At 38.9% G+C, this 61339-nt stretch overlaps 2 protein-coding genes and 1 long non-coding RNA gene across 8 annotated transcripts in view; 1 reads left to right on the top strand and 2 right to left on the bottom strand.

Annotated features, from left to right (window-relative positions):
* LOC111671764 (uncharacterized) overlaps positions 1–19175 on the bottom strand; it is a 161350-nt gene extending 142175 nt beyond the window's left edge. The window contains exon 1 of the long non-coding RNA XR_015438648.1: positions 19134–19175. This is a non-coding gene — a long non-coding RNA (uncharacterized LOC111671764). The remainder of the gene's footprint in view (positions 1–19133) is intronic.
* A 15963-nt stretch (positions 19176–35138) lies between these two features.
* On the top strand, positions 35139–37690 carry dnajc19 (DnaJ (Hsp40) homolog, subfamily C, member 19). The gene is made up of 6 exons (XM_023428681.2): positions 35139–35256; positions 35672–35723; positions 36492–36565; positions 36730–36809; positions 37068–37138; positions 37488–37690. Exons 1-6 carry the CDS (start codon positions 35254–35256, stop codon positions 37556–37558), a joined length of 351 nt encoding a protein of 116 aa, XP_023284449.1. The 5' UTR covers positions 35139–35253; the 3' UTR covers positions 37559–37690.
* Positions 37691–38210: 520 nt separating this feature from the next.
* On the bottom strand, positions 38211–50601 carry fxr1 (FMR1 autosomal homolog 1). 6 transcript variants are annotated; one of them, XM_087179972.1, is made up of 19 exons: positions 50512–50601; positions 47726–47778; positions 47521–47614; positions 47340–47411; positions 46927–47075; positions 46618–46711; positions 46381–46497; positions 45459–45629; positions 45064–45142; positions 44599–44708; positions 44337–44432; positions 43017–43148; positions 42617–42842; positions 42308–42401; positions 42022–42140; positions 41660–41869; positions 41264–41341; positions 40394–40476; positions 38211–40158 (listed from the first exon to the last, which is right to left on the bottom strand). In XM_087179972.1, exons 1-19 carry the CDS (start codon positions 50560–50562, stop codon positions 39967–39969), a joined length of 2220 nt encoding a protein of 739 aa, XP_087036098.1. In that variant the 5' UTR covers positions 50563–50601; the 3' UTR covers positions 38211–39966. The 6 variants fall into 6 exon arrangements, with proteins under 6 accessions (XP_087036098.1, XP_023284445.1, XP_023284446.1 ...); XM_023428677.2 differs by lacking the exon at positions 43017–43148; XM_023428678.2 differs by lacking the exon at positions 43017–43148 and having other exon boundaries at positions 44337–44429.
* Between the last annotated feature and the right edge of the window lie 10738 nt (positions 50602–61339).

Genomic DNA, 61339 nt, shown 5'->3' with positions numbered 1-61339 from the left:
CCCCCCCCCCTTTCTTCCTTTTTTTTTCTTCTTTTTTGTTCCTTTATTCAATCAAATCATGGTCAGTGCGGATCTCCGCTGAGGCCACACTGCAGCCAAGTCTTTGTGTTTCAGCATTAAGAAATTAGGATGGAGACTCCGCCACAGAGAGGCAGAGAGGAGAGGTCTCATTAGTCCACAGATCACAAAGAGGAAGATTATCAGTCTGCACACAACAGTTAGAGATTTAAATGACATTAAAGGACATTAAATGGAGCGGCTGTCGTTTTGATATGATACCTCTATCTAAGGGAAAAGACAAAATCCAGCGGGGGAGCTTTCACCTTTTAAATATTACAGTGCTGCTATGTGATACCAACATCAGAGGCAAATTACAGCCTTACAAAAGCTGACTGTTGTCATTATTAAAAGAAAATATGTCTTGATGTATTTTTCAGTCTGTCTACAGCACTGGCATGGTTCTGTATGAATAGAATAAAGTTATGCTCAAAATAGAATTATAATTTAAGCTAAATAAGAATTACTTATAACAGTACATTTATATACATTTTCACTTGATTAAGAATGTAAGTCATTACTCTTAATTTCTTATATAAAAATATATAAAAGACAAAACAAACTGATCAAACAGGATGATTTTATGTTTACAAGAAATAATTAAAAACAGCCTTTGAAGAAGAGAGAGGGAAAAAATAGATGTTTGTCTGGGTGTTTTTTTTTTTTTCTCTGTACATTTCTTGCATTCTCTCTATTTATGCACCAAACACAAATTCACATCACAACATTCAGCCGCACTGAAAAGTCCACACGGCGCTCCTTGCCATCCACATGTAATTTCTAATGAATACATTTTTTCTCTCTCTCTGTCTCTGCCTGTTTTAGGCCACAATCATTTGTCATTTCAGGAGCCCTTTTTATACATTTGCTGTAGAGAAATGCTCCATTATCCAAGCTGACTATCTTTTCTCCTGTCTAGTGTGTCTGCACGAAACAGACCAGCAGGGGATTCACACACAAAAACACATTACAGTCGACCGACGCACACGTCTTCGGTTGAAAGCGAGAGCGACAGATTTAGGGATGGCTGCTCTGAAACCCAACTGACAGAAACGCTTCTTCACGTCGCCACAATAATATTTATTTTATGTGAGCAGCAAGGTGCTGATGTTGATTTATTGCACGAGCCAATAAAAACCTATGTTAATTCCCTATAAAACAGTGCATTGTGGGACAAATGAGGGCGGTATAATGGAGTGTGATTAATCACATTACAGAGACATGGTGTGGTGACATGGCTACACACACACACTCGCAGGTTATAATTCTGAGTCATAACTGTCAGCAGTATAGTGGATCACATTGAGTTACAGGACTGACTGACTGGCATCAACAGGCCACTCTGTGATAAAATAATACTCAAATTAGCAAGGAAATTAGACAAGACATGGAGTCATATTTTTGATGTCACACCCAATTAATTCTCCAATTTTATTTATGAAAAATGAGCACTCATTCAGATCAAGCGTTGTGTCTTTTCTATCCTGAAAGTGTCTTTGTACCAGAAGAGCAGCAGTCAGGGGAGGCACAGCACTGTTTTCCGTATTTTCTGCCGTCTAATACAAATCTGAGTGACAATCAGTGCAGCTATATTTGGCATCTAAAATCAAATCACATCACAATTTTTCAAACTCTACATCTAATTTCTTGGCTTCACCTTTTTAAAAAGTAAAACCAGGAAACCTTCTTGTGATTTGATGTGTGAACACCATTCTTGTTTTAGTTTATTAATGCGGTCCACATCCCAGTTTGGCTCACGACTCATGAGCAGCATCTCACCACAGCACAGCACTGCACAGCACTGCAGAGCAGAGCAGAGCAGAGCAGAGCAGAGCAGAGCGCAGGCGATGACTGAAGTCTAGTGCTGTGATGCCATCTATTGGAGCCCCGGCTGCCTCCAGAACGGGACGACACAGAGAGGAGAGTCTCTTCAAAGCAAAAACCACAGAGCCTCAGATACGCAGCAAAAAGCAGCTCCAACGCTTCATACTGTTCAAAAGAAAGGGATGTGCACGGATGTAAAATGGGTAAATTTTAGCCACACAAATAAAAGGTAAGTAAATAAAACTGATGGCATTTCTTGACAAATGTTTAAACCGACATGACTAGTGTATTTATATGCAGAATCTAAATCTAAATGGCAACTAGGAGAACAAAATGGGAATGACTCATGTTAACATTTATATTGTTTGAATTAATTCTGTGCAAAATTTATATCAAATAAATCACTGCATATTATTGAAGGAATATTGCTACTGAAGACAGTGACAGAAGTGTCAGTTTACAGACTCAGATCACACACAGTCAAAATGGAAGCAAAGAAATTGGACTGGATGAGTAGAGTCTATGGTGGAAAACAACAACTGGCATTTTAGTATTTCTTTTTTTTTTTTTTACCTTTCTCATTCAAATCCGAACCAATACAAACTGGTCTTTTGGTTTTTGAGGCAGGATTATGAGACACTGCAGAATTGTGGATTACACAAAAAAAAAAAATTACTTCCTGGATATAAAGAGGTTTGTGAAGTCCTGCTCTCAGCTACCAGAAGGTGAAATCTACTGCATTAAATACAGGCACGTCTGTCACTACACTTTTACACCTAATCTGCCACATACAGTGGGCTTGAAGCTCTGAATCTGTCCCTCTCTCTTCCATTTAAGGCACATAAACCTGTACATTGCTCCCAACATTTTACACTATCCCTGTATTTGATATTTTGAGCCAAAAATATTTTGAATTGAACTCAGTATATACTCTCGTCTTCTGGCGAAATCTGTAGCAACAAAATTGTTGTTTATTGTCTTGACATTCATAATAATAAAAAGAGAATGTATATTTTTTCTATGTAAACATAAAAAACATAAATTTGGTGTGAAAATGCTAAACAAACGGAAACAGCATTTAAATCTTCATGAGACTCAAACTAAAAGCAGCTCCTGGACATACACCAAGACCCACACACCACTTAGTACTTAGAACGATTGGAATAAACTACGCCTTTATGAAAGAATTAATTTACAAAGACATCACTGATCAATTTAATGAATTAATGAATCAAGTGGAAAAAGAATAACTTATAGCTTATGTTTGGGAAGAAAGACCAACACAAACAAATGGATATCTTGTATTAAAAAAGACAATATCGCCTAGTATTGACATTGAGGTGTACATAAAACATCTTTGTTTTCATTTCAGTTTGCTATATGAAAGCTTGTGTGTTCCTAGATAATGTGCAATGTTCATCTAAATATTTTAGTGCATTTACAGTGTTAATAAAACCTCAGGATGGTCTTGGTTTGTGTATTTTTTGGTGTTGTGGAGTGGTGTAAATTTCCAGCATGAACTGCAGCATGGTTTGTATATTAGAGATACCTCTGTGCACAGGATCCAGTCTTTGGTTCTAAGAACCTCGATGTTGTATGACTGTGATTAAGTTCCTCTGTATGCTGGAGATAATGAAAATGATCCTCGTGTTCTCCCTCACTATCTTTCCTCTACGGTGTCTCTCTCCCTCTCTCTCGCACCCTCGTCTCTTTATTCCCTTTGGTTTTACTGCAGGGGGCACTGATAGCACATTGCTGATACACACACAACACACACAACACACATGTGCACACAAATAAACAAATACTCACACAAAGAAAAAAGAAATCAGGCCAAAAAAAGTGAATTACAAATGCTAGATGTAACAGAACAGTGAGCATATATAGAGAGAAATATCATGCAACAATGGTTATAAATGTTTGATCCATTTGTTTCCCATCTACATGTTTCCTCCACACTTCTGTAATCCTTCTTTATCTCATTTCCTGCAAAACATGTCACATAAAAACAATACCTGATCTACAATCTTTTGTTTTGATGTGCGCATCATACTGTTATTCATTTATGCTGAAGAACCAGGACTCCTCAATGATTCAACATGTAATTTTAAGGAGAATGTTAAATACTAAGTGCTTGTCAAATAACAGTTTCCTCTGTTTGCATGGTATTTTAACAGTTAAAATGAATAAAAAGGACCATTTTTAAATATTTTAACATTAAAGCACTGTCAGTTTGTGTGGTCAAAGAGAACACTGTGCTCCTATAACATATGATGTCTATCTATGTGAAAACTGGGGAAGTTGTCAGCATTTGATAGCCATAAACCAAATGTCATGGCACTAAAAAACTGTAAATGACCTCCAGCTAACTGCACTCTGGTCTCACAGCAAACAAATCATAGCAAGTTGGCAGAGTCAGTTAAGTTAAACAGTCAGAAAAAGTCAGGTACTTTTGCATAACTGCTCATGATGCAAGCTAATATCTTGTCAGCTAACTGTTGTAACGAGGTATAAACTGTGTTGTGGATCTTGACCTCCATGAGGAAGCTTGAGTGGGTTAGTCGCTCTGCTCACTCTAGGCTTTACTGATAGAAAAGTCCTTCTGTCCTTCTGTGTCGATGATGTGAAGTAATGTAATGAAGTATTTAGTTTGTTCGGTTGTGTCATTTATGAAGGTTATATCACTCAAATGTGTTGCCAAAGTTTTTCTGAATAGCAGCCTTGTGTTCAGGACCATGGACAGCACCTAATGGTGCCTGTCGAAAATTCCCCACTTTTCCTTTGGTGGAGTCACCTACAGTATCTTTGCATGTTAAGCAGAGATGAAAAGGTTTCTTAGCCATGTTCTTAAATACGCGCGTTTTCATGTAAACAACAATATATATAATAAGCACTGCAATCCTGGACATACTCCTGAATGTTAAGAATATAAATAGAAGAGATCAATACAGATGTACAGACAACTGATTAAAGAGGAAAATAACAAAAGATGATGTCTCCATACAGGATGTGAGGGGTAAATAAATTGTTAATAGTATGAAAATTATATGAATCATATGCTATGGCCTTCGCAGTCAATAGATCTGAAACACTAAACCTATGGGGGTTTAGTGCGCTCCATGTTTTAGGGACTTGACTTTGTGTCACTTTGCGTTTTTCCATATCTGTATGTAACTGGTGTATTTGTATGAAAAATATTATTATTGTGTATATCTATTAGATACAGTACACTTAATGTGGTCTCAGACATTTGAACCCCACTGTATAATCTTTCCTAGGGGTGCCAATCAAGTCAGTTTGTGTGTGTACACACACAACACTTGCCTGTGGCATCCCAGCTCAAGGCTAAACACTGAATAGCACACATGAGGCTTCATCATCAAGCCCCGCTGACAGCCAATAGAAACACAGCTCCGCTGACCTTGCTGCAAGCCCCTTCAAAAACTTCCCCATCTCCATCGGCTGTGCTTTATAATCTGCTTCACCAAAAGGACCTGCTGCACTCGCAACATCCTTTTAGGAAATAATAAATTTGCTTACTGTGGTCGTGCGGATTTATCAATTAAGAGTCAATCCAGTGGTGAAAAATATTCTTTTTTGGTCATCATGTTTGGCAGGATTTTCAAATTGAAATGACTAATGTGACAAACACAATTCAACCATTTTGTATGAGCAGTTACATTTTGGGGGAAAGTTATGCCTTGTATGCAACATACACAAGTGGCAACTAGTTAAACATAGTTGAATAACTAACATGTGAACAATGAATACTACCAAACCACATGTGAATCTGTGACGCTAGGAAAATGTTCAGTTGAAATTCCTTTGTACAAGAACATCTGCACTCAGAGCTCCACACCTGCACTTTTCACTGCACTAGATGGCCATCACACAACCAACTGAAACAGTTTTTCCTGCACTTCCAAAGAACATAGTTACTGATATGCTAATTAGTTCATAGTTTCTCTAAAAAAATATATATATAAAATGGTTTGCAACCCCAAGCAGCTGCTGACTGAATGTTATCAATTGTATTGCAGTCCAGCTGTATCATTTAAAATGGCTGCATCTACACAGCTTTTATCCAAAGTGCTTTATAATTTCCTTTTCATTCACACACACACACTCACAAACTGATGGCAGCAAGTTACCATGCAAGATACAAGTCTGACCATCTGCAGCAATTTGGGGTCTTACCAAAAGACACCTCAACATGTGGACAGGAGTTGATATGGACTTAATGATGTTCATAGAGGAATTTACTGAAAACTACAAAAGCAGAGAGGCAAGTGAGGAAAAAAAATTCTGGTCATCCATTTTGTAAGTCTGATTTAAATTGTTGTCTCTCCTGTGTTTATGACTTAAGAAAAAAAAATGAAAAATATGAAAACACTTTTTGATCAAGTTTTTGTTGGTGTAATACTAATTTCAGCCACAAGAGGCTAAAGTGCACCAATACCCCAGTCTAAACAGGACAGAGAACATGTTTTCCTCCAGATGATATGATCTATATCATAATATGAATGAGAACCATATTCATTTAAATTGCCAAAATCGAAATATAAACAAAGTGCTAATTCTGTTGTTTATTGCTATGATTTGTCCCATTCATAAGGTTTTTGTTTGTTTTTTTTTTTTAAATCCATGTAACCATGACTACATTACAGTAAACAAGCATTAGCCATTCAGTCGACTTAACCTAGGTTATAGCTGTTGGTTAGCCATGAACAATGCGTTTGTCACTGGCTGGCTAGCCGGCTAACTGCTAATGTCAGTTTAGCCAACTGTAACATTACATAACTTGAAGAATTAGTAGTTAAAAATCATCTAAAAGAATGCATGAATGTTTTTGCACTTTAGCCAAAAATATTTTAGCTCACCTGAATTTTTTTTCTTGCCTTCAGGGCTTCCGAGAACACATCCACACAGGTCAGTGTTTAAGCACTAATGCTGAGGTAATAACATTTGATGTTGATGGTTCATTGACTTGTTCAAGTGTTTTATTAGTGATTATTCAACAGATTATATAGTTTCATATGACTGAGATGTAAAACCTCACAAGAAGTTAGACCTCGGAAATCTTGATATTTCTATACACACTAGCTGTAATATTTGTGTCATCCTTGCTTTAGGAGTTGTACATTTTGTTTTTAACTTATGGTTTTCTTTGTGGTATTTTGCATATTTCAATATGATTGGTTATTTGACTCAACTGTACTGACAGTATTTCACTAACAGTATATATTTATAATATATTTTATATGGTACGTTGTGTATTTTAATCTTTTAATTTATATGATGTGTTTATTGAAATGCAGCATATATATGAATATATATATGCATGTATTGTCCCCCCACAATGAGCTCACCAAGGCAGGTTCCTGTCAACATTTGTTGCAATCTCAATAAAGTTAACTTAAATCAACTTCTTCCGGAAGTACAGCCTCTTGTTAGATCTCTATCTAACATTAAAGATGATGTAGCAAAAACCACTTACGTGCCAATGTCTGTCTATCTTTTGACAAAAGGACATAAAGAGGCAACAGAGGCTACAAAATGATACAGAGCGCACTGAGAAAAACTTAGTTGACTAAAGCACCTTCAGCAATTGAAACCACCATTTTTCTCTTGGGGCCTCATTTAATCTTCCAGTTGTCCACCTCTGCGTGCCGAGCCAGTGTTTGAAACTCACTTGTGTACTGTATGAGGGTGACGGCCGTGGACTGCGAGGCCACTGGGTCTATCTGATAATTGACTGCCAAATAAAGGGCTGTTCCTCTCTGGAGTCCTCTCTGACACCCACATCAATCTGTCTTCACTTAGAGAAGGCTTAGCCCAGCCCTTCAGCTGCCCCCCCCCCCTCTCCCTCCACCCTGCCATTCATCCATCCACCACTTCATCCCTCGCACCCCTCCCTCTTTCCAATTATCCATCCATCTATCTATCTATCTATTGGCCCTGACCATTTATCCCTCAGTCTCTCTCTCTCGTTCGCTCTATCCCATCAACACCACTTCTTTTGACGTGCTAACAGCTGTTTGACAGTAATGGCTCTAAAAGCAGAGCAGGGTGCCAGTCGATGTGTGTGCGTGCAGCTGTGTACGTCTTTGCATGTGTGCGTATAAGATAGACAAGAAGCCTTGAGGCCTCAAGAGGCTTGCGCACACTGTCATCAACGACAACTGTACACTCTCTCACACTCACACTCACACTCACACACACTCTCTCACACACACACACACACACACACACACACACACACACACACACACACACACACACACACACATACACTCCAATCAATATTAGGTGTAAGTCTATTCAACCTCACTTGCAAGTACTATTTCTTAGTATAAATGATGAAAAATGCACTCTCATATGAAAAGGCAATAGAAATATTTATTGTACTATCAACATGTTTTGTCAGTGCAATTGTACTCAGATAAAGGACTACAGCTGAAAAACTGAAATGCATGAAGCGTGTGTGTGTGTGTGTGTGTGTGTGTGTGTGTGTGTGTGTGTGTGGAAGCAGTGTTTGGTCAGTAGATGACCAATAACACTTCACTCAGAAAATCTTCATTAGTGGAACAAGAAAACCTAAATATTTCATACGTTAAATTGTGTTGATATCACTTTGCAAGTGACACTGAATTTGTGTGTTTTTATGCATGCGTGTCTGCATTCCTGCATGTGTGTGTGTTTGCGCATGTTCACCCCCCATCATTTGTCCCTCCCCTCTCTACACAGTGTATTGTGATGCTGTCAGCTTGCTGTTTGATGGATGGCAGACAATTACACGAGGCCTCATCCTCTGGCTCATCATCTGCACCATTAGTTATAGATCCACACACACACACATACACAGCTGCTTATCCAGCCAGCATCTTCAAGGCAATACACACACAAAGACAAAGACAGTGATGTTTTAGTTTGACTTCTATCACTCACTTTAGTTGACTTTTATCATCTTTCAACCACTTTCTTTGTGTGTCTTGGTCAGTGATGCTCCTTTCCTATGCTTCATTTAAATCCCACACAATCACTATTACACACTTAAATACCTCTCCACTTCAAAATGAGAATCCTATTTCTTTTCCTTCACTGCCAAAATAAAAAATGGTTCAGAGGTATTAAGATGAAAAACTAATACCAGAAAACAAGGCAACCAGACTTACAAATTGACACCAAATAGAAAAATTTAAATATAAAATGTTAAAATATGCCCTGGTAATGTGTATGTATGTATAGTCTGTGTAAATTAGTGTGACATGAGAGAAAAGAAGTGCCACCTCCTTCCCGACCAAATTTCCACTACTTTTTCCTTTTAGGTAACAGGGCTGGGAAGGCAGCAGGTGCACTCCATTGTACATCCCTTAAAGTAACTGCTCAGTCACACACTGGAAAAAAAAATTGATAAAGATTATCTCAGAGGAGAGACAAAAGACCGCTAGCAGTAGAATAACATGTCAGCACAGACAAAAACACAAAAATATTTATATTTTATCCTCAGTTTATTCTAATACCAAAATATAGAAATGGGGCACTTTCCTGGTGTAATGAACCAACTGTTAAAGCAGTCGGTCAAAACATTTAGAATCAATTCATTTAAAATATACTATTAATGTTTATGTTTTAGAGCTTTTTTTCATATAAAACATGCCAGAAAAAAACTACAGTATGTCAAAAACCATACAGTAAACTGTTAAATATGTTGAATGTTAAGTATGGCCACAACTACCCTTTTAGTTTTTAAATACTGGATGCAGCAACAAACATACGCTCACTCACTCACGTTCAATATTAAAAAATATGATGTTCGTATCCACAAAGTTGGAAAAGGAGATCATTTTTTGGGCACAAAAAAATGATGAATAACACCTATAGGTGTTCTTGATTCTTGTTTTGTGCAGTTAAGGAACCTGATGTTGTTACAGTGGCAAAATATGACATATCACTATGGGCTTATTAAACAAAAATCACATTTTTCTTCCTGCAGCATTTCCTTTTAAAACTGCAACATAACAGCATATACAAGCCTAGTCCACATACATTTGAACGATCAGTATTTGGGCTGGCGAGAGAGTCACATCAAAGCTTGAAGCTTCATTTCCAGACAACAGCACCAACTGAAGGGAACTGGGGAAACATGTATACTGCTTGACAGGTGATATCGTACAGAGTTTTAAAGGCATGACATAAAAGTTAACATCAATTAATGTTAATAAATGTGTGCTGTTTGCCATGTGGGAATAAACCCATTTCACTACAGAAGATCAAGGTAACTGCATAAAGCCTCTATGGCTACATTCTCCTGCTTTGTTATCTGAAACATTATCTGTCTTAAGTTTGTTTTAGGTCAAATTCATAATGTGGGTGTCACTTGTTAGACTTCTTTCTTGTGTCTCGTACTCATCTAGACACTGATTGAAGTCATTCTTCAGATGTTGTTCATGCCCCTAGGTCGTCATATAAAGAGGTATGGCTGAACGGAATGTGACTGCAGTGTCAAGGTAAAGTTCATAGCTTTCATAGTTAACTGAAGATAAAAACTTCATTAGTGGGTGCCTATGGCTGTGGGTAAGATGTTGTTTGTTTTTTTAAAAAAAGAGAAGAACAAATTCTACTAATTTGCATATTTGCAAATACATTTTGGAGGAAACACAATTGTGACCAGGTTATGTTTTGACAAAAGACATTATGAGGAAATACAAATGTATGTATTACATATCTATTTGTACGTAACTAATTAAAACAATATTGCATTAAAGAAACTGTTATCAAAATGTCATGTGCATCAGTGACTTAAATCTCACGTTGTCATATCATAGCCTTAGATAGATTAGATTGTGTCCACCTTAGTCACCTCTTTCCATTGCTTGCCGCTTTTATTTCGGGACCTCACGAGATACAGAATAGTGGGGTTGTACCAACCTAAACGAAACACTCTCAGCATGTTCCTGTGGATGCTTCCCTTTAAGGAGATTTGACGTGTTACCTCTGTAAGTTCCGACCATTGCCCAACAAGTTAACCTGTTTAACAGATAACTTTGCTGCCACACTACTGACGTTGACTCCTTGTTTGACACCAGCTCCTCATATACCATGCTGCTAGCTCAAATTGTTTTTCAAATGTCATGCATGAAAGAGACGCTGATAGAAACGTGATATAATTTGGCCAACCAGCACAGTCATCTAGTAGGCAATGATTCTGTGGGTTTGTGAACGTAGTGCTGATCCATGTTATTACTTGGTGCATGTACGAGTACAATGTACAACATGTTATGATCTCTACAACACACAACTACAACATGATTTAACTGTGTTGCAGTAATCTTTAGGGACTGGCAGAACTTGCTTAAAGATTAAAGAAAGATCATGGTCAAGTTTAAAACATAAAAAGTTCACAGTGACTTCAGACACAATTTGGTTATCTACATTTGACCAAAATAACCATCTTTTCCCAACCAAAGTGCTTTTGTTGCCTAAACTCTGGATGCAAACTCCGTTCTCTGGTGTCATGCACTCTGTACATCTGCCATTTACCCCAACTACTTACAATTCTGTTACCATCACAGTCTAATTGGGAAAATAATTAAGTAATACAGGAACATAATTTTTAGGAGACAAGCTTGCCTTTTAATTTGATATGGCAAACAGTTGCTTACTTACATATGCAGTTGTTACAGAGTAACATCGTCATTCTTTGAGAGTAGTGTTTCTTTGCAGCTCTCTCTGTAGCTGCTGAGTGCTCCAATGTGTTCACAGACAGCGAAACAATCAGCTGAAACTTATTATAAAGCTCTGTACAGCTGATCCAGGAGATAAATCTGAGCAACCTCTTTCACACTGTCATTTCATGCACTGGTATTATAAAAAAATATCGATAACAACCTCTGTAAAGAGTAAAGGTAATGTGTGAACGTATCCTTTGACACACCAAGACTATCAGCTGAATGCCTAAAATGGGAAATTTAGTGTACACTGTAAATGCATTTGGCCGTATGTGAATGCATTGTGTCTTGTACTTCCCTAACTATAGTAATCTTATAGCAAATTCCAGCTTGCTACACAAATATCGCAGCAAAGCGATTATGTATAATAAAAGGATTCCCATTTCATGGTAAAATAAAACCTTAGTTCGTAAAATCCTGATCTACAACTTTGTGTTATTTAATAGACCATCTGAACTCAAAAGGGCACAGGATCCCTTGTAGTGATTCATTATATATTGGAGGCACTTCTTCACATAATAAACATCAAAGAAGAACAGGATGACAAAGAACGTGATTGAATACATGCCTCAATGTCTGTACACTTATTTAGAAAACTATGTGGTCTTCTATTAAAAACGTATCCTTGGTAAATGATGTACTGTACAAAGAAAGAGATAAACTGCTTGTCTAAAGAAGAGAAGGTTGTGCTATGGCTGAAATAACTGAAAGTTCAGTGTGTTATTGGTTAAATCGAATGGAAACAACAGATGGATGTTTGAGACCTTGCAGATTCACAGGGGATCAAAACAATATTTGGCAGCTGTTTTAAATCTCGGAGCATAAATCTTTCCATTTAGCACATTTAACTTTGAATGTGCCCCCTCCTTTCACCCCTCAACTTTATCAGCATGAGACAACTCCTGATTTCAGATCACCACCTGGAGCTGGGAGCTGCCCTACAGGATCTAACCAGGAGGTTTAACAGCTTCACAGTCCCTTGTTCCTCTCTGGCCACTAATGCAGCTCTTAACACTCATCACCCCGTGCTATAACCCTCATTAGCTTATCAGGACAAGACAAAAGGGAATATTAACACTGCCTAGACCGCTCAGGGGCCAAGCTGAAGTGTCACATCTAGATAGCAGGTATTGCTGTGTGACTCTCCCCTTCCTCGTCCACTGGTACACGTCTGTAAGCCTCTCATTGCCTTATCATCTTAAGACAATACCCCTCTGATTCCTACCCTTCTACCACGGGAGTCGTGTATTTACTGAAGTATCCACTGGTCATCCATTACATATGGCACCTGAGACTAAAACACACAACCACCATACTTCACCTTAACCCCTCTGTATCCTCATTACCTTATCTCAGGAAGACAAGGCAGAGCAGAGGTAGCTTTAGTTAGCTTAAGGTCTGACTGATTGACTTTGCTAGCTTTTGGATTAGCTGTACGGCTAACGCGGCTCCTACAGGCCAAGGTGAGGGCTGCCTTAATGCAGCAGCTTTGGGGCAGAAAGCTGCCTAATTTCAGCTTCTATCGCCGTTAGCAGGGCTTCAGGAGGCTTCGGGAGAGCCACAGCGGTTGGCTGTTAAGACAAAGTAGCACAAGGTTAATCCCAGCAGTGGAGAAGTCAGAAGGTATTAGTGGATATTTAAATGAAGGGACCAACTCACACCTGTTTCTTCAGCGTGGGTGAGCATACATTATTTCTACAGCAGGTTTTCAAAGACTAATACGGCAAGCACACAAAACAGTGTGGTGCAGTATATGTTTGAATTAAATTAGGATTTCTTTGTAGGAGAAGAAGAACCAGCTTCAAGAGAAACAAGCACTGCTCAAGTCACATTTGAAATTTACATTTTGCCTCTACATTTCAGTAACACAGTGAACGGGCAGCATGTAAATGCATACAGTACCTGCCAACTTTTCCATTTTCACTGGAACTCTATCGTACTGTATTTTGAGGCCGTCTACTCTAGTGTGTTGTTTGAAGGGAAAAATAAATCTTTTATCAGGCAAGTTCCCAGATTAGATTGTTTACCTTCACTCACACCGCACACATTTTTTTTTTCCATTGTGATCTGCCGACCGAAAAGCTGCTCAAAGCAAAAATGCTCCACATGACAGACACATTAAAAAAATATGATTTTGATACAATGTTTGAAAAAATATAGAGAGAAATAAAAGAAGATAATGAAACAAAGTACATATTCTCAGGAAATTTGACTAAGCAGATCATAAAACTTCATGGTTCAACCTCATGGTGTCCCATTTAAGACACGTGACTCACTGTGAGGCCATCTTTACACTAACAGGTGAATTTGGGCATTCAATTTACACCATGCTGACATGTTCCGCACCTTCATACGGAGCTTTTTCAAATCGCTTACCAGAGTGGAAAAATCTGTTAACTGGTTATAGTTTGAACAGGCTGTAAAGCATTGACATATGATTAGATCGGCCTTCAAGCATGATCCTCATAACAACACCTTAATCAGTTTCTGATGTCTATAATGATTATGCATCAAAAAATTTTCAGCACACAGTATTTTCACAAAAGTCTGTTCCCCAAACTGGAACAGCAAAAAATCAAAATCTTCAATTTGTTTTTTGTTCTACTCTGTCAAAGTTCAACCAAACATACAACCATCACCTTGTCTGAATGAATTTAGACAGTCTTGATAAATATGACAGGATATGTTGCTTGGTCTCCGCAAGTGAAATTATAATTTTAATTCATCATTACTCATTTTGTTAGCATGCTGCTACTTATAATACGCAGGTGTTCTCATTCTCATGTTTTGTTTATTCTGTCAGGCACCTGTACCTGCACCTGTGTGAGAAGTGCAGATTTTATTACAGCTCTCATTGGAACTACTCTGGCATTACTGTCAGTCTTGTAGAAAAGGTAGCATTTATGGCCTTTGATCATCTTAGTATGTTATATTATATTTATGCAGTCGCATAACGGAAACAGAAAGACATGTCAAAGAATGTGCTCTCTGCTAAATCTGCTCTAACTAAACTGTTTTTCCTACTGTTAAGGTGTCATAGTTTAAGAAAACAATCTGAAAACACACACTGTGTGCAGATGTCTTTCACCCAAAACACACATCACGCACATCAGCACCCTATTAGCATTAGCATACACATGCCAACATTAGATGCATCTCCTTTCCTTCACATTTTAATCTGTATATTCCAAAACCCTCTTACACACAGCTGTCCAGTGCCTCAGCAAATACATTCACAAACAAGCTCATCATGTGAAGTAACCGGGGAATTGAGAGTTCACAGGTTAAGTACAGAAGCTGTCCAAATCAGTAGGTCAGCCAGTTGACAGAGGAAATGACGGGCTTAATGACTGGCTGCTGCTGCTAATGACTGCCTGTACACAGCTAACTGGGTGGAAGAGGAGCCCGATTGACAGATGAACACACAGACACACACACACAGACACACACACACAGACACACACACACAGACACACACACACACAGACACACACACACACACACACACACACACGCAGGTGCACTCTCATACATACACCCACACACACACACACACACACACACACACACACACACACACTCACTCACACTCACACTCACAGATTACAGATGAAATCAGCCCTCTGCCTCTCCTGTTCGATGAGCTCTAATTGGTGGTGAGACCCGACCATCCAATCCTGAGCGGCACAGGCCCCACCCACTACTTTAACTGCCCATCAGCAGTTATTAGAGGCTCCTCAGGGAGCTGTACAAATCACAACACACTGCTAACCCATGAGAGATTAATAATCCATGAGATTTAATAGAGACAGCGCTGCTACGATTAAATTCAAAACAATGTGCGACACCGAAGCCAGTAAAAAGATGACGAAGCAGCTGGAAAGAAAGATTTATTTTGATACTTTGTCGTGTTTACTAGTCCCACAGCTACATGGATGTCAATATAAAGGCATTCTTGTAGCTACACATTTTTATAATAGATTTTAAAGTGTGTGAAGCTGCACTCAGCTGTAACCTCTTGATGATCTAACGCTCCCCAACTTAGCCACTTTCACATCCAAATTAAATTTTATTTCATTTACTGGGTTTGTGTATTGGAGCACTACAACTGTATTTCTGGTATATTTGTATTTTATCTTATTCTCTCTTTCATTTTTATCTAATGATTCTCAGTTTTAATTGAATTTACAATCCATTTAAATGTTTTTAAATGTTGTTCTGATGCATTTCTTGACCTTATGTATAAAAAAACTGCCTCTGTGTTCGAAAGGTGATATACAAATAAACTTGCCTTGCCTTTAGGACAGACTTGCACATCAAGTATCTTGCATGCATCAGAGAGGATGTCAACAGCCTGTAAATGTATTTGCACTGCATGCATTTAACAAATTACTACATCAAACTAATGTTTCTTTCAAATAACTGTTACTGATGTACTGAATCTATAAATGTCTTGAGTGCAAGAGCAGTCTATGAGAATCTCCTTTTTTATTTAATGATGAAAAGCCAGAATAGTGCAATTATGATATTATCATTGTAATGTATACTTAACAGTTTTAGTATATAGGGTAACATCAAACTGGGACACACTAGTGTTAATTAAAGAGTTTTCAGACTTGGGATTCTTATTATAAAAGTTAATTGAATGAAAAGAATACTGTAAATAAAAACATAACCTTAGACCTAAAAAGATCAACAAGTTTTAAGTTTTCAAATGAAGATGTGAAAATTGTTGTTAAGACTGTACTCAGTAAAATGAAGTTTAAATACTGCAATGGTTGAGACACTATGGCATGTGACTGTGTAATTTAAAGAAACCAAGCAGTGCAGTGTATTCCTATCTTTCTCCCTCTCTTACTCTCTCTCTGTCTCTCACTCACTCACTCACTCACACTCACACACGCACACGCACACAAACCTGGACTAAGAAGCGAGAGGTTGAGCGGTTTGTTGGTAACAATCAAAGCAGTGATGCATGCTGTGTGACTAAGTGACTGTAACCCTCCAGACAGACCGAGACTCTGCCTGTTAGTATGTGGCAACACCAAGATAGCTCATTACCCATTCTGTTCCAATTGAATTTTAACCAGCGTATTTGTTCCAGTGCAAATTCTGACATTTCAATATGCCAACAGAGAATTCAGCTCATTTGAATATGGCTTGCTTGTTTATTGTCCCCTGAATAAAAAATAAACGAGGAGGAAAAGTGTGAAACTTTACAGATAGGGTGGTGGGAACTCCTAGGTAAAGCAAGATCCACTTTAACAGGGCTTAATTTTCACTGTCAAAGAATGACAAAACTAATATTATAGATATTACAATTATTTATGAACTTTTTGGCATTTATAATCATACACATATTAGTACTCCCCAGCTGTATGTAACTATAATTAAAAGTCATGTAATTAATCAATTAATGGGACCTGGACCTTGATTAAGTGGCAACAAATTAATCGATAGGCTAAAAAAAAAAAAAAAATTATTTAAATTAAATTTAGGTTTTGCTAAAACAGGACATTTGGCCATTATGAGCCTAGAAGCCTCTTGGCTACTGCAGCTAGCAGTAGGGACAGTAATGGTGCTGACAGAAACTGCACAGAAAAGGATTAGACAGCCTCCTGCATTCAACATCCACTGCGGCTCTAGTTTATAGATGCATAATATCTCCTGACAGCCCTCATCATTATGTTACTCTCATATTAACTCACATAAAGTCAAATCGCTGGTGAGACTAGCATAACAACTGATTAAATGAGAAATTAAACAGTAAAATGTTGGTGGAGGTGAAGAAAGCAATGCCACAAAGCTCAGACGTGTTTCCCTCCACTGTCTTTTTATTTTCTGTGACATCTCTATCGTGTATTGTCATGTTTATTCCATGGCTAAGAACCACAGGGAACCACAGTAGGCTCATAATATATCTTTAAAGTTTGTCTAAAGTCCTTTTTTGTTAAAGTTCTTGTGCAGAGCAGAAAAACTGTTGCTTTGTCTACCCACAGTTCAATATATTTTTCAGATTCAAGCTTCTTAAATGGGAAGATTTGCTGCTTCGCTTCGTCATTCATCACAATAAAGTGAACACTTTTCGTCAGACAAAACAAGGCTGATAAAAGACCGATAATTGATAATGAAAATAGTAGTTAAATGCAGCCCTGTATAAATTTCACACCAAGTACTTGCACAAATAAAATGGCGCTGAGCAGAGTAAATTTAGTGCTGTAGGTAGAAAATAGGAAGTGATTATAGTCATGTTATTTTAATATAAACTGGGCATAAGCATATATAATTAAATAATTAATTCCAAGTTGTCCTGACTCATCCATTATTTTATTGCATCAGGACACTTCATTGTGGATCATCACTTATGTTCTGTACTGCTCATTTAATTTATGGCTTTCAAATAGCCTGTCCTTAAGTGATGACATCATCTAGAGATACACCCTAAAGGTCCTCTGTATATAAAAAATGGGAAAAAGTGCTGGAAAACTTTGCCAGTGTGACATCTAGAAACCTTCACATTCACAGTAAAACTCGAAAAGATGTAATAGGTCCAATAAGAAACCCTCAATACGCCCAGAGTCCCAGTTCACTGTCAATCAGCAAGATCACCTCATGATTTCACAGAATCCCGTCTTACTGCTCTGAATCATGACTGAGTGTTGACAAATATTGCATTTCACTGTAAAGTTAAGTTCTGTCTCTGTAACAATGTTATTATCTGAGAGGAAGAACAAAGTTTTGAGGCGTTAATCGCGAGACAAAATTTAGTTTGGGCATTGAAAAAACAAAATCAACCTAATGTTGGCCTGCACTATCTACATCTACGTCATTTAAAGATTTACTCCACATCCCAGAATATTTTTCAACAACCTCAAAAGAAAGTGACTATTGTATTCCACTGTAGCTTCACTGAAAATGTCTTGAAGTAGCATCATATTGTCGGCATTCCACTCATTATTTTACATAGTGTGTACCAGAATATAAAATCAAAAACAATCCAACCAGCTGCACCTGCATTATACTATCAGACATTACTGACTAACTCACTGAGTACTGAAGAAATGCTGATATACTGATGACATGGGAGTGTTATCCCAGTATTCAGTGTTGTATCACTATTAACATGTGGCATCATGTCATGAAAAACAAAACAGATCCTTTAAAGTAAACATGAAGATATTTTCTTGCAGTGCAGGGATAGGTTTGAAGTTAAACAATACCAAGCAAGAGAAACATGATAACACAAACACAAACACACACACAACCACATATAGGACAACAATGGTTTTAGCTACAAAGACAAGACTACAGGCATCTACCCTTATTTAGTTCAATCCAGGTACTCAATGATGAGATGAGATATACAATAAGTAAGGACTGAGTAACGGGTGAGACAGAGTGGCAGATAGTGTGAAAGAGATAGAGATACTGTAGGGTAGCTTGAAAAAGTGTGTGTACAGGCAGCAGAGGAGAGAGATAGTATATATCTGTAATATCTGATAGAAATTGTCAAAAACTCACCAGTCTCTATGCGGCAGGAGCAGACTTCAGGTAACAGGCACTAGTCTGTAGGCCAGACAAAGACACACTTGATATTAAATGCACTTTAATCACATGTCATCAGAACTAATTTCAATAATTACAACTTCAAGAATGACTACCACTAATTTACAACCTTAGAACCGGACCTAATGAAACTGAACTGTCACGGCTCAGCAAATTGTCATTTCTGTGACTACATCTCAGGTGAGCTGGGTAAATGACCTGCTTGTAGGTGTCATGCAGTGTCTGAATTATACAGAGTTATTCTTATTCTGAGTCAACAAGTCAGTCGACTAAGTTTATTTGCACAAATAGAAATTTACCATTATCGCAAAGGGTCTGACCTGTAATAATCCACGACATCAGTCTTCCCAGGTGGCGCTCAGGTAATAATCCCTGCAGGTAAACGCTGTGTCCTTCAGTAGTCAGGTGCTCTACTCCAAGACGTTCACGCAGAGGGATGAAAACAGTCAGATGAAATCTTCTTCCTGCTCCTCGTAATCCTCCAGCACAATGATCCCTGCCGAATGTTTCTTCTCCTCCTCTGCATCTTCATCTCTCCTCCCGACTCCTCTTCGGAGGTGGTGCACCTCTGAACGCAGGGCCGGCCAGACGCACCTGCAACAGGACAACAGGTAAGAGGAGACCAGCAGCCTTTAGTGCAGGTGAAACCATTCTTTCATCCCTCTTCTCTCAGCATCGACAACTCTGTCTGTTCCTCGGAGTGTCTCTGCCAAGAGTAGCCGGGCACAGCCGTCCTGTTTTGCCGCTCTTTGCCAAACACACAAACACACACACATACACGCACATACACAGAGGAGAGTGTTGTGTTTTTTTCAGCAGCCGAGCTAACCCTGAGCCGGGGCCCGGTCTGCCTTTGAGATGCTCTCTAGCCCACAAACACAAGACGGCTTTCATTATCTTGCCCGTCGCAGCGCAAGGCCTAGCTTCTAAAAGCTACTGATTTCTTTCTTCCCTTAGCCCCCTGCACAAAGGGAGGGCATTTTGTAAATTACTTGCTCGTTTCAGACCAACAAAAGGTACTTTCATTGAACCCCCCCCTCCCCCCCCCCCACTGCTCTGCCTCTATCCTCCCGCCATTTGATTTTGCTCAAATTTGATTACAAGGCTTGAAAAAGGAGGGGAAGAAAAGAGAAGAGGAAATAAGAAAGCCCCACAGATGGCGTGTTCATTCAGTGCTGTGAATGGCTTTATATGGGCTGCCTTTATACATGTGGCAATCCAAAGACGCTTCAGCCGCTCCGCTAAAAAAAGAACTTGACAAAATTATTGGTTTGGCGGCTTTCTTACACAACTGACACGGGGAACTCTGAGAAAGAAAAGCCTGCCTGCCTTCTCTTTCTCTTTCTTTCTTTCACTCTCCTTGTCTCTGCACCTCACTCTCTCTCTGGGTCATACACCTTGATCAAAACAAACTAAATGAGGTGTTTGATTGCGAAAGAAAGAGTTTGTTTGCTTGCATGTGTGTGTGTGTGTGTGTGTGTGTGTGTGTGTGTGAGTGTGTTGTCATATTAATGACTGCCTGCCCTTGGCCTACACTGGGCCACATTCCAAGACAACAAAGTGGCATATTCAGCAGAATGTACAGGAAGGGAATTAATAAAAATGAGAAACATTCAGACCATTAGAATTGATAGTACACACACACACACAAATGTTCACACACACACATCCAGCTCAAATCAAACAGCTCAGACTGAACTTGAAAACATAAGCCAACACAAAGCGCAGAGCGTTCTGTTCTCTCACAGGCTATAATCCTGTTTCCACAATGGACCACTCACTCTGCACTTGTTTTCCTCAGGAGGATAATTATAGGTCTGTAGACACACACAGACAAACACACAGATACACACACATACACACACACACACAGCTGTCTTGCTTTCTCTTTAATACACACACACACACACACATGCAGCAGAGTAGGCAGAGCAGAGTGAACTATGACTTGTTATCCCATTACCAAATCATCTCACACTACAGAACGTAGGATGAAGTGATGGTCTGGGACCTCGCATGGCCACTCTGGTCAGAGAGACTAATGGATAGGAGTCAGTTAATCCCTGGATCCACTGACCAGACATCAGAGTCGAGGTCGCAGGGCTGTGTCATTCCATCAGTGTGATAAAACGGTAGCTACCAATGAGGTCAGTCGCACATAACAACTGGACGTCTTTCACAGGGAGAAATTCAATCATTGTCAGTGCTTGTATTGTACCGCAGCCTTCTCTTTGTTTTCTTTCTGATATAAATAAGATCTGATTCACACACTGAGCAGCTTCTAAACTGTCCTATGACTCAGGAAGGAACAACTGGGACTGTGCTGACAAGAGCAAGAACAGGGTCTTAACATGGAGACACCTGTCTAACATAAGGAATCAGTTCAATTTATCTGAGCTACTGTGTGTAGTCTTTTACACAAAAATAAGACTAAGGTCTGCAGCCATGCTAACCGCTTCATTAGGCTGTACTTCAGCAGAGCAGTGCTTTCAGCTAAATGCTAATGTCAACATGCTAACAATGCTCACAATGACGATGTTAACATGCTGATGTTGAGCAGGTATAATCTTTAAAATGTTCACCATGTTAATTTAAGCACTTTACAGTGATAACATGCTAATTAGCTCTAAACACAAAGTAAAGCGGATGGGAATGTCATTAGTTTTGTAGGTACATGATCACTTATCGCTCAAGTTTAAATTTTCACCCCATGATGGCGCTAGATAAAAAAGTAAAGCATTCAGCAAAGACATTTAAGTTCATTCTCAGGAGGATAGAAATGTCCGAACCAAATTTCATAGCAATTTATCAAATATCTATTGAGACATTTCGCTCAGAACCACAAATGTGTACCTCATGGTTGCAAAGGGGGAGTGGGGGTCACCAAACTCCACACCAAACCAATATTATCTGGGCACCACTGATATTCAAGGCAATCCAGCCAAAAGCCTTTGAGATATTTCAGTCGGACCAAAGTGGCGGACTGATCGACCAACTAACCAACTGACTCTGCCATCGCTAGAGCCACACAGACAGAAAATATAGAAATGATGCAGTAAAATTTAGAGTGGTCCCAAAGGGCAAGTGGTCACTGGCTGGTTTTACCATATTGTGTCACAGCAGGGTGAAATATCTTTTATTGTGTGCTCACAGCAGGGTGAATAGTTTTCATGATTGTGCTTAAAGTCACCATCAGTTTGAGGTGTCACTTCAATCAGTGAGATAAATAACTAAGCTCATCAGCTGAACACATCAATAGCCGAAAAGAGGGAGGAAACTACAAAATTGTAGATGGAATTCACTATTGTTGTACCCCTGTGACTTAGTATGCTCCTGCCTGTAGGAGCGAGTGTCATCTACTGTGCTGTGGTCTGCTGAGGGAGCAGCATCTGTGCCTACCCAAGCCTTTTACTTCTGTTCTGCTTTTTAGTCATCATATTCACATCTTTTCATTTCTGTTAATCAAGGTGAGGGGTTCTTTGCACAAGATCTGCAATGAGTTTGAAAAGTTTGAGACACCATATTGAGGCAGACAATCAGCAGACAATCAGCATCACTAAATGTGGCAGTCTCAGCCAAAAGGCTAAGGCCTCATTCATACCTGCCATTAACGTGCATCCCGGGTGATCTGATCACGGGTGGACAGCTCTAAGCTCGTAAATTCATACCTGGCATTAGAATACGTCTCTATATGCGTCCCGAGTGACAACTTGTGATCGCATCTCACTTCCCCGCTCTATATGCAAATAAACATGTATGTGTAATTGTAGCCAGTTCAACTATGACAGACAGGTCCATTGTGATTGTATTTGTGTGTTTGTGTGTGTGAGAAAGAGAGAGAGAGAGAGAGAGAGAAAGGGGGGGGGCTGAGCGAATCAATGCCCTGTGCACAGCTATACAATGAAATATTGTTTTACCAATTTAAAATAGACAAAAAAATAAAAAGTCAATATGTGACGGTGAATCTTGATATTGTGGCAGGTCACGACAAATAAATCAATGTATGGGAAACACTGTTTAAAAATATGTTCGGTTCATTATGAAACTGTGGCGGGACTAATTAGACTGTGACAGAGGGCGTCAGCTGAATAGGCAGTCCTTCAATGTGGCTCTTAAGAGAATGTAGCCATATGTGGCTCAGACAACCTCAGAATGTAGTCTGAGCGTTCGGATCTCAAATGCGTCCTTGGGTGAGTTCACATCTGTACTTAGAGTGTCCACTCGTGATCAGGTCACCTGAGACGCATGTTAGTGCCAGGTCTGAACAGGGCCCGAGTTTCAGCCGTTGTCCATTGGCCAGATTATAAATTAGCCATTAAAATCTACAGAAAGAGGATGTTCCTCACCCTTTTGTTTGCCACGTGGCCAAACATTATGACATATTTATTTTCAAAACATCGTCCTTATTTCACATTTCCTGATAGGAAACAATATAACTAATGGTTATAGCCTTACAAAACAAAACAAAAAATAAATATGTGAAATTAAAAGTTTCTGCACCTTAACATTTGGTAAATGTTCAACAACCACATGGGAACTCATGTGAAGGGAAAATAGCTTGTAAAACAAAAGCGATCAGTTGAATCCTGTAGAAAATATTATGTCAGTACAACAAAAATCATGGGCTGCACGCTCAAAACACACACACACACACACACACACACACACACACACACACACACAGCTTCGTAGAGCAGAGATATAAAGCTGTAAAACGCTGACAGGACAGAACAGCAGCTCTCACAGCTTCCATATCTACCACTTTAGAGATGTTAGTAGTACCAGCCATCATCACCAGCCGACCCACATACATTACATTTTCCATCCAACCTGCCTGACCGAGGCTCACCACAGTGGAGTGCAAGCACACTTTCCCCAGAGATGCTGTTTTTTTTCTTTTTTAAATGAGCACAATTTAATTCTGTTATTACTGATGAGGGCAGAGATTCCCTCAGTGGTCAGAGAACATTCATAATCAGCAGTTGGGTCTCCATCCACAAAGCTGAAGTAATTATTGTCTCAAGATAAAAAACGGAAAGCAGGGGGTGATTTTTTTTTTTTTTTTTTTAAAGGAGAAAATAAACTAGAGATAGAAATGACCTTAATATTATTTCTCTCTCTGGGTATTTCCAATAAGAGTATTCCATCGGAGGGTTTGATAAAAGGATTATGCAGCCAGCTTTATGCGGCAGGAGTCAAATCTGGATATGGAAGGAGAGCTGTTTGATTGAATAATTCTTGTTTCCTTTCTGCCAAGCTAGCAGTCCTATTTGGGAAAAGTATAAAATCAGCATTATGCCAGATTTATACATGTGCTCTGACTGTCTGTAGAAGTCAGTCTGCCCGTGCTGTATGTCTGACCACCAGCCTGTCTGTCAGTCTGCATGTTTGAATGTTTGACTGCTTGCACGTCTGTCTGGGAAGATGCAAAAACACACCCTAACAGAATAAACATATTCATTTTGTATTTCTGGTTGCTCACTACATTTTAAGCAGGCTTTGTTACGTAATGTCACACTGGACGGGGCCCACAAACGTTGAAATGGCACATGGTTCTTTGGAAATGACTATTCCTACAAATGTGATCCTTCTGTGTGTATCTAACCAGACGCATAGAACCTGCATGAGAGCCCAAAAAGCACAGATTATTTCTTAATTTACATCCTTACAGTCCCAATGAAATTATGTGGTTTTCATGACATCCAAATCTTGCTCACAAGATTATACACTCAGTTGGCAGTTTATTAGGTTAGGTATACCCAGCTAAACCTGCAGTATTACAACAGTCCCTTCATGAAGGTTGTAATGTTCAGTTTTTATTGAAATTGTTTTAGAGAGCTGGTGATTCAGCTGTGTGATCATTTTGGAGGATGTAGTTTGTTTTGCTGATGAGCTGTATTGCATTATACAGAGAGGTGTTCTGTTATTTAGCCTACCTTCATTGATATAAATGGGGTGGACAAATTGAAAGACACACCCCTCCATATAATGCGATACTTCTCCAAAAAGGTTTCAACACAAACATTTTAAACCATCATGAAGGGTGTATTGTTGTTTTATTTGAGCTGTTTACTTCATTACCTTGATCTATATTTTATTATCACTTAAATGTGCACCTTGCATCACAAAATTGGCCTGGATATCTACTTTGCAGTCAGTCCAACATTATGGGAGAAAAATGCAAACTGTTTGCGTTGATTATATTAAAACCGCCCCTCAACAGGAAGTGCCTAAAAATCTGTGTGAATATGAAGGTCATTACCATTAACAGAAAAAAGATGAAAACTAGGGGTTAAAAAGTGTTGTTTGCACTTTTGGTGCAACTTTCAAAAAAAATATTCAAAATTCTACCACAACAACTTAAACTACAATCTAAACTAAAGCATTTTCTAATTAATGGCAAGATAAAATGGAAAACAATCCCAAAATAATATTTATTTATTTTTGCTTAGTCATTGTTACCAAATTAGAATTGGTCAGTTGGTATTTGGCATGGAAACTGAGCAAAAAAAAATTCCAGTAATAAATGGATTTTGATTTAAAGTGTTAAAATAACAAAGCGTTATTCGCCTGATGTTATCGGGCATCATCAGCAGTCAGAGCACGTGCCGTTTAGGCGTTTGACCTCAGAGTTTAGTTATCATAACAGGGTTGTGACCCCACGGCCTGCAGTCATTACTGCCGTCTCCTCCAATCAGCCCTCCAAAGCCCTGATAAAGCCCTCTGGGACGAAACAGGCTGCTGGAATAGAGGTGACATTAGATTTATGTGTGTGTGTGTATGTGCGTGTGTGTGTTAGTGATGCTAGTGTGCATGCGCTCCCTGTCATGGTTCTATACTTATGAGGACCAAGACATTCAGACAGTGATTTAAAATTGAGGAAAACCTACCAAAGTGAGGATATTTTTGATGCTATTCACCTCTTGAAAGGCTTAGTTTAGGATTAGCATTTTGGTTTAGGGTTAAGATAAGAATTAAGATGAAGTACAGGTTAGGAATGGGGTTAAAAATTAGGATAGCTTGGGGTTAGAACTCGGGTTTAGATTATACAGTTAATACAGCAGCTGAAAAACTGACATGCATATTAGGAGGGTTTGGGATTGACAAAGTTGGAGTTAAAGCAACACACATACTTAGTATTCCAGTGGATCAAATCTTAAACTAAGAATTTCCCCTGCTTTTCTCTAGCAGCTTCAAAATGTCACTGAAATCTATTTCAACAAACATGAATCTCAAGTGCAAATATGGCTAATTTCAATCTGTGGTAGACTTTGTTTACATAGTATATGTTGTAGACCTGTAAGATACAATACACACTTTAGGTTTGATCCAACCTGTTCTCTAAGTGTGTGTGTAAGATGTGTCTAAAGTGGGATCTGATGCAGACCAAAGAAATTCAAAATACAACTAAATACAGTGTAGAGAAGTTGTAGGTTATTATAATATGCAAATTGATCACATCAAAGTAATTGCTTAAGTATGACTGTTTGTCCATGACTGTGCTGCTCTTTTATCACAGTAAATTTTCATTTATTTATATAGAGTAAAAGATTTAAAAAAAAAAAAAGGCGACACATGATCATGTGTTTTGTTGAGCCTCTTAAAGATCTATGATTTATGTTTGGATCACAGCCAGTCAACTCAACCTTAATCCCTTAAAGGCATTCAATATTTGGTAACAGAAATTTTCATATGAGACAAGATCAGCTCGTTTTTCCTGAATATTGTGTTTAACTGAAAGAATGAAATACTGTTGTATTCTTAAAAATAAAACAAAAAAGTGAGTCTTCACAGTGTTTACATCTTGGTGGGACTGCAGCCTATACTCTGTAACAATCCAGGATTCTCAGGGCCACATTATTTCTACTTTTATCCATTATCTTTTTTTTTTTTTTTTTTTTTTTTTTTTTATTAAAAGATGTAAAAAGTAATTTTACCAGTCACATTAAACGTCATGTTTCTGAGGCTTTCTTTGTGCTCAATATGCAACTACTTGTCACTTAAAAAGCAAAACACAATATAGCTGTCTTATAATTAAAATCCCATCCTGACTTGGATTCATTCTGAAACTTTACATCTGTTTTCTGTTTCTAAACTTTATTTCTAAAAATCTGTCAAGCAAAATATGAATGTGCAGTAGCACTCTGTTGAGTTTGTACTTGTTTTAAACTGCTGCACTGAAAACACTTTTTGAGGATAAATATTTGTTGGGTCCTTCTGTGGTGAGAGTACTTCTCCATAACACTACACAAGTCCCAAGGCAAAAAGTAAAAAGTCTTATTTTGGGAACCTGACAAAAAAAAAGATACGAGATCAAGGCAGAGTTTCAAAGGTGAAAAGCTGGATGGTACCATGCAACCAATGAGATATTACATACCATGATTCAGTTCATTTAAATACAGATGAAATGTATATTTCCTTTGGGCACTTCCTTGAAATTAAAAAAGAAACATATTCTTTCTTTCATGTCATGATGTCATTACTACATTTCCTTCTCCTCTTGACATAATAACTGAGAATTTCTCCAATCTATTCATCCTTTCTTGCATTGTAGGTTAATTAGGACTTTAGTATCTTCAAAAGCACTTTTTCAGAATAATCTGAAGATTATCATTGATCCAGAAAGACAGCTAGTCAGGGGAAACTATCTGACTGAATAGCAGGATCTCAATTTAAAACTTGTGTGGAGGGCCTGTTGCACCTGTTGTCGACGCAGAGTCTGCTGGTTAACTCCCCCCACCCCCCCTACATAATTTTGGTTTTAATCATATTGTTAGCTAAAAAGCTGTATTCACGCACATCGCACAGAAATACTTACAACATGTACTGTACACTTTTCAACAATAAGTAAGAGCTACATCAACATCCGACAAATTCAGACATGGTGGTTTGTGACATAAGGTAATTTTTGAAATAAAACAAAAAGGAAATGTGACCATTTTTCTATTAGTCAAATATAAAGTCTTTTCTTACTCCTGTAACTTTAACATCATTTTGGGGGGGGGGGGGTTACTAAGTCACTGGTGTCAGCAATACTGGGGCTACTGAAGACTATCACAAAATACAAAACTCCTAGTGACTCCAGAAATAGAGTTTTTCCTTTCTCATTGCCTATAATATGCAGAAAAGTAGAAAGAGTAAGATTAAAAAAAAAACAAATATCAAAATACTGCTTTTCATCTCTCACCTTCAGTCTCCCATCTTGGTAAAAAAAAAAAAAAACTGAATTTTTGACCAAACTTTTTAAAATATCACACATAACACAACACATCAGCCCCGCAACATTAATATAGATTCCTATAATAAATGTCAATTTAAAGTATTGAGATTTCCCTTTCTGAAGTTGAAATGTATTTTCCAGTGGAATAAAAACCAAAACAGTACTTGATGACAGGTCAGCTTTAAAGAATACCTGAAAGAAATTTGTTTGAATAACTTATGGTTACTTATGTAACCATACCAAGGGGCATCTTAACAATTTATATAATTTTTGAGTAAGACAAGATTTTGTTAACATGACTGATTGAATCATAATATTAAAGAAAAAGCAGCATAAAAAGCCTCAAGACTGAAAATAATTCTCTGATAAACATGCTTAACGCTGGTAAATATAGTATGATCCTATGTCAAAAAGCCACAGATGTCAAAACGTATCATGTCAAAAAGCCAACAGGAGCACCACACCTTCATGAGTCATTCTCATGAAGTCACTCAGGAAAATGATTGGTCAGGAAAATAATCCACTGACAAGAGGTCACAGTACCAACCATCAAAACCTGACTCCAGCAAACTAGCTCTCTGTTCGGACAAACTAAACCAGCAGGACAATAGTCAAGGCTTTTCATATTTCCTTTACTTCCTTTGCTTTAATGGGAATTCAGCAGTGAACGTTTTAAAAATTCGTGCCAAACCAGAGGATGACAGCTTCACCAAACTGCACACGGCAACCATCTCTTCAGCACGAGAGTCTCAAAAACTTCTGATCAACTACTGACAAAACTTTTCTCCTCACTCTTATCATCAGGCAAATGTTTCCATGAGGGATAAAAACAGCATTGCAGAGCTCACTTGTCTTTCAAAGCATGCAGGTCACCTTGGTCCACGTACATTTCAGTCTCTTCAGTGCAACAATGGAAATGCAAAGTCCAACTGCAACTCACAGTCAAACGCAGCCCTGCATGGATCAAAACTTAATATCATCACTCTTCATCTCCTCAGGCAGCCTCACAGTCTACCTCCTGAGTGGGTAAAAAAAATCCTCTCTGTCCCTAAAGTATTTTATTGTCATTCCTAATCACACCTCAGAATCATAAACAAACACAACTTTTTTTTTTTTTTTTTTTATTCAGCTCTCTCTGTTTATGCAGTTCCCAGAAGGCATTGCCTTTTACACTCTCCCTCTCCGGCAGCAAAGATGTCGGGAAAACAAATAAGAGCGGAAACAAAACAAAACAAAGTCTCCTGAAATACCTTGTGGATGCCCAGAGGAAGGCGCTGGACAGACAGATGAGCAGATAGGTTTCCTCTGTCCTCCTCTCTCAGGCTGCCTCCTCTCTCGGCGTGCTGTGGAGAGTGACTGCTCACAGCCCGCCTGGCATATCTAATTAGAGCCAGGCTGTTGCCACTATCGGGCAGAGGATCTACCTCTCCAATCTCTCCTGACTCAATCTTCCCCATCTCTGATTTTCTTTTATATTTATGCTGGAATATTTAATTGTAGACAAAAGGTTACTCTGGGCTCTATTCATCGCACACAGGCAGAATAATCTCCTTTAAAAGGCTTGACATTTCAGGCTTTTCAAAAGGGGCTGAAAAAATTATATCCCCCGCTTTTGTTAATCAATGAAGTAGAACTCCCCCGAACAAAAGAATTAAATTGCTTGGTTGGGTTAATAAAACACACAGAAATAGCTGCTTCCTGTGGGCTTTTGTGCCTGCTACTGGCTCCCCCCATATGCAACTAGCACTGTAATTCCATATGATTTGGGGGGCAAAACTCTCATTTCTCCACACAGTTGGCTTTTTAAATCCTATTGAATGAGCAGTCTGTGAGGCTGGCTGATTGGGACCTCTTGCCTGAGCCTGGCTGCCTGGCTGCCTGGCTGCCTGGCTAGCAGAACAGGCTCTCTCCATTTAAATATGACTTCCACTAAGGAGAGACAGCGGGTCCACTACAATTTACAATTTCTATACTGCCCCTGCTTCAGAAAAACATTGTAATTATGCAAATGATAGGGGCAATAATTAGGCCCTTCACTGTCCTATTGTGTTAGCTGCCGTCGTGTTTCGGTCCAATGGTAGGAGAGACGCAGCAGGGCATGTTCGGATTTAAATTGCTCCTTACAGACAGCCTGCAGATGTTCACAGCATCTTTGGTCCTATAACTAGCCATCATCCAAGCCAGGGTGCCCCCATATACCACACTGCACCAGCAGACTCTGGTTTAGCTGTCTGAGAGGTAGAAGCCAATACAACATACTGCTGTTTTACCTAGAGGCTTGCTGGTATGTGACACACTCCACTGTATCCTTCATGCCCTGTTTTACATCTGAACACGCCCAGTATGTTATGCCTGCAGCACGTGAGCAGCTCTATTAGCCAAACAATACGCCTGCACTGTTTGTGTTATATTGTAATCGTTATGAAAAAGCACTGTTTTGATAGTTAATTAACTTTTTAAGTCGTTCAAAAGCAGAAATGTCAAACATTCACTGGTTCAAGTTTCTCAAATGGCAATTCCTTTTCTCTATTACATCACTTTAAACTAAATATCCCTGGGTTTTTAGTGTCAGTAAGACAAAAACAATCAACCTGAAGATGTCACCTTAAGCTCTGGGAAACAGTGACAGACGTCTTTTGCTATGTATTGATGATTTGCAGCTCAATGTTTATGAAAATAAATTGGAAAATGATCAACAGATTAATTAATATGAAAATAATCATTAGTCACAGCCTATATATTGCAACTGTACATATGTAAAAACCAACAGAAAAGACAGTAATGATGTTATGTCTACCAGCTAGCTTAAGGACGTTAATTCACACTGAACTGCTGATATTTTACTGGGCATCAACCAGTAGGAAGAAGATGTTGGAGTATGAGCAGCTCATCCTGCATCTCTCTTGTCTAAATTGAACAAAAGCTGCAAACAATGCTCACATGAATTAATATTATGCTAAAATTAAAACACTTCCTCTCTGTTATAAAGTTAGTTTCAGTGTCATCCTGTAGGTCTGACACAGTGAGCACTGAATTGTTGACTTGCAGGTAAAAAGATGTCTACTTGTTTAGATTAAGGCTTGATCTGACTGCTGTTGAAATAACAGTTAATACTAGGAAATTTAGACATTAAAAAGACTTTTACTTTTCAACTGAATTTAGCCCCATTTTAACCTGCACATTTGAGCTGCAAATCACTATAATCCACACAGGTTTGTTACATTAACACTAGTAAATTCTTGAGATGACACCTGGCCAAATATTTAGCTCAATTCAAGAGAACCAACAGTCTTGTAAGAGCTGGCTGACTGAGTCCATGACATCCTTTAACATCGTATCGTATAAGAAATGATTATTTTCCATCAATCTGTCAATTATTTTTGTGATCAATCGTTTGGTGTATGAAACACAAAATAGATAGTGAAATAGATAGTCCACTTTCTCACTCCATCCTACTATTGTCTCTAAAGAGACCCCGCACAATCACATAGGTGTTTTCACATATTCTGGCTGATCAGACCGCTGCTTAGTTCAAAGGCGGGGAGAGTTGTGATGGGATTTACGTAAGGTCACTGAACTCCATTTAGTAATGCCTTGTTCACATCCAGCTGCCGAGTGGTCACGTCAGCCTCTGACTTATAATTCCAAATTGGGGATACAGGGACACAGACAATATAAAAATAACTACAGACGTGTCAACAAGCTGTTGGCAGAATAGCTGCAAATGCACCATCACACACATCAAAATAAAATCCAATATTAACACTGATACAATCAATTCAGCTTATTTTATAGAAGATTTACACTGTTTGTTTGTATCTGGTTCCAGTTTGTAAGATAAGGTGTACAAATGTAACACAACAAGAGCAGCTAATTTAAGCTGTTTATCTAGGGTCACTACAAACTTAGCAATAGGGCTAACCACTTTGGAACAAAGCATGGTCACTCTCAAGTCCAAATACAGATGTTCTTCCCATTCTGCCCACATTGCATGAATGTAGCATAAGAGTTGCAACAAAGCAGACAGGATGTCAATTAAGCACAGGCTCATCAGCCAAAACATAATACTACCTGTGTAGGTTTACCATATGTTACTTTAAGTAGCTCATTGACTAAACTGCTACAAGTGAGCTGTCAGAATTACAATATTCGAAATCAAATGTGTCAAATCATCAAATCATCATCCTACTTTCTCCAAAACAATTCAGTGGACATGAATCAAGTTCTGGTGTTAACATTTTTGTATTACAGTCAGCCTAAGTTACATTATTACACAAAAGAATCTTAGCCAGTGAGATAATCGGACAAAAAAATCTTCTACACTGTAAGTGCTTTGTAACACATAGACAGGTCTTTATACAGTATGCCACGTAATAACTATAATATAGTTTGTTTTGTAACAGATACATTAATGAACATGGATTATTTTGACAAAATTGGGGAAATCAGGAAATTAATACCCATTAACATTGTTTTACTGAAAAAAGTAAACAGTAAAAAGACTGGCCCTAAATCAGCTGACCACTCACCTACACAACCCGTTCAACAAGAAGATTGACAGCAGAGGCCTGGATGTGAACATTCAGTCTGTTCCCTGTAGCTCCATCGTTTTCCTGTGAGCTAACATAACAGAAACATTGCACGACAATTAGAATAACAACAATTGTCTTAAAGCAAAACTAGAATGTTTGAAAGCATAAATAACACTTTTCCTCTATCAAAATTCATAATCATCTAAATGACATTTCAGTGCACACAGGGGTTTCGGTGCTACAGCTGTAGTTAGAGTTAATTTACTAACCATAGTTTCATATTCATTCCAGTGCCCTTTACTGCCTGCAGTCCAGTTTAAGTGCTTATGTGACCTGAGGGACTGGAGGACGAGGCACTAAGGGGCCAGAAAACACCACCATAGAACCACCAATTGTTTACACAGTACACAGCAGGTCAACTACACATGTTGGTTTGAAACTTAGCAGAGGTGTTTTGTAACTAAAAGCATTCACTCAAGTACTGTAGTACAAATTTAAGGTAATTATACTTTACTTGAGTCTGTCTAATTCCACTCCACTACAGTTCAGAGGGAAATTTTTTACTTATTTTTCCACTACAAAACATATAGTAAGAGCTTATAGAACACTTTTTCAGTATTAATAACTTCTACTAATACTTCAAGCACTCTTTCCTGATTATACTTAAATACTTTACCTTGAGTAACATTTTGAATGCAGACCTTCTACTTATTTTTACAGTGTGGTAGAATTTTTATTCAAGTAAAGAATCTAAATACTTCTGCCACAATTGTAAATTAGACAAAGATGTGGCTTTGGGTGAAATTGTACAAAAACATATGAAGATTTGTCACATATAAAACTATACATAGTAGGGAAAAAGTTAGGTAAAGGTGGTTGTCACTAGCCAACTTAATTTTTTGTACAATAAAATGCTAAATTAATGAGAAGCTCCAATGACAAAGCACATGTAGTCAGTTTCAAAGAGTAGCAGTGATGTATTCTTAAAATGTCATGTTGTTTCTGGGTAAAAGTGCATAAAATGTGTCAAAACTACCATAAACATGAGCATTTTAGCACATGTGAGGTAGCATTTAAAGAGTTACAGCTTGATTGAATACAAGCATTCAGGGGAAACCGGTGAATGTTTGTAGGCTGCCTCACATTAGCTAACATTAGTTTACTAACAACGGCATTTAGCTTCGCTACATAGGAAACCACAACTACTTCAGGTAGTTACTTTTGAAGTCAGCACTTTTGAAACAAAGGAATTAACAGTAAGTTAACCACAACAAGGTTAAATTGAACCTACCGCCAAAAACTTCATGCCAAAATCCGACCAGGATTAGCATATTAGCATAATGAGAACGAGCATACACAATTAGCCTGCTCAAGGAGCCGCCAGGCTGGTGGAGTGGGGGAGCCGGTGGGCCTGTGGGCGGGGCTTGATGTTTAAGAGGGAGGAGTACTAAATTTAGGCACAAGGGCGGGGCATCGAACAAGGATGCTGTGTAAGGTGAAATGGACAGGTGCATACAGGTGTTCTCAAAACAACAGGAAGTAAGCTAGTTGTTGAAATCATTTATCACACACAACAGTTGCAGCACCCGAGGAAGTGATGCACAGCTCATGGAGGCAGTTCAGGTAGGCTACTTCAGAACCCATATTCACTTATTGCAGCAATTCGTGTAAAAAAGAAAAAATCTGTTATATCTCAATTAATTCTGAGCACACATGTATGATACACATATTTTTAGATTCACTGTGAGTTACACTTTGTGAGGACTATTACCTTATGTCCATTATAAATACACGTTCACAAACCCGCATAGAAATCATAGAAAACAGACAAGCTCCAGAACTTGCCTGAGAATCATTGCGTTTTGAAATTTTCTCCATTATCAAAATAATTAATTGGTAGTTGATGATATTTGAAATGATACAAAGCAAAAGAGGAACTGTGAATAGTCAATTCGGCAAATTTAATTTTCTAAAATGTAAACAAATTTAGGTTTTAAAATAAAAAAGTCATGGCTTAAGTTGTAGCCCACAACATAACTTACTGAGTTTATGGTAACATTTTGATCTGTTTCTTGTTACGGTTTATCTCTATACAGAAGTGAAAATTTTTGTAGAAAAAAATATTTAATTACTCTGATTTTGAGTGGGTTTTATGCTGCTCTGATATGACAACTTTTTATCAGTCAAATCTGGCAACACTGTTTTACGACACTTATCCGCCATTTCCGGCATAAACACATGAACGCCCGAGCGACAGCGAGAACATGAGAGGTCAAAAGTTATGATCCTAATCTTTACCGGACACAGAACATAACACTCAGACATGGTAGGTCGGACTTGTTATTTACTAACTTGAAGGACAATATGAAAATGGTCGCATGTCCAGGAGTCTGCCTGAACCTCGGATAACGTTCATTCTAAATTGCTAAGCTAACGTTAGCTTTACTCAAATGTGCATGATCCAGCACGACGTAACAAAAACCGAATTAACGCTTGTTGTGCCGCTTTAATTAGCCTGTTAACCAACGTCAACATGGTAAATAGTGATTTGAAATAAATGTAGCTAAAGTTACTGAGCAATTGCTTAAGTTGGTCTTTGCAATAGGTTATGCCACAGTATGATCATGTGCCATTTGTTTACATTGCAACTGTAGTACAGTTTGTTAGTCGTTGCTGATGGTTTTCTGTGAATCCTCTCAATGGTTTTATTATACTCTCCTCTTTCCTCTCTCTCTCTGCAGGCCAGTTCCATGGTGGCAGTGGGACTGGCTTTGGCAGCAGCCGGATTTGCAGGTGGGTAACTCGAAGCTAACGCAGAAAAGGTATCTGTCTGTACAAGTGTTTCTATTATTTTACCGACACCATTTCTATCAGTGAGGATTGTCTAAATAACAGAAACATAAGGCAGTACAGTTAAACACGAGCACAAACTACATCCTCCAAAATGATCACACAGTTGAATCAACACCTCTCTGAAACAACTCTGTTGTATTATAATCTTCATGAAAGAAGGATTTATTAATAGACTGTTGTATTAGACAGCTTTAGTTTTAGATGGGTACTAAACTGCCACCTTAGTTCATTTCACCAGTGCGCTTACAGATATTTCACTTGCCCTGGCAGAGCAAAAGAAAAAAGGTTTTAAAAAAAGTTAAACTGTGAGCTTGACCTTTTCAGACTTTTGGCCAATGAGTCTCATGTCTTAACACTGTCCCAAGTCAAGTCTGGAGTCCAAATGAGAATAGCAATTCAAAATACTTACTATATTGGACCCCACTGTGAGTGTGGCCTCTATTGTTCTGTTTCTCAAATAAGGTATTAAAAAATCATTTTGCTATGGGTAACAAAACTCCAGCTTGAAATGTAAAAGACATCACAAACTACAGCACGTGAAACAGATGTCATCAGTTTTACAGTTAACACTATAGTGAAAAACCTTTAGTAAAAGTATTTTAGTACAACTCACCTTTCAGAATAATGGTTTCCTTACACTAGATTAATTTTGATTTTAATAACCATGAAGATAGCATCAGTCTTAAAATAGAGTTCTTTGTCTTCCAGGTCGCTATGCCATGCAGGCCATGAAGCAGATGGAGCCTCAGATGAAACAGGCCCTCCAGAGCTTCCCCAAGACAGTAAGAAGAGAAACAAGCACACAATAAGAATATCTCCAAATGTTAGTATGATATGTGCTAGATAACTCTTGATCTCTCACTTTACTTTTAATGAGTAGTTTTGCGAGTAGGGATCCGTCAGCAGACCCATCGTGGTGAGCTGGTAACTCTATATGTTGTTGCAGGCTTTTGGAGGAGGGTACTACAGAGGTGGATTTGAACCAAAGATGACCAAGAGAGAAGCTGCCCTAGTTTTAGGTGTCAGGTATGTGGACATTCTCTCCCACACCAGTAGCTCTTTGGACCACCCAGCACAGTTAAGTCCACCAGTTATGTCACTGTACAGCTATGATAATAGTATATAGTAGTATATTAATGGGTTAGATCCCATCCTGCACATTAGCTTGTCTGGTTGTTGTTTGTCACTGTATTCTCCACTACAGCAGCAAACTAACTTCACCACCATTACTGTTCCTACTGTTTATTAACAGTAATAATTCATGGATGTACCACTGTTTTTCAGTCCCACAGCCAACAGGAATAAGATCAGAGAAGCCCATAGAAAACTGATGATCCTGAACCATCCAGACAGAGGTGAGTGGCAGCTTTAAAGGTTTCCCATTGGTTCTTACAGATTTCTGGTATTAGCTGGAGGCTAAAAGGAGGTATTCAACAGACAAACTGCCCTCGTCTGCTTTGCTACAAGTTTCACTTTCTAGAGATTATTTGTTACTCAAATTATTATATTTGGGTGCCCAGGAGTGCAGCAAGTTGCAGACATTAAAAGGTCTTACAATCAGTTTTTAAGGGGCAGTGAATCAAGGTGCGTTGGCATTAACACTATATCTAGCATGACTGCACCTTCGTTTTAGAGTAAAATTTAACAAAATGTAACATGGACATTAAGTGTCTGTCTGTCTCCATCTCTCTCTTTCACACACAGGTGGATCTCCCTACCTAGCAGCGAAGATAAATGAAGCAAAGGATATGATGGATGGTCAGACAAAGAAATAGTCCTGGAGTTGCTGGTGACATAAATGTGATTTCACACTGGTCTCACTCGTGCGGTTGAACTGACTGGCTTGAGAGATTACCAGACTTTTCTAACTGATTGTTGTCAAATAAAATCACGCTGTACAAATTGTTGATGGAGCTCTCCCTCGTTATTATCCAATGTTTTAATTTTACTTTGCAAATGTTAGGTCTGAGAGGGTTTTCCACTTGACAGGAACCCAAAGTAATAGGTTTACATTTTTTGAGGCCTAAAACAAATCTCATATTCCCACATGTACACAGTATATTGAATTTTATACTAAACACTACAGCTTCAAAGGATACCCACTTGATTTGACTTAAAAGGACTGCTGTAGATTTTTGTCCTGGATCACTGACATTGAAACTGATTTCTTTGTGACCAGTATTGACAGGAGAAGTTACAGTGAACAAAAATTCTTCTGGTGGACATATGGGCTTATTGTTTGTTAAACATTTCATAATTAGACATGATATAGAAGTACTGCTAATCTTTATATTTGTCCATTTCTAGCTTGGTGAATGTATCTATTTGATAGGTAGACTGTAAACTGACTGACAGCAGCAGAGCAACATTTTGTATTTGTACAACTTAAACTTTAAAGTTGTTACTTTTCGTGAGAGCCAGACACAGTTGGGTTTTAGATCTACACAGAAGATCAAGTTTATTTAAGAACTACCTGCATACAAAACATATTGCACATCAACCAACCAGAACGATCCTTTAAAAAAAAACAAAAAAAAAAAACATACTGGATGTCACAACTCTCAGTAGTCCAAATTGTTAACTGTTTTCAAAGTAACCCCTAGGTAATGCATTGTTTAGTGTCAAGAAAAAGAAGAGCTTCTCTTGTTTTTTTTGTGTTTTTTTAAATACTGTACATTTTTTAAATAAATAAACCAAATAAATCTCCTTCCTTAATGAAACAGTCATGACCAGTTTCCAGCCAGCCAGTCTGTGGAAGAACCATGAAAAGGACATTGTCATCATCTGGGCCCGGTTTTCCAGAAACATCTCAACACCAAGTTAGTCTGGTTCTTACTTCTTCAGCAGGATTACTACAATGGTGTGCACGTAAAATGGGAAATTAAGCTCAAAGATACAGCAAATGTCCTTAAAGTCTCTGATGATTTAATGTGATTTCTGAGAAGAACCAGCATCAGTAACCTTCTTGTCATATTCAATGAAACTACCTGAAGTTTAGCAATGAGATGTTTCCAGGAAACCCAGCACTGATGGCTACATCTCTGTCCAGCACTAAACAGTAACAGGCCAGTTTCCAGACTCAACTACAATCAACTTTTTCAACAAAAAAAAGGTTACGTTTCAGTGCAAAGACTCTTCTATTGTTTGTTTCTTTTCCAGACACTCCGTAATAACATTTCTTCTATGACCAAAGTGGTTGCATATTGAAAAACAAAGCAGCTAATGTCAAACTCCTCAACAGATATATATAAAGAATAACTTGACTCATTTGCCCCACAAACATTAAGAATAGACACACCTGATTTTAAAAAGATATGCCTCTGAAATCCTCTCAGGGTCTTTCGGTGTTAGCCTGCACCTGCCTACGGTGCCATAAGGACGCAGCTCATCTGTTTCGACTGTTGGCAGGTGAGAGGCAACCAAGTAACACAGAAAAAAGTGGAAGGATTTCAGATGGTGTGCAGAGCCAGGCAACAACATGTTGAATCTACTCTCAAGGCACAACAGCTGATCACATGTATGTCAAACATACTTGGGGTTTTCCAACAAACGTATCTGCACTGTGGTATTGCTCATGCAGAACATTTAAGTTACAAACTACTTCAGATGCACAAAACATCCTGATTAAAGGTTGTGGAAGCATCTTTCGGAGTCCACCTGGTAAAAGGCAGACCTTTTTTTATTCTAAAACCCTGCTATGATATTATTTATACCAGTAAAAAAAGAACTGCTGCATTCATACCACAGTATGAGTTTGAGTGGAATCCCTGTCTGCGTTTTATAAATACTGCATTCAGTCCAACCTCTCCCTGAGCTCTCAATGAAGAGTGGACTGAAAAGTACAGCTAAGTAGAGATGTCTGTAAGTCTGTGTGTGTTTGACTATCTTTGGCAAGCTCATACAGGAAGAACTATTGTTAAAAAAACTGTAATAAAATGGATAGTTGGACAGAACATGTAAAAGGTGGTGGTGTTGGGTGGGGGGGGGGGGGTGGGGGTTAAGTTCAGACTTCTAAAACTTGCGCAGAGAAACAGGTTTCAAATATTTGTAAAAGTAAAAAAAGAACAGTGCTTGTTGTATTTAAATGTTTCACTTTTAAGGCTGCTCAAGAGACAGTGAGATTCAATTAAGTGCAGCCAAAGAAGTTCAAATATTTGAAACCATTTCGTTTGCTGGGGTCTGACTAGGAAAGTCCATTAACAACAGTCTGCGGGTTCGAGTCCTCCTTGTAGGAGACTTTGGCAGGCCTCTCAGTGGAAGACCTGGGAGCTCCGGCGGGATCGCTGCCCTCGCTGTCGGCAGCATTGTTGTTGGAACCATTGGTGGTTGCCGGGGCAGGTTGCGGGCTGTGCTCAGCGATGGCTTCCACCTGACCCTGAAGAGGAATGTGAGATGAACAAGTAATGCACTTCTAATGTATTCAAACAAAGTTACCACAAAGAAACCAATAAAAAAAACACATGAAGCAGCATTTACATTCAGACATAGAAAAATAGTTAGCTTAAGTAATAAAGTTTAGTAATGGTCAGGCATCAAGAGCAGACAGACATAAAGAACTTTATTAACAAAGGTTAACTGAATTTATTATCACATGGCATTTAAGTACTAACCACATCTATGTTCTTCTTGGGTTCGTTGGTGGTCATCTGCCTGCTCTGAGATTCGGCCCTGGATATGTAATCAGCCACAGTCACTATAAAGACAAGACAACAGAGAAGAGAAAACCATCGGTATAATAAGGAGACGGAAGCCACATTGCTTCTTGTCCCATCAGTGCTGTGGAACTCTGAGCAAATCTGTCCCAGTTGTTCGAAACTTCTCGATTTCGACTGCACATCTTGCAATCCCTGTAGATTAGTAGAACACAATGGTGGCAGTTGCAATGTGAGGAATTTTCACACCTGTGCACACCTGACCAATCACTGTGACAAGCAAGCATGGTTGTCAGTTTTCAGAAAGGTACAAAAATTGGGTGACAATTTGGGTGACACAAAGCCAACCCTGTCTGACTGTTTGAAGAGCTTTTCACTAATTTTGACTCCACAAACATTACGTTTACTGTGACACACCATACAAGACAGGACTGACACTGGCGTAAATGACAAGTTAAAAACAAGTTTTTTCCAAAATGTTAGTAAATTACAGTGCCTATGAAATAACAAGAAACAGGGAAGACGCATGTGTGTGCACTAATACAGCTAACTTTGTTAGAAAATGCTGTTTTGCAGTATCAAAATGACAATCCCCATAACTGCATATGTCATTATAAGCCAATCAGTCCACCAGCCAGATTTAATCCTTTAGCATAAGCCAACGAGGACAAACAACACTCAGTTACCATATAATTCAGTAAAGTTTGAAAGTTGTTGTTTAGTATGTTGGAGGCACACAAACAAACACAAGGCCTGGTGCACAACTTTTAAGATAAGCCATTCAAAGCAATGACCGGGGGAGGGCACACTGGCAGTTGCCATGGTTACCTGGCTGCCTCTCCTCAGGCAGGCGGATGCGGCGACGTCGACTACGGTTACGACGCTGAGGTTTAGCTTCCGAGTCATCTAAGGGTGTTGGGTCATCACAAAGAGAGTGATTTGGGGCATACATTGCCTTTAAACTGCACTGGCTTCTATCACATTTAATATGGGACGTGATGCACTGCTGCACATTGTGGACAGCTGTGACAGCTAACAGCAGTTAGATTTAAAGAAAACATTTAGAGCATCACTGGACAAAAGAGTACAACAGACTTTCCAACTAAGACATTTTTCTGCAGTGCTGCTTTTCACTACTGTATTCTGAAAGAAGGCTCTGTGAATAATGTGCGGGTGTGTGTATGAAGAACATTGTGATCTTCCCAAACCATGTGATGTCCATACCTATTCCATTTTCACTCATTGAGGCGTTGTCTGACTCGCTCATGCCATCCATCAGTGTGGCGTCCTCATCTGTTCTGCGTCGCCGAGACCTTCTGCGGCGGTTTGCAGGCAAGTTGGACTCACTAGCATCAGTGTCAGCTGTCTGGTCTGTCTCCGTGTTTGTCTCCAAGACTGCATAGGCATGGTTATCCTCGTGGTCCTGAGGCCCCGCTGCAGAGTCAGGGTCAAATTCACGTACAGGTTAGTCATATGTATGTCTGAATAAAACCTATTGTTTACAAGAGAAAGGTGTGTCTTTGTTTCTCTATATTTGATTTGAAGTTGTCCTTTATACTGTTACGTCCTCTAATTGTGAATTTTACCAGAACTGTTGCTGTATCCTCTTCCTCCTCTTCCCCTTCCTCCAGGCCCTCCGCGGCCTCTGCCGGGTCCTGGCCTCCTGCGACCATCTCTCTGTGGCCTAGAGCCTCTCTCCCTCTCCCTGCAAGTCAATCATTCAAAATCTCACACTGAACATTTGAAATAAAAGAAAACGGAATACATAGTAAAAAACATCCACTGCCAAATTGAATGCTACATAACACAAGATAACCCAACTTCCATTAATGGCAGTTGAACAATTGTTAAAAGAAAAAAAAAAAAAATTACCTGTCCTGGTCCTCTCCAGCCAGGGACCAGTCACTGAGTTCATCCTTGCGCTCTGAATCAGTCTCAGAGGCGTTAGACTGCTCTGAGTTGGTGCCTGAAATCAAGAAGACAGAGAGACAGCCAAGTTAACAGAAAAGTTAGGACAGATGCTAACATACTGAGGCACTGTTGGATCTTTCTCTTTCGTGCAGACTCCCGCACTATTTTCCTTCTGATTTCTTGCACTGGTGCTACATTCCAGCACAGACTATTTTAACCCAATATCTGGCAGCATCTAAGTTGATTTTATAATATTTTAAAGGTGCCTACCATATCCAGTGCTGTAGCTGTGTCCTCTGCGCCCACGGCCGCGACTGTTGTACGAGCGAGTGCCATGTAAGGCGGATGAGGAGGCATTGGCACTGCTGTCTGTATTATACCCTCCTCCTCTCTCGCCCCTCTCTCCTCTCTCCCTGTCAGCTGGTCGGTGACCCTGGGTGATCTGACGTAACTGTTCGTCAATCTGCATCCGCTCCAGACGAAGTTGCTCAACCTCCTACAAGGGAAAAATAAACAGGGGAAATGGTAAGAATGAAGAGAAAGAAAATCAGACAAAAGGAAAAAGGTGATTACACATTTTCGTATTTCAGAAAATCAAGCAAATCTCTGAGAAATGTTTTCTTTTTTTAAGGGTCATCACTGGATACACATGCATAATCATCATACACACATCTACATCACATCCAGTGTGCCTTCTGCTGCTTATTCTGAATCTTGCTAGGCTGGTTCCCTGTGTATAATCCACAATCTGCCTCAGCTCTTCCTCTAGCTGCTGGCCCTCCGAAAGAAGCTCCACCATGTCCTACACACAGTGCAAAACACACGCACACAAAGCACCAAACACAGCACAGAACATGCAGACAGCACAGGACAAACACAGACATACATACATACATACACAGTGCAAAATGTATACACAGCAAAATACACACCAGAGAGCAGCGATGTTATCATGTATAAAGATTAGCACAAGCTTGACAAATTAGAATGGCATTCACAATAAAAAAAAGAATAATAATACTAAAACAATAATCAGGTATTTCCGCAAGGTAATTTACTAGACTTACTTCACAAGAGTTAGTAATAAAATATGTCGATTTGGTCAATAATGAAAACTTCAGTATTTTTGATCAAATTTCAAGCTGCAGCTCCATGCGCTGCTTGCACTTCTCTTCTTGTGCAGTGGGATTTGTCCTCACTGTGACTGTGACTGATTGAGCTGAATATATTCAAAAGGATTTGTTGTTTTTCTGACACTGCGAAATGTTGTTTTGATTCATTTAGAACAAAACCTACATTGTGACCAATCAATCACTGTCATCCAGAGAGCTGAGTCTGACAGTTTAATGTAGTGACTAGATGATAGCTACCCATAAACTATATGGCTTCTGATTTTCCTCGACCTGGTTAAGTACGTTATGTGATACAAGTGTAGCAGAAGTTATCTTTCTTTCAGGTAAGGAAGCTGTCTCTGCTATGAAGTAAGTATAATAATCCTTTTATTTACTGCATATAAGCATATAGTGAATATTTTTGCATTTTGTATGAGTTATCCGAATGCGTTTATTATTCATATTAAATCATATCTATTATTACTGATTAACCTTACATTTCTTTCTATGAGATATCACTTTGAATACCCGCACAGCACAAAATCAAAGCAGTGTTACTGTTTAGACTTTAACCAAGATTATGAAGCACTGCAGACATGCTGATAGCCAAGTAAATGTAAGTTGAGCTTTATGTATGCAGATTATTACAACATGTGTCCATTCCATGCACCATTTCATGCTGCCAAATGAATGAAACGCTGGTTGGCAGGGATTGGCAATAGAAGGCTACATGAAACGGCTGTAAATTGAAGCTGTGGCATCGATCAAAAGCAAAGATTTGGCAAAAACACACACAAACATGCATCACAAACAAGCTGTTTTACCCAGTTCCACACACACACACACACACACACACACACACACACACACGTCCTTACATTGAGGTAAGAGATGTGGTACTCCAGCAAAACCTGAACATTGCCAATGCTCTCCTTAGTACCGACAAAGGTGAAGGGGACCATTCCCTGTGTCAACAAAACACAAAAGCACAACACACATGTTAGTATGGGCCTGACTGAAGCAGGAGGAAAAAAGAGGTGCGTACAATGTTTGTATAGAGGTATGAAACTGGTGACACTCATCACTTCTTTACAAGCAGCTTAGTCAGCTGCAGGAAACATGTTGCAGTAGCAGGCTTACTTCCTGTCGGGGCTGCTTGGTGTCATTGTCTCCTTCTATCCTGACCCTCACAACTCCAGACTTGTCCACAATCTCCTGGATGACCTTACCATTCTTACCGATCACTTTGCCTGGGGACACGACAGCAGGAGACAAGGATGATAAGGGGACTAGTAACAATGAAACACAGCTGCAAGTGAAAAAGCTGATGAACTAGTCAAACTTAGAGCACTTTAAAATGGAGTAAATAACTATGGTACATGAAGGATTCCTGCAGTTTGAGAACTTTGTTATTACTGTTATTTTACACAGTTGCACAGATAGAGTCATTAATATCAAATGATTGTCTTGCAATGTATCAATGTGGTACCAGTGTTATCATGGTCAATACACAGAGCATTTAATTTTCAGCTGCCCTGTGACTGCAGTGAGTAAACAGTTTGGGGGATTTCCAATCTCAGACAGGAAACGTGTGTGTCTACATACCAACGAGGTTCCTTGGCACCTGGACAGAATCCTCCAGAAACTCCAGGTAGTTTCTGGCCTTCTTTACTGCCTCTGCTGTCTAAAAGACAACACAGAGTTACTTTATCTATTATACATTCAACCAACACAAATACATAGTCAGTTAACATCTGTATGTTCCAGTTACAATTAGCACGGTTAACGTCCAAATACAGTTACATAATCGTAAAGAAACATTTGTCAACATGTACACACACTCTCCCGCGTACAACCTGATTTGTTTCAGTATGTACACAAGTTCAAGGATGTCCTCAGCGTTTCTCCCAACATTTGTTGTTGTAAATACTCATTCATTCCTTCTTCTCATCACTGAAACACTCACGCTTCCAGCGACACTTGGGCACACGTCCCCCTACCTCTCCATAAATCCTGAAAGTGCCAGTCTCCTCATCCAGCTCAATGGCAGTGACACCTGGAACTTTCCGAGCTTGTTGGATGTTGCTGCCGTGGCTGCCGATGGCCAGGCCCATCAGATCCGGTCTTACCATGAACTCCTCCTGGAAGGATGACACCAGCTGCCTAGAGCTCTAAAAAAAACACAGCAGAGACAGTTTGATTTGTAGTTATTAATCTTTTAAAAGAGTTAATCTTTTAGTTAATTAATTCATGATCCTGGAACCTAATTTTTTAGCCAAAACTGACCAAAATTATCTCTAAATAGTTAAGAGTTGAAAATGTTGTTATTCATCTTTTCAGAAGCTCGCTTAATAGAAATTGCTTTTCCATTGCTTCCTTAACACTTAACTTTTCATTTCCAGGAGTGTTAGTGTTAAAACTGTCAGAAACATCACAACAAAGACAATTCCACCATAAGGCTATATTTTTCTACCAACTCCTCTGCCATCACTTTTTCCTCTTTCATCTGAGGTCTAAGCATTAAACTCCCTATGGAAGCCTAATTAGGATAAAATTAGTAAAATTATCTGAATATCAGGCATCACTTTATTGTTCGTCCATGTTTTTATATGTCTTATGGAAGCTAAATATGGGGAATGATACCAAGTATCATTTAAATATTCCTCCAAATTTTTTGACTGCCACAGGCCAGTTCTGAGCGACATATAAATGCTTCTATAAAAAGTTGTGAAACTTGTTTGTGTCTTCGGTCTTGTTTTAGATAACTTCATGTTGTATATGACCATACGATTACTAATTTCTCATCGTATTACCTTGATGACCAACTGACTTTAAATCTACTCAGTTGAGATTACCAAATGTTCCACCTCCATAGGCAGGTCATCACAGTAACTAAACCAAATGTTCTCATTACCAACTGACCTCCAGATGTTTTGTTGCCTCCTGGTTGCGTGACATTAGCAGCAGCTTGGTCCTGATGCTGCGCAGGTGCATGTCACTCAGCAAAGACACACGCTTCACTGTTGACTCATTGGTGGACTAAACACACACACACAAACATGAAATAAAAGAAAGAATGATTAAGTTATGCTGAGCTGCTCCGTTGTTGATGACAACTAGAAGGGAACAAAAAGCAGAGGATTAGAGCAAAACAGTTACCACAATCACTAGTTGGCTGGTCTCGGGGCAGTATGAGATGCGACAGGCTCCCACAGCTTTCTTGAAGTCCTTATGTGCGTTCTCACTCTGGCACCTATGACACAAGATCAGTTCAATGTTTTAAACAGTCCAATCCTGAACTTAACACAGTGTTTACCCCTACATCTGACATACAGCTGACAGTGGACTGGGGTTGGAGAATTGCAAAGCTCTCACAAGTTGAAATCAAATTGATTGTGAGGAGCACAAGTATTAAACTTTAAGATGTGTCCACCAATATTGTTGTTGGCGTAAACATGCTGTACATACGCTTCTTGTAGATCCTGAGGAACAGGGACAGAGCACTTGTGAAAGGAATTCTTGGTGATGGCCTTGTTGGGGTTTACTGGACGCAGGCGCTCAAAGGTCACTATCTCATTGTAGGTGGCATCGCAGGCCGCGTACTCAATCACATAGAACTGAAAATACAGAGAAGTTCAGTGTGTAAAACAAAAACCTACAGACACCAAAATTAATGAATTTCAACATGTTGATCTCACAGTGAAAAGCATGTTTTCAACTGGCTCTTTAATTTAACAAAAACAGCATTGTAGATACAGTACTGGTAAATTTCAACGACCGTAATAATACTGCTAAAGTAGAATTTCAGACACAATAGAAAATTGTTAAAATTCATTGTCATGTAAATATTGCCATGTTTCTTTATAAAGAATAATACTCACATCTCCCTTCATCATGCGAACTTTAGCCAGCCACCAACCACAAGGCTCCTGTTCATTGGCTCTGGAGAGGATCTGCCAGCAGGTTAAGAAAGAGTAACATGCCGACATTAAGGGACAACGAAGGAAAAGATAAAACAAAAAAAAAAACAAAAAAAGACGACAACATGTGTGTCCTCCTCACCTCCACCTCCTCGCCCTCTCCAATCTCCTTCTTGGCATCAGCGGGCGGTGGCAACCTGACATCACTGAAGGGCACCTGGCGTTCTGGCTGCCAACTGATAATAAGACAGTGATTTCCGACCTTGTTAAAACACATTAGTCCTACATTTGTCTTAAAACTTTTGAACCTGCCATGTTTTATAACTGCTGGTGGAAGAAAAACTCACTTGTTCTCAAAGGCAATGGTGAGAGAGTCATCGTGGATATCTTTGACAAAGCCCTGCAGGACAGACAGAGGTACAGACAGGGGTAAGCACATACCAACATGATAACTGACTGACTGAAATAATGAGCACCCTATTTAAGTTACATGGACTACGTCGGACAGAAAGAATACATAAGGAGGTGACCTTAATTCTTGAAGAAAGTTCTTATCTTTGTGAAGGACATACAAATAATTTACACCCAATAATTTGCTGCGAGGTACAGAGCAGCATGAGCTTCAAGGCAAGTCCACTGAAATCTCAAACATGTCACGCAACTGTTCTCTAGTATGCCGTGCTATATTCATCACATCATATGTTCCTGGCAATCTTGCTGTCATGAGTTTCCTTATAGACAAATATCATATTTACTTTTAGCTGATGGACATTTGTACAGATAAATTTAAGACAATGAGTATGATGGTGAGAGTAATGTGATTTTGAAGAGCTGCAACGATTAGCTGAATGACAGAAAAATAATCAGCAACACAGCTTCTCTTTCGTGAGGATGTTCTGCTTTTCTCCGTTTTAAGTGAACATAAATTGTGATATCTTTGTGTTTTGAACAGTTGGATAATTAAAACAAGATTTCTGAAGACTTCACCTTAGACTACGACTAACTGTAATGCCACATGACTGATCAATGGCCTATTTATAAGGAAAGAAAAAAACCTCAAACTCCATACTGATGAGCATGAGTGTACTGTAAGAATTTGAGAATATCCAAACTTGTTAACTGGAAGAACAGTGCATCAATTCATACAAGCTCAAGAGCATGTTTTAGCACCGGATTGTAAAGTGCACACTAATGCTTTGATACAGCCTGTCATTAGATCTTGTCTCTTAATGTACATTAATACTTAACAGTGATTTGGGCCAACATTTACCAACACGTGGTAAAGAAAGTTCTGTTGATTGACAGAGGAACCAAAATGTAGATGTAATTTATAACCGCTTTGAGCAGCATAAATAAAGTTTCACTCACATTCAGTTCATTAAGGATGTGGAGTAAGTGTCAGTGGTAGATAAATGAAAACCTCGGCAAATAAACTAAAACTACAAGCATGGCTTGACACCGTGGAGAGACAAGGGAATTTTTAGGAGTAACGTGGGTGTGCAGTGTTAGTACAGGCCATGTGTAACATGCCAAAAGTGACTTTACTGGTATTTGTAATTCAAGGATATGCTATTAAGTGGCAAAGCATGCAGCACAACAGAAGCTGAGTAACTTTTTGTCTACTGTCTTTTACACACTATCAATTATCTTTGTGCTATTCATGAAAATAGGGCAATTTTCAATTCCTAACTACTCTAGAGTCAAAAAAATCATGTTATATAAAACTATTAAAGGATAACGCTTGCAATATTCTATATTTTATTTATTGTCAACAAATTCCTACTACTAACAAGAACCATTGTTGTCCAAAAACTATTAAAAACACCCCAGTGAGCCTCACAGCCTCTGGGTGTCATCTTCCCCGTAATCACAAACACAGGCACTGTAAATGATTTTTATCTCAAACCCACAGACAGTCCGAGTACTTATCCAAAGCTGAAAATAAGTACATTATGACATTAGGTTACATTTTTACATTAGGTGACACAATGAATACCTACCAACTTCACAATGTACCCCTATTTGAGTTATGTTTGCTAAAAACTACAAATTACTGAGCCTTTTTTTTTTTTTTTTTTTAATTTAACTATTCTATGGTGCCGCGTGCCTCAACTACAGAATAACTGTGTTGAATTTGTTCTTGTAATCGCACTTGTTGATACAAAGAAAACTGTCGTTTAAAAGCACCACTAAATAACAGTCCTACAACTCAAAGAGTTTCAGCCTTGGCAACTGGCAAGTAGGGTAGTGGACAAAGTGACTCATGAGGGCTGAATTGACACAGAAAGGCAGGGAGGAGAGGTTCAGTCTGAGGCAGAGAGGTGAGGCCAGGACGGGACGAAAGAAAAGAGGGAATGAGTGCAGCGCAAGAGATGAGAGAAGGGAAGAGAAAGATGGGAGGAAAAGGAGACGGGACTATTACTTTAGGCAGCAAGTCTAGAAATAGCTTTTAAGTCTGCGGTATCAGTGACCCTCCCCTGACATGCCAGCTGGTCAGGATTGACAAGGAACAGCTGGCTCACACATACACATAGCTTGGGCATGATGTGGTATCAAATAATAGACAGCGACAGACAGACAGACGTACAGTTCAACAAGAAATCACTGTCACAACTGGCCATGGTGCCTCTTTAATACCACATACTTTAACAAGATAGCTTCATGGTCAAATTCTGATGGATTAAATACCTTATATAACAGCGACACAACTCCAATATCCGAATTAATGATACAGTTATTTTCAGTTTCACAGTTTCACTTTAGCCACATCTTTTGACGTCAACTAGCAACTTAGCTAACTTTTAGCTCGGGGTAGCTACAACCTAACGTAAAGCAAAATAAGTAAAAGCTTAAATCGGTTATATTTTCCAGTTATCGCAGACAAGATCGTGTGTATTCCACTCTGGGTGTGAAGAAAGGTCGCTAAAAAGTGACACAAGGCGAAGACTTGCGAGCGATGCTAGCTTAGCCGGCTAATGCTGGCTAGCATTGCTAGTAGAAGCTAATAACAGGCACTTAAGAGGTATCGGACCAAGTCGGAACATGTTGCCGTAGTCCATGAGACTTCAGCTAATGTACTGTATCGTGTGACAGGCTATCGTGTTTGATGTCGGGTTGATAAGCCGGTATTTACCTTGTAATAAGCCCCGTTGGAGCCACGGACCTCCACCGCCAGTTCTTCCATATTGGACACGCAAAGGATGTTGGGACGACAGGTGCTCCTTAAAGCATCAGCGAGAAGCCTAGACAGGTGAGAGGTGATTAAGGCTGCTCCGGGGTATTCAGTTACAATACAAATGTGCTTAACTCATAGAAATTAAAGTTAGAGTGTGTTTACTCGTGCTGGCAGCTCATTGAGCTTCTCGATGTCATTTATTGCCATGTTTTAGGGGAAGTAAGCATCAATCTACTGGAGAGTTTGGTGACTGCCAAAAAAGCAGGGGTGTAATGGAGCTGAGGATCCAGGGCACCAGCATGGGTAGGATCCTCAAAAAGCCTGAAATTAAAAGTTTATGAGGTTATATCTCCCATTTATTAATTTTGCATTATTAGCATTATAAATAAACATATATTGTTTGACTCTTTCATGTTTCTAAAACAATATTCAAGCCCACTTTTCAAAATCAAGTTACACTGTGCTACAACAGGGCTGCAAATAGAGTTTTATGAATCATCTTTCATTCTTCTCTGAAAAGGTACTTGCTGTGCTCACCTAAAAGAAAAAGTAGCTAGAGACCTCACCTCATTTTCTGTGAAGAGTTCTGGTCGCTCTGCTCTATTTTACAGGTGTGGATCTGGTCCAGTGAATCCATTCTCAGTCACAGTGTGACCACTGTAAATGCAAGTCAGTTCAAAGTCAAACAGAGTGATGACATTTGTCCCACGGTGAAGCATTTCTGTCCTGATGAGAGTTCAGTCTTCCAGAATGATAACAGCATCAGTGGTCCCTGAATGGACTGATGAGCATGAAAACAGTGGGAAAAAAACATTCATTATGAATATCCTGGCCACCAGATGCAACTGAGCAATAATGATGATGATAATATGAGATATTTTAAGTCAGTGCCCAACAGAACAACTTTCATCAAAACTGAAAGCTATGTTTATGACATCTTTGGAGCAGTGGTGGAAGAAGTATTAAGTCAAAGTACCATGATCAAACTTGTAAAAATGCTTTACTACTATTCACAACTATTCAATTCAGAGAAACCTCAAAATAAATTTTCAAATCTAGTCTTCAAAACAGTTGCCAATTAATTCTCTGATATTCACTATTAATCTACTAAACAGTTGAGCTCAAATTATACAGCTGGGGTAGTTTAAACGTCTTGTTCTTGTTTTGTACATAAAAATGTGATTTGTAAAATAACTATTACTGTCAGATAATTAAGTATAAATTAGTATACAGTACAGCATTGACCTCTTAAATATAGTGGAGTACAAGTATAAAGTCTCATTAAATGGAAATACTCAAGTAAAGTACAAGTACATCGAATAAGTACTTGAGTACTTAGTTACTTTTCATCAATACTTTGCAACACATTTTCAGACCCTTGTAGCATCTAGACTGGGACTCAGCTTTGCAAGCACCTTGTGGAAAACCCCTTGTTGAGACACTTAAGTTTGTTATTTCTCTTATTTTGTGACTGACTGACGTGTACTGTGGATCTGGATGCACTAATGCAATACAATGAAGAATAACCCTACTCACCTTTGTTATCTGAACCAGTATCTAATAGTATTTTTATTCTTTTGTGATGTGGAAGAGTAACAAACACAAACACTTCAGATAATGCCATCCTCAGTGTGCAGGCTAGAGTATTGTGACATTCTGTATTGCATTTCCCCCCCAATGCTAGGGCCTGTTTACTAATGAAACATTTAATTACTAAAAACATATTTACAAGGTTGAGAGTCAGATTTATCATAATTGGCTCATTTACCATCATTTTAGCAAACCGCCATGCATCCTGCACAGAGGAGGAAATAACGTGATGCAGTGTGAAAGCTGTAAAATACAACACAGCCATTTTTTAGGCTCAAACTTGACACAGTATCATATTTTTAATACCAAGTACTTGAATAAAAATACCCTTACGTCTAGTGAGCAGGTGATGCTGATGGCTTGTGAGTCCAACATTACTGTGTCCTTCATTCATCCCGTGATACAGCTCGAGCATAGTTCGAGATTGGTGTTTGTTTGATTAGCCTTGTGTATTGTTCATTCACATTCACAAATTCTTGGGCAAAGCTGCTTTGTGACAGTTTAGCTTTGGTAGACAAATACTGATTAGACTCTACACTGAGTGTAGTAGTCAGTCAAACAGAGAGCAGCCTCTCGCTCATCTTTTAGAAACAGCCACTGTGACACCTAGTGGCCAACAGTTACCCTCCTGGGGACTGTTCTCTGCTTTACTGAAGATATTTATTTTGATTTGGCACCACCACGAGACAGCACCAGAGATGCACTACAGCAAAGCTTCATGTTAAAATAAACCTCAGTAGGGTATATCTGTGTAAAATCATGCTGGATATAAACCCTGTTTCTAAGGTTTAAATCAAACCAGGTTTGGAAATAAAGACAATATAATGTTATTAGCAATTAATTACAAGAATTCACTGGAGCGATTTCAGATTTGGTCAGTGTTGGGCTCAAATAAAGCTACACTGGGTTAGATCATGTTGGACTGAAATCCAAATTGTTGTCACACATCAATTTATTGTCAGTTAGGAAAAAGTTTCTCTTTGCCCTTCACAGTCATGAAATCAAAATAATAAGCAGTTATTAAAATTAATTGATCTGGAGGAAGTTCCCGAAGGTAAATAAAGAATAGCCCCCAACTCCAAAACTCAAAACGAATGAGTGTAAACAGTTATATATCACAAAATGAATTTGACTGGTCCTTAGATATACAGATTACGGCACGATGATGACTAAATCTATTATGTATAATTTATGTTTATCATTACTATGATACAGTGAAAAGCTTTCAGCAGTAAATCTTTATATTTTCAATTATGATATGGTGAAACAGCCTATTTTTCACCTGAAAGTCAAATTCTCTTTAGTTATGTGTGAATATACCTGTAATTTATAGGGAAGAAAAATTACTGGCTGAACCTCTAAGACAGTTTACTCAGTGGCTTGTTGGTGTTATTTTAACCGATCAACAGGTAAAGGACAAGTAATTTGTCTTACTTTTTTTTTTTATTTATTAAAGTTAACATGAGGATGACAATAATAATGCAGTATAGAGTAGGGAGGATGTAAAATATGACATCCACATCACATATCAATATGTCCAATATAATTTACTAAAAAATACTAATTTTCATAGACTTTTTTTTAGACCCTTCATAGAGCTACATGGACAAAGTTACACGTGAGGATAAAAGAAAACATAAGAAGATTAAAAAAAAACTGAAATGAAAACTGACAGTGACACTGCCTCTTAAATAAGTAAATAGGCCTAAATAAATGTGCAAATTAGCAAACAAGTGCACTGTAAATATTTAATATCTAAGAAGGAGCTTTTATACTATAATGCATCATTCAAAATGAAGAAATTGTTAATATATAAGGGCATGTAAAACATTTTCAGGCTTTGCTACTTTTTTGTTCCATTCGATTTACTGCAGTGGCTACACAAAAAACAGGCTCAGAAAACAGCTACACAATTAAATGAGGATGAATTATTGCACAGCAAAAAATACAAAAAAAATATCTTAAAGGATGTTTCAAGGCGTCTTCTGATGTACTCTGACACTGTGATGAGGCAGAGATGCAGACAGCGTGTTCCTGTGGCGTTTGCAGTGTGGTCTGAGCGCTGTGCGTGTGTGTGTGTGTGTGCAGCTCTGTGGTGAAAATATTCCGCTTGGTCTGAAGACATTACCACAGACCCTCACAGTCTGCCTGATAGTCTGTCCTCACGTTCTGATTTAAACCAGTTTACCAATTCCATTATGCTAAGCCCGAACACTGGTTGGGAAATGATGAACGATTATGTGAAACACATAATCTCCCTGCTGCACCATCATTGCAATATGACAGCCAAATTTCATTCATCCTATCCAATTTCTTCCTTATTTAAGGAAAGAAAATTACTGGTCCCAGTAATCAGATATGTAGCGAGGCTGTGTGCAAGAGTTAAGCCCACTCCCATTAGGCTTTCTGCCTTGCTCCTGCTGTAGTCAAATGCATGCACACACACAGGAAGACAGATACACATGTTCCACATGTCTGACCCCCCTCAGTTCTCACATCCCCTTTCACCCGTTTCAAGGACTATTATTTGGCCTTGATATATTCTCTACAACATCATGCGTTAGCGATGCCAGTTTGAAACACAGTGTCCCTTAAGTGGTTTAGAGAGCTGCAGACAGGCAGTTCTCCCACACACACACACACACACACACACACACACACGTCAAACTCTCCCTTCCTCTTCTCTCTCTTCTGAAAAAGGCCTGCACAAATGTTCTTTCTCCAAACAACAACATCATTTTTGAAATTAGGCTAAATTAGATAAGAATGCAATTTTGTCTTTCTGCCCGTGATTATCCTCTAACAAAAATCAAACGTAATGACGAGACATTATATGGCACCAATATTCATTTGCCTTCTTTCTCTCTGTTTCTCTGTGGAGCAAAATCACCAGCGAGCTGCTATATTAAACACCATGTAATTTATTGCTAATACACTCTGGATATCATAGGCTCTTAGGAAGCTCCGGTGTCACAAACAGAGAGAGGTGTATTGAGCCTATGACTGTTTGTTCTCCTCCACACATGTCCCATTTCTCTCTCCAATCGGGAATGCATTATAGGTGTAATTGAAAATTAGTAGTACATCTTTTTTTCTTTTTTTTTTTAGGGGGGTAATTTATGAGGCCTCATTGTTCCTGTGTGACACCTCCAGGGCCTGTTTCTAACAAGGAGCCTGGAGCACCGAGAGGCTTTCTGCTTGCCCAGGCCCTGCAGCACTCTTTCTGCTTTGTCACTAATTGTGGCCTCCTCTCCACTGAATTGTGATTTGGGTAAAAGAGCTTGTTGGCTCGATGCAATGAAGCTGCCGGTGACGCTCTCGCCATTATCAAAGATACTCTTGATCTTTTCAAAAGCAGGAAATAGATTTTTTTTTTTTCCCAAGCCCCTGTTCAATCACACGGGGGGTTGGGGAGGGGGGGGTTTGTGGGTTGGGGGGAGAGTAATTTGCAATGCGTCCATTAGTTCTTCATTAAAGCAAGATTAAATTGCACCTCAAATCACATCTGCCTTTTCTAGAGTAAAGGGTGACAGTTTTAGGGCCAAAACTAATTACTAGTGCCAATGAATGAGAGAGGAAAACAGGGCTGTTTTTACATGAGATAGTGTGGCCTGTCATTATATTCAGACTAATTCCACTCTGCCTGCTCTCTTAATGAGACCAGAACGTCCTCACATCTCTCTCTCTCTCCCTCTCTCTCTCTTTCTCTGTATCTGCGTGCGCTCCAAATGTATAATTTTGATAGCACTTGGAGTTTGCATTAATGAATTTTTCTGCAAAACCTGCTACAAGTGCCAAATCTGTGATGTTCTGCATTATCATTTAGAGAGAAAGAAAAGGCAGACAGACAGGCAGACAGACAGTGAGCAGCAAAGAGGGAGACAGTTACTGAAACAGTGAAGAAGGAGAATAAAAGTGAGACAGGCTGCAAACACCAACTTTATATCTGCTTCAATTCTTCATCTTCTTATTACTATGAGACATCGTGTTAAGTTACTGTAAATCCAGTGCTGTAAAAATGGCTTTAATATTAATATAATGTTTAGCGTCTGGTGTAATAACAGACTTTGTGGCAGTGACAGAACATAACAGGTAAACTGATGCTGGAAACAGTATCAAATCAAATCAAATCAAATGTATTTATAGAGCACGTTTAAAAGCAGCAATCAGCTGACCAACGTGCTGACAGTATAGTCACAATCGTCATTTTGCCTTGTATGATAATAAGATTTAGACTCTAGTGTGAACTGTAACTGTAGTTTTTGTATAGTCGTCAAACGAAAGACACAAAGTTATTCTTACTCTTAGTTATTGTTTGATAATGACCGTATCATTTTATGATCTGGTGATGAACACACACAGTGTTGTGATGCGCTGATGAACTAGATGTATGATGGATTACTCTCTCTGACAAACGTGTTTCTCTTTTTGCATACTATAAGAGTTTGTAGAATTCTGTGCTGAGCATTTTGCACATTGAATCTCTTTGTTGAAAACTGAGCAGAGACAAAACTACAGTGGCTGATTGATTCGACTATACACAGGAAATTAATTGGAAGTGTTATTACTGCTTTATATTTGTTTTGGTTTCTCAGATGCGAGGAATTCACAATTTCATTTGTATTGTAATGTTGTGCTGTTGTGTGGGTTTTGAACTGATGTTCAAGGCAACTGAAGACGTCATCTGGAAACAGATTCTTTCACAATTGTCCGGGTTTTTTTTTTTAATTTTATGGACAAAATGATTAATTGATTTAATAGAAAATAATAGTCTTATTTTACAATTGAAAAGGCGACATGAGGCTGTGATACAATGACAATGATATACTAAGTCATTAAAGGTACAGAAAAAGATACAGAAAATTTAGATTTTGACAGAACAGCAGTCACATGAATACACCACAGTCTCAGGTGTGTGACAGCACAGGCAACAGTCACAACACCATTTACACAACATGTCAAGACGTCACAGCATCTCGGCTGCAGGACTTTCTCCCTTCAAAGTGTTGGTAGCATATAAATAGTGGAAAGAGGCTTTGGAAAGACCTGCCGATTCTTACACTTGCATGATCTGAATTAAAGAATTTGAAAACAGCTTTGTTGTCCATAGACAATTAACACCAAAGAGACTCTTAATGTTTAGTTTGCTAAATACTCATCTTAACGTTCACTTCAGTTACCTGTTCACATGTAGCAAATTAACTTTTTGCTTTTATTCTATATTCTGCAAGACACACACGAGTTATCATCCATACTAAACTGTTGCAAATGTACTGCAGCTCCATGAAAACTTGAAGCTTCCTGTTTGTAGTTGTAGTTTTATTTCAAATTTTACTGCAACCTCAGTAACTTCCAGCATGTTGTTTGCCCATCAGATGCTTGCTGAGATGGGAAGTAACACTGCACTTTTCATTTGCAAACCGCCCTGTTTTCTTAAACTGATGGTTAAAATTTCAATGTAATGTCAGTGGTTGAACGTCCCAGCTCCTTTTTCTACTCCTCTCCTCTCCACCTTCCTCCTCCTCCTCCTCTCCTCTCCTCTCCGATCGACAGACGCTCTTCTCCTGTGCTCGAAGGTTGAGGGTGGTTAGATTAGTCTAAGAGCTGAGAGCAGCCAAGTCTCACAAACAGGATTTAGCATGTTGTCTCATAGTGGCAGCACTGCCTGGGATCACATGGTACTGATGAGCCCTGGGGCATAACATGCTTATGGCAGATACACTGCGATTTAGGGAGACAGGAGAAGTGCAGAGTACACCAACTTAACATGTGTGCATTTGTTAACAGTGCACAAAGTTGAGATGTTGGCATCTTTAAATGAGTCAACAATGTTGCGAGGCTTTACCTCTGCGCTGTGTATAAATCTCTTAATGCACATTACAGGCTTTTCAGAGTTGCCAGCTGATTAGCCCTCTCAAGACGATTTTTGCCATCCTTAAAATATTTTTTTTCTTACATACAGTGCATTTTTTTTCTCTTCACAAGGTACCAAACCTCCTTTCCTTGCAAAAAAAAATATATGCACTAGCACTAATTTTTTAAGCAGAGGAATCACCCCACTGGTTTCTGCTGAAGTGAGATTTGGCTGCAGAGACCGCGTTGGTTCCAGAAATTCAAACCTCATACCATTCCAGGCTGGGCTTATCCTAAGCTTGTTAGTATGTGTGATGCCGGGACCGATAGGGACCTCTACATTACCATAACGCTGCTGAATTAACTATGATCTTCCACTGCACCGGGAGAAAAACTGGCCCACAGAAGTTTTGCAATATGCTGTGCAGGATATTATGATAACATGCTATAATAAATGTTTATAATCTACTTAGTGGAGGACCAGGGTTCAAATATGTTTCTATATTAGGCTTATTAATGCTCCCACAGATTTTCTGTTCCACCGTCAGAATGGGCGAGTGAAATATGCACACTTAACCAGAAATGGAGAAATAAAAGGTCCCGGAGTGATGATTAATTAAAGTGGAGATTGTGCAGCGATGCAGCACACAACAGGGGAGAAATGCTGCAGTTTTAAAGTGCAATGAGGGCTGCACCAAACAGAACCATCAAAGACACTGAGGACATGTCAGGACAGTATTGTCTCTGTGAATGTGGGCGTTGTGAGGAGTGTACATTCTACCATTTTACATAAATTACACTTGGTGAGCTTCATTTTACAGCTGATTATTATTAAAAATCAACATTCCTACTTTTGGCTGCATTTCAGTGTGTTTTTCTTACAGATTTATTATTTGAACATCAGAATTATATCCAGTCAGTGAAGTCATGTCAGGGAAGAAAAAGAAAGAAAAATATGCAGATGGTTGTTAAGTAGCTACACAAACAGGATGGCGTTGTATTGGATTATTCATGACATCACTATGTCTGAAGTCATGGCTACAGCCTTGATCACACAGGAAACAAAAAAGTTTTCTGTTTTTGTTTCATGGTTAATTCTTTAACATAAAGTCTTTTTCCTTTTAAGCAGCTTTAAGGTTAGAAAAAAAATAAACAACCTAATTCTACATTTATAGGATCACGTATAATCTGTATAGGTTTGTTCCAACATTTACACAAAGTGAACTTCTCACACACAGCACTTAATGACTTTTATGGTTGTGCTATTACATCAAATGACAATATTCTAGAGGTCTTGTCCATCAATTTGTATACATTTTCCCAAAATCAACCCTGTCCTGGATTTCCTCAAGAACTTAAAATAAAATTCTGTGCAGATTGGGGAGTGTTTGACTGCACAGCATGAGTTTGTGACTGCTGATCCACTGGTGGGTCAGTGATTCTGAAAGGAATAGGTTGACTTTTTGGGAATTCATTTTCGTGTGCAGAGTTATATGAGAAGGCTGATGCCACTCTTATGTTTGTGTGGTAAACATGAAGGCATACTGTGTTACATCTGGACAGAGCCAGGCTAGCTGTTTCCCTCTATTTCCAGTCTTTGTGCTAAGCTATGCTAACCGACTGCTGGAGATATCTACTCCACAGACATGAGAGTAGTATCAATCTTCTAATCTAACTATCAGCAAGAAATTGAACTTTCTTAAATATACTGTACACTCTGCATTGCAAAGAGTCTTACTTTACTTCTCATTTTACCTGTAAATAAATGAATAGTCAACCACGGCAGCAGCTAAAAGTCCTCCTCTGACCTGCTCTGCTAATCTGACTGCTGGGTGAATGTTTCTGTGGAAATACCGTACGGCTTCAACTCATTCGAGACACATTAGACGATACCCTCCTAAAGTATCCTTATTATACGGCTCGTCTTATTTTGATAAACAGTAATTTGGTGTCATGGAGGACAGAGAGGAGTGAATGGGACTTGTCTGTCTATCTGCCTCTCTGCCATTCACACCATTACTCTGTTGGGTTAAGACTCCCCTCTCTCGCACTCTCTCGCTTTCTCTGTGTTGACACATATACATATCACACACCAGGATTAGCATGACGGTGACTGTAACAAACCTCTTTTTTGAAAAAAAAAAAAAAAAAAAAGAAAGGGGGAAAAAAGCACCCTATTCTATAGTGGAGGTGCCCAGCCAGAAAATAGCATACTTAGACAACAATGGCGTGGTAAGTACCTTAGCAAGGATCAGCGCTGGCAGAGTGAAACACATTACAAAACAATGGCTGACTGCCTGCCTGCTTGGCTGCTTGGCTGGCTGTCAGGAGCTGTGGAGCTGCCATGAGCTGCCATGCTGTTATTTGTCAGGGGAGAGAAAAGGAGACAGAGACACACATCATCATCTTGCTCCTCATCGCCGTAAACACTGGTGTGAATGACTGGTCACAGCGAGTCTAATCCCGCCTGCAGACATATCTCCCATGATCCCCCTCTGCAAAGTGTGGCGTGTGATGTTGTTCCACTACATGACAACAACATGGATGTGGATGTAGAGGTTACAAGAAGGGATATAAAAGTGTGGCTCACTTAGATGTGGTTTGATCTTGAGCTCAATATCCTGTTTGTTTTATATATATCTGTGTGTGTGTGTGTGTGTGTGTGTGTGTGTGTTAATGGTGATAATCTTGATACCAGTAATGCACTTAAAGTTTAAAAAGTTACTTGCTGCTTTTCTTTGTTTAATATTATTTTAAACTGAATATCTTTTGGTGCTGGACTCTTGGTCAGACAAAACTATATTTCTAAAGACATCAGCTGGGATACTTTTTCCAAGTTTTCTTACATTTTATAGACCGAATTATCGAGAAATTAATCAGAAAATCATGAAAATAATGATTAACAGCAGCCTTTATAAATATGATATAAGACTAGAGTAATGTAGACGTATTTTACAAAATGACAGAAACTGTTCAACTAATAACACATTTTAGAGGGTTTTGAGGCCATAAATGGAACAAGAAACAGCTCTGAAAAAAATTCTGTGACAATAAAAGATTAATAATCCAAAACAAATTAAAAAACACAATCCTAATTTTAAAGAAAAAGACAAATAATCCTGCTGTTGAATTATGCTAAAATAACACAGAGAATATCCAGCAATTATTAACCTCCATATCATGCGTTCAGAATTAGACATTTACATTCCAATATTTTGATAGGATCTAAATCAGGAAGTCAAATATATTCCAGTTTTATTATTGGGCCAATAATGAGTAGAGATTGTTTAATGCCAGTTAAAAGAGGAAAAGGGCTTCTGTAAGTAGAGGGGGGTGGGGGGTG

Source organism: Seriola lalandi, unplaced genomic scaffold (assembly GCF_002814215.2).
Source record: "Seriola lalandi dorsalis isolate HSWRI2012SDOR001 ecotype SW California unplaced genomic scaffold, Sedor1 jcf7180002054885, whole genome shotgun sequence".
In the NCBI taxonomy this organism is placed as follows: Eukaryota; Metazoa; Chordata; class Actinopteri; order Carangiformes; family Carangidae; genus Seriola; species Seriola lalandi.
This window is presented reverse-complemented; position numbering and strand designations above follow the sequence as displayed.

Coding starts and splice junctions, on each gene's coding strand:
- dnajc19 (XM_023428681.2), top strand. Junction 36,566..36,729: donor TCCAGAGCTTCCCCAAGACA/GTAAGAAGAGAA, acceptor ATGTTGTTGCAG/GCTTTTGGAGGAGGGTACTA. Junction 37,139..37,487: donor CCTGAACCATCCAGACAGAG/GTGAGTGGCAGC, acceptor TTTCACACACAG/GTGGATCTCCCTACCTAGCA.
- fxr1 (XM_087179972.1), bottom strand. CDS start 50,562: ATGGAAGAACTGGCGGTGGAGGTCCGTGGCTCCAACGGGGCTTATTAC. Junction 47,076..47,339: donor TTCGCATGATGAAGGGAGAT/GTGAGTATTATT, acceptor CTGTATTTTCAG/TTCTATGTGATTGAGTACGC. Junction 45,143..45,458: donor CTTTCAGGATTTATGGAGAG/GTAGGGGGACGT, acceptor GTTGTCTTTTAG/ACAGCAGAGGCAGTAAAGAA.